Consider the following 64,394-nt stretch of genomic DNA (forward strand, 5'->3'; position numbering starts at 1 on the left):
AGAGTGCTTGCCTTGCATGCATGAGGCCCTGGGTTCAATTCCTCAGCACCACATAAGCAAAAAGAAAAAAGCCGGAAGTGGCGCTGTGTCTCAAGTGGTAGAGCACTAACGTTGAGCTGAAGAGCTGAGGGACAGCGCCCAGGCCCAGGTCCAGTCCATGACCGGACCAAAAAAAAAAAAGATTTGCTCTGTGAAAGATCAGTTAAGAGAATGAAAAGACAAACTACTGGGAGAAGGTATTTGCAAATTGTAACATTTGACAAAGGGTTTGTAAACAATGTAAATGTCTCAAAATTCCACAGTAAGGCAACAAATTGAAAATTTTGCAAAAGACATAGAGATTTCACCTGACGATAATGTGGACATAATATGGAAAGGTACTGAACAAGCCATTCCTGAAATGCTAAGTCCTTAATGTGCTATAACATATATACCAGTTAGAGTATCTAAAAAGAAATATTGTCAAAGCCAATGCTAGTGATAATGTGGACAATGTGGATATTGTTTACATACCAGCAGACATGAAAAATAGCTCAACCGTTGTGGGAAGTATTTGGCAATTTCTTTACAATACTATATATCTCCTTAATATATGAGACAGCAGTTGCATTGCTGGACATTTATCACAAATTAACTTGTCTTTCTATAACAAAGACTGTATACCAATATTCACAACAGGCAACCATAATAGTAATAGCCAAAATATTGGAAAGAAGCAATGTGTGAATGTGGTTAAACTGATGCACATTTATATTGTCAAATACTACTCAGTAATAAGGGACCAAAAAGTTTTTACCTACAGCAACTTAGATGGTCTCAAGGACATTTTATTTTTTTATTTTTTTTATTTTTTGTCGGTTGTGGGGCCTGAACTCTGGGCCTGGGCACTGTACCTCAGCTCTTCAGCTCAAGGCTAGAGCTCTACCACTTGAGCCCCAGCACCGTTTCCAGATTTTTCTGCTTATGTGGTGCTAAGGAATCGAACCCAGGTCCTCATGCATGCAAGGCAAGCACTCTATCACTGAGCCACCTTCCCAGCCCTCAAAGGAATTTTAACTGAAAAACAATATTAAAAGGTCACATGTCACATGATTCCATTTATATGAAATTCTTAAAGTGGCTGGGGAAACCATAGGTGTGGAAAAGGTTGATGTTTGCCAGGGGTTGAGAGATGGCGGAGAAGAGATGCATGAATGTGATTGGAAAAGGCAGAGACCTTAGAAATGGTGAACTCCTTCTGTGTTTTTATTGTTGTTAAGAAAGTCTACACATGGGTTGGGAAGGTGGCTCAGTGGTAGAGTGATTGCCTTGCATGCATGAGGCTCTGGGTTCGATTCCTCACCACATAAGCAGAAAAAGCCGGAAGTGATGCTGTGACTCAAGTGGTAGAGTGCTAGCCTTGAGCTGAAGAGCTGAGGGACAGTGCCCAGGCCCAGAGTTCAGGCCCACAACCGACAAAAAAAAAAGGTGTATATACACACACACACACACAAACCAGGCACTGGTGACTCATGCCTGTAATCCTACCTACTCAGGAGGATCACAGTTCAAAGCCAGCCTTTGGCAGGTAAGTCTGTAAGAACCATCTTCCAATTAACCACCAAAAATGCCAGAAGTGGAGCTTTGACTCAAGTAGTAGAGTGTTAGCTTTGAGCAAAAAAAGCTCAGGGACAGCACCCAGGCCCTGAGTTCGAGCCCCGCCCCCCCTACACACACACAAATGGCTGCACATCTGATTAAAAGATGTAAAACTAAATCCACATTGTACCAATATCATCTTTCTTCTTGGATTCTTCTCTGTAGTTTTATAAGGTGCTGTTGTGCCCCCACTACACACACACACAAATGGCTGCACATCTGATTAAAAGATGTAAAACTAAATACACATTGTACCAATATCATCATCTTGGATTCTTCTGCTCTGTAGTTTTATAAGGTGGTATTGTTGGCTGAAGGGTGTACAGAGCCCTCTGTATCATCCTTGCAACTTCCCACCAATCTATATTTCAGAATAAAAACAAACCACTAGCTGACTCATGAGTGAGACAGGGTGGAGTTTCCTTAGGAGCTGTGAAAGTCATCTGTTTTCTCTAGCAGTCCAATCCCACCTGAGAACATTAGGTTCTTGAGTGAAATCTGATCCCCAATATGATGGTGTTAATACCTGGGGCCCTCCAGGTCCATTAGGTCGTAAGGGTAGAGCCCCCATATAAAAAGCCCCAGCCAGGCACACCAGTGGCTCACACCTGTAATCCTAGCTACTCAGAAAGCTGAGATCTGAGGCTTGAGGCTTCAAAGCCTGTGAGACTTATCTCCAATTAACTACCAAAAAGAAGTGGAGGTCTGGTTCAAGTGGTAGAGCATCAGCTTTGAGCAAAAAGCTAAGGGATAGAGCCTCAGGACCTGAGTTCAAGCCCTAGGACCAGCTCCAAAAGAGAAAACCTCCACAGTACTATGTAAGAACACATTAGCCCCTTCCACCATGTGAGGACACAGTCTAAAGAATAGGGTTTCAGGGCTAGAAAGGTGGCTCAGTGGTAGAGCACTGCCTTGCATGCCTGAGGCCCTGGGTTCGATTCCTCAGCACCACATAAGCAAAAAGAAAAAAGCCGGAAGTGGCGCTGTAGCTCAAGTGGTAGAGCGCTAGCCTTGAGCTGAAGAGCTGAGGGACAGTGCCCAGGCCCAGAGTTCAGGCCCCATGACCAGACCCCCCCTCCCTCCAAAAAAAAAGAATAGGGTTTCATGCCAGGTGCTGGTGGCTCAGACCTGTAAGCCTAGCTACTCAGGAGGCTGAGATCTGAAGATCAAGGTTCAAAGCCAGTCCAGGCAGGAAAGTCTGTGAGACTCATCTCCAATAAGCCATCAGAAAACTGAAGTGGCACTGTAGCTCAAGTGGTAGAACACTAGCCTTGAGCTGAAGAGCTGAGGGACAGTACCCAGGCCCAGATTTCAAGACCTACGACCAACCAAAAAGAAAGGGGGGGGGCTTCACCAATTACCAGATCCATCTGGATCTTGCATTTGTCAATCAATTTAGAACTGGGAATTTAATCTTGGTTATAAGCCACTCAGACTATGGTATCTGTGAGGTATGTATGTATGTATATGTATACATGCATGTATTGGGACTTGAACTCAGGGTCTGGATGCTATCCCTTAGCTTCTCTTCTCAAAGCCACAGTTCCACCTCTGGTTCTTTGTGTGACTAAGTGGAGATGAGTCTCACAGACTTTCCTACTTCAGCTGCCTTTGAACTGAAATCTTCATATCTCAGCCTCTTGAATAGCTAGGATGACAGCTGGTGCCCAACTAGTATTTGTTTTAACAAAATAAAATTCAAATCCTTCCTTCCCACCATAAGTTGAATTATAACTGGGTTCTCATTACCAGAGAGTAAATACAAAAAGAGTTCCACTAAATTGATGAGGTGGGATCTAGGACTGGGCCTGTTTCTCACAGAGGAACCCTCTGTGCAAAGGTTATCCTTTGGTTAGTTTCCCTTAGTTAGTTTCTCTATGTGTCTTCCAAATGTACTCATCTTCAAGTTTCATGTTTGTGAGAGCAGACCAACCTTTGCCAGTCCCAGTGTAAAGTGAAAATACATGGATCAAATGCTTTATTATTGCTCAAAGATTATCAAGAACTTCAAGATGGCAACAGTTGAACATGAAGCAAAGTGGAGCCTTTTTAAGACCAAGACGCTGGACAGTTGCACAAGTGACGTGCCCATTAAGCTGTACCTGCTTCTGAGTCATATTTGCCAACCAAGACCTACCATATGACTGTTTCCTGGTTCTGATTACTTTCTCCATATTTGCTCTCTCCCATCACTGCCCTACTGCAGGTTCTCCTTCCCTTTCATCTGATCTCTCTGGCAGCTAAAATGAACTAAAACACCAATCTAGCCAGGTGCTGGTAGCTCACACCTGTAATCCTAGCTACTCGGGAGGCTGAGATCTGAGGATTGGAGTTCAAAACCAGCCTGGCAGAAAGTCCCTGAGACTCTTATCTCCAATAAACCACCAGAAAACCAGAAGTGGTACTGTGGTTAAGTGGTAGAACACTTGCCTTGATTGGAAGAGCTCAGGGACAGCATCCAGAGTTCAAGCCCTATGACTAACAATAAAACACCAATCTAGTCACACAGTCACCTAGCTTAAAATATCCAACCGGCCTCTCATAACCTTAAGGGTAAAGTACCAGATAATTAAGAGTGGTCTCCCATTGTGAACTCAGTGCAATGGTATCAAGCCATTTACTAAGTTTTTATGGTAAGATACCCCTCTGTTTCTTACCATTGTAGCTATCACTACTCTTTATCTGGACAAAAACTCCTTTGGATTTCAAGATTCAACTAATTTGTGGGGGGGGGGTGTTGCGTGTACATTATGTACCTATACAATTAGTTTTACATTGTAATAGTGCCTGGCAATACCACATTAGATGTTAGGTGTGTGTTTTTTTTATTTTGAAAATACTGTACAGAGTGGTTACAATTACATGGACAAGGTAATGAGTACATTTCTTATCAGGCATTGTTGCCTCCTCCTCTGTTTCCCCTTCCCATCCCTTCTCATCTCCGCCCCCTCCTCTCACCCCCTTCAGATGTGTTATTATTCCAGGAAGCACTCCTGGAATACAAAATCAGGCTAAATGTCCTTTTATGCTTCCATAGTACACTTTACATACCTATATTAGCACAGTATAGTGAAAATGTCTCATCTGTCTGACTCCACAAATAAATTGATTGTAAGCTCATTGAAGTAGGGACCATAGCATTTGTCTTTTCATCCTGGTGCCAAAGTAGTATAATGTCCATCCCACAGAACACTGTTCATTCAGAAACATTAGTTTATTAAATTAACCTCCAGCCTACCTTCCAACCATTCTTGGAAGTCCCAAAGGTTTTTCTTCCAGTGTTTTTATTTGATAAAGCAGCCCCACGCCCTTAGTCACACACACAAGGGGGGGGGGGAGAGAAGAGAAGAGGAAGAAGGAAAGGAGAAAGGGAGGGAAGGGGAAAAGGGAAGTAAATGTACTTTCAGCTACTTTTACCCACTTTCTCTTTCTTACCATTTGCCATCCTTTGGCTTACTACAATTTTCCTGTCTTCCCTGTAAGCAATGTCTTCAGTCAACCAGAAGTGTGTTTCTCCAGTAACATCCTGAAATATTCCTTCTCTAGCCTTGAACACACTCCTTACCCCCACCCCTTGAGCTTCTTTTTTCCACATCTGCCAGGATAATTGGAAGTCTAGAGTAGGCCTCCTTGTGGAAACTCTAAATGTTACAGCAATACCTTTCTAGAAAGTTGGACTGGAAATTGGTATTTTAATACCAATTTTAATTTGAATAACATTAGAGGCCACATCAGAATGTGTAGATCTAATAAATTGAAACTAGTGGGAAGGTTATTTTTAACATCATCTAGATTCTTCCCAGATCTTTGTTCTAAAAGGCCACAGCCTTGTTAACTCTGGAGACAGCTTGTTAGAGACTTTGTCAGAAAACCACACAGATAATTCAGGTACAAAGAACAATGAAAAGGCTTATTGTCGGTAAAGAGACTGGCAAGACCCCTTCTCACCAGAGAGGAGTGAGAAGAAGTGTGGCTAATATTCTGAGGTGACCTATATAACCTATTGTGGCTAGGAGGGGCTAAAAGGGGCTAGGAGGTGGAGATTCTGGTGTGGAGGTGAGGACCAGGGGCTTCATCATGACTTACTAGGATTTATGGCTGCTGCCCAAGTAGTAGATAAGGGGCCCTGCAGCTGCCCAGATCTGAAGTTCAGTTTAAGTGGCTCTTGCTGCCTTATATGTGGTAGCTGCCCCAGAGGAGTGCCATCTCCAGGTAAAGAGCGGTTGGAGGCTAATTATTTACTGCCTTTACCACATGGGCCTAGTGTTGCCTAGTAAAGGAGCATACTGAGCTGTGGCAAGGGGAAGGAGCATGCTAAGCTATGGGAAGGGAGCTCATGGGGCTTACACAGCTGGCTGGATTAGCAGCAGAAGTTCCATCTTTTACTGGTTAAGGGGTTCCATCATTTAACCTTTTTGCAGCTTTGAACATTTTAAAGCTTTTCATTTTTGAGGGTACTTTTTGGGAATAGAATCGAACACAAAGTCTTTTCTTTACAAAATTAAACCTCATAATAATTTCGAGATGCTTTCTCAATACTAGCATCTGAAAAAAAATACGAAGCTGGCAGATAGTAAATTTTGGTGTACTCACACCTCATGAGAGAAAACATGGGAGAACACTTGAAAGCCTAATGTGTTTGTATGTTATGTTCACAATTGGTTTGATGTAAAGCAGGTTATGTGGTCAGAGACTGGGAAAATTGGGGTGTTTGGGAGAAAGCTGTGTTAAGGTGGTGGATGTATGATTCAATTCTCTAGACACTTCTATTAAGAAAATCAAATTGGGGCTGGGAAGGTGGCTTAGTGGTAGAGCGCTTGCCTTGCATGCATGATGCCCTGGGTTTGATTCCTCAGCACCACATAAGAAAAAAGAAAAAAGCCGGAAGTGGCGCTGTGGCTCAAGTGGTAGAGCGCTAGCCTTGAGCTGAAGAGCTGAGGGACAGCGCCCAGGCCCAGAGTTCAGGCCCCACGACCGGACCAAAAAAAAAAAGAAAATCAAATTGCACTTCTTTTCTCCCTGTCCTGGGGTTTAAACTCAGGGCTTGGACATTGGTCCTGAGCTGTTTTTGGCCCAAGCCTAGCGCTTTCCCATTTGAGCTACAGCTTCACTTCTGGCTTTTTTGGTAGTTAATTGGAGATACCAGTTTCACAGGCTTTCTTGCTCAAGCTGGCCTCGGACGTTGATCCTCAGATCTCAGCCCCTGAGTAGCTCAAATAGCACGTTTTAATGAGTTCGTTGGGCAAAGAATATGAAGGCGTGACTGCAGAAAGAGGAAGGGAGCAGAAAGGCCAACACGGGTCTAAGAGCTGAGAAGCCACAGCAATTCACCCAGACTAGATCCTTGAGGCGCCGGAACCCCTGTGACTTATCACCACATTTTCCAGCCGGCGGTTGAAGCTCAGGGGGCCCAGCCTTCCCCGGAAGTCGTCGCCGCTCTGTTTCCGGGGGCGTTCCGAGGCGCGGTGGGACTCCGGATGGGTCGCAGTCGCAGCCGTTCCCCGCGGAGGGGTGAGTCCTGCCCCCCGCGCCCCTCAGCGGCGGCGTGGGACGAGGGTGGAAGCACGTCTCCGCCCGCCCGCCCGCCTTCTCCTCAGCGCCGGGGCCGCGAGCGGAGGGGCGGCGCGGGTGCTCGCCTGCCCGGGAGAACGCGGGGAGCGGGGCAGGGGCCCGGCCCGGCCCGGCCGCCACCCCGGACCCTCTGGTTTCGGGACTCCGGGTTGAGTTTTGTTTTCCCGCCGAGATCGTCAGCCTCCTCCTGTAGCCTCGGCCGTGCTCGAGGCCGGTGGGTTTAGAATCGGACCTCGGTTCTCGGCGTAGCTTCTAGGTGACCACGCGCATCTCCTCCAGCCTCCGGGTCGAATTCCCGCGGTCGTTAGGGGTGACCGCCCCCACCTCGAAACGCGGCCGGGAGAATTCGTGCCCCGCCCCAGAGGTGGCCCAGGAGTACCCTCCGCCGTTTCTGAAATCGGCATTCAGAACGTTGAGCCCAGGGAGCGGCACCGCCGGTCTTCGGGTGCCTTCAACCCCATAACTGTAAACAAGCTGGGCTTCCGTTAGCTCTTAGAACCTTGGTGCTGTCCTTGGTTCGTTTGTGGCATCTCCAACTAGTGAGTGTTCGTGGTTGGTTGTTTTTTAACCGAGTTCTAGAACACTTGAAGTGTGGCTAATCCGATCTGGGCTTAAATCCACACACACTGGATTTCCTATGAAAAAGTATCTTCTTAGTAACCTTTTATAATTACGTACTTACTCAGATATTAATAGTTTGGGTGAACTGTTCAAAATTTGTATTGCTTTTCACTGTGACTTTTTTTGGGAGGGGGTCCTATTTTTCTCTGACAGAGGCTTGAACTCGGCCGGGTTCTGTCTCTAGATCTCCTCGCCTCCCCCGCCCCCCCTCCCCATGGCTGGTACTCCACTTGAGCCACAGCTCTACTTCTGGCTTTTTGGTGGGGAATTGGACAGGAGAGTTTCACGGACTTTTCCTGCCTTGACTGGTTTCGAACTGAGATTTGCAGTGGTACTTCTCCTGAGTAGCAGACAGCTATTTTTTTGTTTTTTAAAATTTTTATTGTGATTTTTCAATGAGCCACAGTGGCTCTATAATTTGTGTGTGTTTGTATCATTAGAACGTAGGCGGTCGAGGTCCACATCCCGGGAGAGGGAACGCAGGCGCCGAGAGAGGTCACGTTCTCGGGATAGAGATAGAAGAAGAAGCCGGTCGAGGTCCCCACACCGAAGGCGCTCCAGGTAAGGACAGACATTAAAGCCTTTTCACAAAGCTATAAAGAGCCCAGTCAGCCGGGCGCTGGTGGCTCACGCCTGTAATCCTAGCTACTCAGGAGGCTGAGATCTGAGAATCGCGGTTCAAAGCCAGCCCGGGCAGGAGAGACCGTGAGACTCCTATCTCCAATAAACCACTAGAAAACCGGAAGTGGTGCTGTAGCTCAAGTGGTAGAGCGCTCGCCTTGAGCTGAAGAGCTGAGGGACAGCGCCCAGGCCCAGAGTTCAAGTCCCACGGCCGACAAAAAAAAAAAAAAAAAAGAGCCCAGTCATTTACAGTTTTGTGAAATGGAAAGACTTCATCCCAATTTTTTTCTTTTTTTGGGCTTGAACTTAAAGCTTTTGTTCTTTTTTTTGGCTTGAACTTAAAGCTTTTGTTCTTTTTTTGGGCTTGAACTTAAAGCTTTGAGCTCTCTGTTAGTCTTTTTCTTCAAGTCTGGCATTCCCAGCTGTGATCTGAGGGTTGTGGTTCAAAGCCAGCCTGGACAGGAAAATCCATGAGACACTTTTCTCCATTATTTATTTTTTATTTTGTCAGTCATGGGGCTTGAACTCTGGGCCTGAGTGCTGTCCCTCAGCTCTTCAGCTCAAGCCTAGTGCTCTACCACTTGAGCCACAGAGCCACTTCCAGTTTTCTGAGTGGTTTATTGGAGATAAGAGTCTCACAGCCTTTCCTGCCTGGGCTGGCATTGAACCTTGATCCTCAGATCTCAGCCTCCTGAGTAGCTAGGATTACAGGTGTGAGCCACTGGTGCCCACCACTTATCTCCAACTAACTCCCATAAAACTGGAAGTGGCACTGTGGCTCAAAGTGGTAGAGTGTTAGCCTTGAGCAAAAAAGCCCAGGAATAATGTCCAGGTCCCGAATTCAAGCCCTACTACTGACAAAAAAGAAAAAACAAAAATAAAAGTTTTATAACAACTTTAGAAATGGATTCTTTTAAAATTTTAAAAATTGTTATCTTTTAGTAGTTGTACAAAAGGGTTTCATTTCATCAAGTCATTGACTATAATTCATTTTAATCATTTGCTTATGTGGTGCTAAGGAATTGAACCCAGGGCTTTATGCATGCAAGGCAAGCAGTCTACCACTAAACCACCTTCCCAGCCCTAGGTTTTTATTTTTGAGATAGTATCTTACTACATAGCCTAGACTGGCCTCCAGTCCCTTTTCACTTTATTTTTCAGATAGGATCTGAGCTGAGCTGGCCTCTTACTGAGCAAAAGGCCAGAAGTGTGGCTCTATAGAGCTAGAACCCAGCCTAGTTCAAGCCTCTGGCAGAGAAAAATAGTATCCCCTCCCAGCTTAGGATTCTCCTATGTCAGCTTCTTGAATGCTGGAATCAAAAGGTGTGCCACCACACCTAGCATATATGTGATTTTCTAACATCTTTACTTATAATATTAGATCTCCAAGACGACATCGATCCACTTCTCCTTCTCCTTCTCGACTGAAAGAAAGAAGAGATGAAGAAAAGAAAGAAACAAAAGAAACAAAAAGTAAAGAACGTCAGATTACTGGTAATGTTACTAGTTAAATACCTTGTTTAAATAAATTTAGTCATTATTAAATTATAAAAGTATAATTTTTAACATTTGATTATTAAGCTTTTTATAGTATTTATTGCACATAGTTGTTTGTTTTTTTTTGCCCGTTCTGGACCTTAAACTCATGGTCTGGGCACTGTCCCTGAGCTTCTTTTGTTCAAGGCTAGTGTTCTACCACTTGAGCCACAGTGCCACTTCAGCTTTTTCTGTTTATGTGGTACTGAGGAATTGAACCCAGGGCTTCATGCATGCTAGGCAAGCACTCTACCACTAAGCCACATTCCCAGCCCCTCATTGCAGATAGTTTTGAGGTTTTATTTTCATATACCTTGGTGGATTGCTGCTTATCTAATGCTTATCTAATCTAGGAAGGATAGTAAAAAAATATGAGAAAAATCTGCTTTTTTGTTACCAAATAATTTGTTGGTACTTAGAACAAATAGAGACTTGAAAATCCTTCAGATTACTGATAGTTAAGATTTTTGCTGAAATAAAATTTTTTTTCTAGTTCCTTTAGCTTTAAATCATCTTGAATAATCATATCTTCTATAGTGGCACTTTTTTTTTTTTTTTTTGGTCAGTCGTGGTGCTTGAACTCTGGGCCTGGGATCTGTCCCTCGGCTCTTCAGCTCAAAGCTAGAGCTCTACCACGAGTCACAGCGCCACTTCCAGTTTTCTGGTAGTATATTGGAGATAAGAGTCTCACAGACTTTGCTGCCCGGGCTGGCTTTGAACCAAGATCTCAGATCTCAGCCTCCTAAGTAGCTAGGATAACAGGTGTGAGCCACCAGCACCCAGCTTTAGTGGCACTTTTTTCTTTTGCATGCTTCTCTTCAAGCATTTGTGATCATAATCATTTAGAACTTTTTGATTTGCTTGAAAAATTCTCCTTAGAGGAAGAGAAGACGCTTGCCTTCTCATGAACTACCTTAGAGTTAGCATTACTTGGGACAAGTGGCAAGTGGCCACGTCCACCAAGTGGTTTATCCACTGGAGAAAAATCTGTTTGGAAGTACTTCAAAACCAAGTAGATAGTATCACATATTTTTTTGGGAGTGGGGTGGGGTGCAGTTGTGGGGCTTGAACTCTGGGCCTGGGTGCTGTCCCTCAGCTCTTCAGCTCAAGGCTAGCACTCTACCACTCGAGTCACAGAGCCACTTCTGGCTTTTTGTGCTTATATGGTCCTGAGGAATCGAACCCAGGGCCTCATGCATGCAAGGCAAGCACTCTACCACTGAGCCACCTTCCCAGCCCAGTATCACATATTGTGAAGGTAGTCCTGCCTCAGGTTCAGAGACAGCACAGTTCTTTTCTTGCATCTTTTTTTTTTTTTTTTTTATTGCTCTTGGGGCCTGAACTTAGGGTCTGGCTGCTGTTCCTGACCTCTTTTTGCCCAAAGCTAGTGCTCTACCACTTGGAGCCATAGCTCCACTTTCAGTTTTCTGGTAGTTAATTGGAGTAAAGTCTTACAGACTTTTCCTGCTTGGGTTGGCTTTGAACTGTGATCCCCAGATCTTATCTTCCTGAGTAGCTAGGATTATAGACATCAGCTACCAGTGCCTGGCTTTAGATTTCTTTTTATATGTTCTCTGCTGATAAGGCGATATATATATATTAATCTGATCATTTATATTTGTAGAAGAAGACTTAGAGGGCAAAACGGAGGAAGAGATAGAAATGATGAAGTTAATGGGATTTGCTTCTTTTGACTCCACAAAAGTAAGTAAAACAGGCCAGCAGTTAAACATTGTGATTTGAATTTATCTATTATATCTGTCATGTTTTTCTGAGTGTGTGTATTTACTATCACTTGTAAATTCTCCCACAGCTACAATTTTATTTGATTATAAGACAGTAACTTTTAGGGAGACTTTGAGAGCACAACAGAGGAAGCACTGCATTGCCATTGGCATTCAGGGAGTATTTGCAAGAGATGATGTGTGAATTAGATTTTAAAGGGTGGGTAGAGTTGATGAAACAAAGAAAAGGAAGATTTAAAATAGAGTGCTGTTTAGGTCTGAAAGAACATGGTGTTTTGTGGGAATTCCGAATTTGGTAATTGGCAAGGGGTGCTTCTAGCCTAGTGACTGTGACTGGGGCTATCAATGGAGGTGGAAAGTAAGTCTTACAGGGCTTTTGATGCTCTTAATCACTAAGGAATTCAGATATTGAGGAGAAGAAGCAAGCGATTTTAATTTTTGTTTTTATTTTATTGTCAGTCCTGGCGCTTGAACTCAGGGCCTGGGCCCTGTCCCTGAGTTGTTTTCTGCTCAAGGCTAGTGCTATTACCACTTGAGCCACAGCTCTACTTCTGGCGTTTTTTTGGTAGTTTATTAGAGGTGAGAGTCTTTTTCCTGCCTAAGCTGGCTTTGAACCATGATCCTCAGATGTTAGCCTCTTGAGAAGGTAGGATTACAGGCATGAGCCACTGGCCCCGGGATTTCATTCACTTATTTTGAGACAGGGTCAGTGTAGCCTGGACTGGCCTTGAACTTGCTATGTAGCCCAAGCTGACCTAAAACCTTTTATCCTTCTATCTCAACTTCCAGAGTCTCAGGACTAAGAAACAAGGATTTAAAATTATTTATTATTAAGTAATTGTACAAGGGCATTCCAGCTCCATGAGTCAGGTTATAAGCAGAATGCTAGTCACCCAGAAACAAGGGTTTTTTAAATGAAGCAGTGACAAACTTCTATGTGTGTTGTAGAAAGAAGACTGGTGACAGCATGGAGGACAGATGGAAAGGTAGTTTAGATTGGAAGTGAGGAGAACAGTGAAAGATGACATGGGAGAGGGGAGTCCGAGAGCACCTGAGAGCCAGGGACGTGGGAGTCAGTGCTACCCAGGTGTTGGGCTGGGGGATCTGGGCAATGTGATAACAGGATTGAAGGAAAGCAAACTGCTAGGAATGGGAAAAGTCGGCTGCCAGGTGAAGATGACATTGGGCAGCTGTAGAGTGTCTCAAAGCTCAGAGGGGAATGGAGACAGACTTGGAGAGAATTCTGTCTAGCCCTCATAATACAGAGACTTAGGGTGAGGGAGAAGAAGGGGGGATTGTAAATAGGAAAGGATGGAAGGAAGGGAGAAAATAGGAAGATGGAGAGAAATTAGAGGAGAGATTGAGGGGTATGGAAAGAAGAAATGGAAGTAGAGGAGGAGGAATGGTGAGAAGAGATTGTGTGGAAAGAAATAATACATTTTAAAATTTTCTTTTCTAAAATTTCCATGTAGTTTTATCAGTGGAAATTGAGTTTGTTTGTTAATTATCAAAATAATCCACTACTGACTGGGTGCAGTATACTTGCTACTTGGGAGTCAGAGACCAGGAGGACCAAGGTTTGAAGCTAGACTGGGAAAAAATTTAGCCAGACTTCATTTCAACCAATAACATCTGGGTGTGCACTTGTCATCACAGCTGCTGGAGAAGCAGTCCAAGCTGAATGGTCATAAATGTGAGACTATATTAGAAAAATAACTAAAGCAAAAGGGGCTGCAAATGTGGCTCTAGTGGTAGAGCATCTGATTAGGAAGCAGTTGGCCCTAAGTTCAAACCCCAGTACAGCATACACAGAAACACACACACTGACTTTCCCTGATCCTGTATTTATTGTGCAGTTAATGGAATAGGGTAATCTTAGGTGCTTTAAGAGTTTTGTAACTAATGTGGTAGTATAGAGCATATGTGTTTTAAAAAGGAGTATTGAAACATACTTTATTTGAAATGAGAAAATTAACAATGAGTACGTATTTGTGGGGTGGTTATGTGAACCCCATTATGTATTAACTTTTTCCCCTTCAATACACACACATATTGTGTATTTTGTTTTTTCCAAAGAATGCTTTATGCATGAAGTAGTTTTATGTTGGTTGAATAGAAATATTTTCAGAGCAAACCAATTATAATGTTTTTTTATTATTAGAAGAATAGGAAGGGAACTTACTGAAATAATTTTTTTTTTCTTTTGTCGGTCTTGGGCCTGGGCACTGTCCCTCAGCTCTTTTAACTCAAGGCTAGCACGCTACCACTTGAGTCACAGCGCCGCTTCTGTGTTTCTTCTGCTTATGTGGTGCTGAGGAATCGAACCCAGGGCCTCATGCATACAAGGCAAGCACTCTATCACTGAGCCACCTTCCCAGCTGGAATTACTTTCTTATTTGTTTAATGATAGTATAATATATCACAATAAAATATTGTAGAAAATGTAAGGTACTTTGAGGAAATCATAGTTAACATTCTTTAGAAGTTAGAAAAGAAAATACTTCCTGGACATTGGGGCTTTTTTTATTTTTTTATATCTGGTCCTAGGGCTTAAACTCTGGGCCTGGGTGCTATCCCTGAGCCTCTTTGTGCACAAGGCTAGCGCTCTACCACTTGAGCCACAGTGCCACTTTGAGCTTTTTCTCAGTAGTTTATTGGAGATAAAGACTCTTACGGACTTTCCTGCCTGGGCTGACTTCAAACTATGATCCTCAGATCTCAGCTTCCTGAGTAGCTAGTATTACAGGTGTGAGCCACCAGTGCACAGCAGCAGTGGGTCTTTTGAATTAATTCTTGAACAATAGATGATGACTTGAAGTTTGGATGGGAACAGGGAAGGTAAATCAGGTGTGAGGATCAGATGGGGCAAGCAGATACGGCTGGATCAAAAGATTGTAAAAGAATTTTTAAAAGTGTGCCACATTGAGAAAGTCCAAGGTATAGCAACGTAACTTTAATGTTTATTAATCTGTATTCTGATTTCTGATTTAAATATATAAACAGCAGTCATCTGTTCGAGAAATGGGATTTAGATATGTGGAAAACAGTTCCAGCTATGATTTGAGAATATTATGAGTAAGATTGAATTTTATGGAAGTATGGATTTTTCTGGAGATAATATTCACAACTTTTATATATTTCAAAGGATTCTTTGAACAAAAATGTTAGATCTGCTGCCTTAGTTCCCAGCATGCTTTGTACATGTGCCATGAATATTTTTAATTTCATTATGTTAATTATGCATTACTATAGAAATGTGATCAGTGGCAATATTTGAGTTCATGGGATCTGAAAGCTCTTCTCCCCCCTTGGGTTTTCTTTTCCTTAAGTGGTTTTTGCCTTGTGTGTCCATGTGATACGCCTCTTAGATCCAAGCATTTAGTGTGTCCTTACTATTTTTCTATGTATTGTTTTCTCCAGGGGAAGAAGGTAGATGGTTCTGTAAATGCCTATGCCATAAATGTATCTCAGAAGAGGAAGTATAGGTATGTATAGCCCTCATTATCATACTTGAATTTAAATGAAATGTCATATTTAGAAGGTAGTTTTATTTTGGAATTATCATGTTTGTTTAGGAAATGTAGCAGTTTTCCATATTGTTTCTTGTTTTAATGAGGTATATCCTCCTTTTACTAGTGTGTTAAAATTATTTTCCAATTAGTAAAGGTACTTTGTGTAAATGTTTTAGGTATAGGTAGTAAAAGAAAAGCATAACCTCAGACCAGATATGCCGTTCATTCTTTTTTTTTTTTTTTAGGTATTGACATATTTTTAATTCACTGTACATTTGTACAGAAACTTCCATGTAGTGGGTGCATTTTAAGTAAAATTATTATTTTTGTTTCGGCCATATGATTATACTGTTTATATTTTTAAAAATTCTTAACCAGTCAATATTATCGTTTGGGTGAGGTCTCTTATTTTTTTTTCAAATTTTTTATTGTGATTAAGTGGTTACATAATTTCCCAAATTTCACAGTATCATTCTTATAATTGCAGCATTCTGGAGGCTTAGGTGGGATTGAGAGTTCAAGGCCAACTTGGGTTACATAGTGAGACCATGTCTTGTGAGTGAGCAAGCAAGTAGTGTGGCCTAGTCATTAAAGTTTTGATTTCCCTTATAATTACAGATTTGAAATAGATCCCTTCTCAGTTTTATCTAGATTGACTATATAAAGATTTCAACTGTAGTTGGATGCTGGTGGCTCACCCCTGTAATCCTAGCTACTCAGGAGGCTGAGATCTGAGGATCACCATTCAAAGCCAGCCCAGGCAGGAAAGTCTGTGAGACTCTTTAATAAAAAACCAGAAAACTGGAAGTGGCACTGTGGCTCGTGGTAGAGCTCCAGCCTTGAGCTGAAGAGTGGAGGGATAGCACCCAGGCACAGAGTTCAAGCCCCACAGCGAACAGAAAAAAAAAAATGATTTCAACTGTAAATATAGTCTTCTGTTAAGTATAGGTTTTAAAAATTTGTATTATAGAAATCAGTTCATACTTGAAATCTCACTGAATTCTTTTTTTCTTTTTTTTTTGTGGTTGTGGGGCTTAAACTCAGGGCCCCAGCACTGTCCCTGAGCCTCTTTGTGCTCAAGGCTAGTGCTCTATCACTTGAATCGCTGTGTCACTTCATGGTTTTTTTGAGTGGTTTATTGGAGTTTCATGGGGGGCTGGGAAGGTGGCTCAGTGGTAGAGCACTTGCCTTGCATGCCTGAGGCCCTGGGTTCGAGTCTTCAGCACCACATAAGCAAAAAGAAAAAAGCCGGAAGTGGCGCTGTGGCTCAAGTGGTAGAGCGCTAGCCTTGAGCTGAAGAGCTGAGGGACAGTGTTCAGGCCAGAGTTCAGGCCCCACGACTGGACCCTCCCCCCCAAAAAAAAAAGTTTCATGGGGACTCTTCTGCCCAGGCTAGCTTTGAACCATGAACCTCAGATCTCAACCTCCTGAATAGCTAGGATTACAGCCGTGAGCTACCAGCACCTGGCCTCACTGAATTCTTTTTTTTTTTGGGGGGGGGTCCGGTTGTGGCCTGAACTCAGGGCCTCAGGCATGCAAGGCAAGCACTCTACCACTGAGCCACCTTCCCAGCCCTCACTGAATTCTTAATAAGTTAAAAAGGCAAGAGCTGGAAGCTGGTGGCTCATGCCTATAATCCTACTTACACAGGAAGCTGAGATCTGAGGATTATGGTTTGAAGTCAGCCTGGGCAGGAAAGTCTCTGAGATTCTTGTCTCCAAAAATCTACTCAGAAAAAGCTGAAAGTGATACTGTGGCTCAAGTGGTAGAGCACTAGCCTTGAGCACAAAGAGGTTCAGGCACATCTTCCAGGCTCCATGTTCAAGCCCCAGGACTGGCAAAAAAAAAAAAAAAGGCAAGACGTGTTGAAACATTGCCTTTCTCTCTACCTTTATTACAGATAAAACATTAATATTCCAGTTAATATAGACTATAATTAATGGGATTTGAGGCTCTGAATTAAGGTACTAAATCATCAGACAGCCTTTCAATGTAATTACCTTAAAATAAAATCTTACAAGGAGAATCATTAGAGGGTACACATTGAATTTGTTTGATGGGCACCTATTTTGGAACTGATGTCTACTTCTTTAAACAAGGTATTTAGTGTTACCTAAAATAAACATGTTTTCATGTTTGGTCTGTTGGTCTGTACTTGGAATTGAAGTCAGATTTTTTTTGTGTGTGTGCTGGTCCTGGGTTTTGAACTCAGGGCCTGGGTGCTTTCCTTGAACTAGCTCAAGGCCAGCACTCTACCACTTAAGCCACAGCTCCACTTATGGCTTTTTGGTAGTTAATTGGAGATAAGAGTCTCACTGGCGGGGCTGGGAGGTGGCTCAGTGGTAGAGAGCTTGCCTTGCATGCATGAGGCCCTGGTTCGATTCCTCAGCACCACGTAAGCAAAAAGAAAAAAGCCGGAAGTGGCGTTGTGGCTCAAGTGATAGAGTGCTAGCCTTGAGCTGAAGAGCTGAGGGACAGCGTCCAGGCCCAGAGTTCAGGCCCCACGACCAGACCCCCAAAAACAGTCTCACTGGCTTTCCTGCTCAGGCTGGCTTTGAACTTCAGACCTTAAATCTCAGCCCCCTAAGTAGCTAAGATTACAGGCGTGAGCCACCAACACCAGGCTGAATTTGAACTCAGGGATTCAGGGATTCACATTTGTTAGGCTGGCCTACTGAATGAGCCATGCCTCCAGCCCAGGGTTTTTTTTTTTTTTTTTTTTTGAGTTTTTGTGTGTTTTTGTTTTGTGTGCTTGCCTGTACGCATATGCATGCCGGGTCTGGGGCTTGAACTCAGGGCTATGGGCACTGTTGCTGAGCTTTTTTTTTTGCTCCAGTTTAGTGCTCTACCACTTGAACCACAGTTCCACTTCTGGCTTTTTGATGGTTAATAGGAGATAAGAATCAACTGCAATCCTCAGATCTCAGCCTCCTGAGTAACTGGGATTACATGAGCCACTGGTGCCTGGCTCTGTTGGTTATTTTTGAGATAGGATCTTGAGGACTTTTCTGCTTGTCTGGCCTTCAACTTCTGTCCTTTAGATCTTAGCCTTTCAAAGATCCTTTAGGTCTTAGCTAGTGCCTGGCTCAATCTGTTTTTTTAAGTCTATAGACTTTTCCCAGATGATTTGAAAGGATATTTCCCTACCACAGCTTGGATTTTAAATAAGTCCAAAGGCTTCAGCCTATTTAAACAATAAAATGTGAGCTTTGGGTATATATAAAACCCTGGTTCTATCTCTAACACCACAAAAGGAAAAGGAAGGAAAGGGGCGGGAGATGGATCAGAACAGAAGGGGAAATACCTCTGAATCTATAGAACCTTGAATTGTTTCTACCCTAGACAGAATCTCACTGTGTAGTTCAGGCTAACCTCAAACTCTCAATCCCACTGCTTCACCCTCCTGAATACTGGGATTATAGGGGTGTTCCACCAAACATGGCTTTTACTTTGCCATTTTAAAGATGGCATTAGGTTTAATTCCTGAAGTCTGTTATTTATTTGTTTGTTTATATATTTAACTTACAAGGGGTCCAGATTTACAAAAAAATAAAAATAAACTCTGTTCTCTTCTTATAGGCAGTACATGAATCGAAAAGGTGGATTCAACAGACCTTTGGATTTTATTGCATGAGAATTGAAATGTTGAAGAATGATTTTTTCCCCTCATCTTGGTGGATTTTGTATTTAATATGCATCAAAAACAAGATCTCAGTTCTTCCTTCTTATAAAGTAAGAAAAATCTTATTTATGATGTACACAATTCACTTTTCTCAAAAGAAGATAAGTAAATGTAACTTTTTTTTTTTTTCCAAGGAAATACCATTTGGGGCAATCATCAGCCCCTGTTTTGTTTGTCCTTATTCCTATGGAAGCTATATGTGTTTTCTTCTTGAATGCTGTTAGGACTTTTTTAAAAACAAAGTAATTTGGATGTGAGTTTTCCCAATAAAGCAATATTTCTACCCATTTTATATTTGATACATATTTTTATTACAAGATTAAATAGCCTTTCTAGATCTTTTTTCATACATAGATTTAGGTGCCTTGATTTTCTTTAATTGTATTTTTGTTATCTTTGTTAGACAAAGGGGTTACCATTCAACATATTAGTTTATAAGTGTAGTGCATCATTACTGATATAATAACTACTTTCATCATTCTCTCCATCCCTCCTTTTTTCTTATAACTTGATTATTAGTAGTTTTAAATTGGAAGAAGTATAACTTTGAGCATGGCACTGGTAGCTCATGCCTATAATCTTAGTTACTCTGAAGTCTAAGATCTGAAGGATCTCAGTTTGAAGCTAGCTGAGACAGAAAAGCTAGCTATATTGAAAAAAGCACAAAAACATGGCTATAGAAACATGCCTCAAGTGTTACAGCACCAGCTGAGAAAAGTAAGCATAAGGGTCTGAGTTCAAATCCCAGTATTATGTGTGTCTATGTGGAGAGAGAGAGATAGCACCTTGTACCAGTGGCTCATGCCTGTAAACCTAGCTACTGAGGAGGTTGAGCTCTGAAGATTGCAGTTCAAAGCTGCCCAAGAAGGATATCCTTGAGACTTTTCTCTCTGGTTAAGTACCTAAAAAGTCAGAAGTAGAGCTCTGGCTCAAGTGGTAGAGTTCTTGAGAAAAGTAAGAAGAAAAAAAAATCTCAGGGACAGGACCTAGGCTCTGAGTTCCAGCCTCAGAACTAGCACCAAAAAAATATAACTGGATGTTTGCATCTTCAGTATTTTCCCCCACCTCAAACACTATTTATTGTTTTCCCCCAGTATAAAAACAATTTCACAAAAAAAATTAAAAAACCCAATTTCACGTTTTATTACAAAAACAAAAGCGTAGTAGAAACTAGTTTAAAAAAGGAAAAATCACCCATAATCTACATCCAGAAATAATCAATATTAACCATTTTGGTATGTCTTTCCAGGTTCCTGGGTTCTTTGGTTTGTGTTTCTCCAACCACCCATGGAATCAGAATGTATATGTAATTCTTAAACTCTTTTCTTCCCATATACTGTGAACATTTTTCATACTTTTAAGTATGTTGTTGAGGACTGTAGCAGTTTGATGAATGGTGAATATTGGCTTGTCTCCCATGACTTATTATTACAACCAAGTACTATCTTTTCCCTTTACTTTTTTTTTTTTTTATTTGCTTCTTGGGTTTGAACTCAGGTTCCTGCACTAGTCAGGCTACTCAACCACAAGACTCCAATCCCTTTTTGCTTTTGTTATTTATTGAATAGGGTCTCACATTTACTCCTTGGTCAGTTTAGACTTTGTCCTATTTATGCTGTTTGGGTACGTAAGATGATAGATTAAGAAGTAATCTAGTGAACTTTTTGCCCAGGCTGGCCTCAAATCTCAATTTTTCTGATTCTGCTTCAAAGTAGCTGGGATTGATTATAGGCTTGAACGATGATTTCCAGCTTTTTTTTTCTTTTGATGCTGGGGTTTGAACTCGGGTCTTTGCATTTGCTAGGTCATTGTGTATATATTTTTGTACTTGACCCATCATTTCCTCAGGCTCAGTTTTTAGATGTGCCATTTCCTGAGTGAGAGATAAGTAGCCATATTTTAAGGGTTTTGATGTGTATGACTAGAAGGTAAAAACCAACTAAACATAAGCATTCCCATTTTATATACATGCCCAAATAGTAGATGTAATAATTTTTTAGTCTTCCATCTGATTGGGTAAATATGATACTTGGTTTTATTTTACCCTCCTAGGAGGGTATTTTTTAAATGTATTAACTTTATACATTTCTTTTGTGAAATGCTATTTTCAAGTCTTTCGTCCATTAGCTTTTGACAAGCTTTTCTTTTTCCCATTCAATAAAGCTCTTGGTTCATTGAAGCTAATAACCATGACCATTCTGTTTCATATCATTTGAGGCTCTGTGAGATTTTAATTTTGTATTTTTAGTTAGTAACTACTGCTAGTCCATGGAATACAATTCAAATAGTACAAAGGTGAGGTAGTCTTGTCTTAATTGTGCACCTATTTTTGCATACATGGCTAGGCATGGTAATACACGCCTGTAATCCCAGCATTCCTAAGATTAAGGCCAACCTGGCCTACATAAGTGAGAGCTTCCTTGGGCACCCAGTGCTGCCTGCCTATAATCCTAACTACTAAGGAGTCTGAGATCTGAGGATCATGGTTCAAAGAAAAATTACCCCCCCCCAAAAAAAAAAGCTGGAAGTGGAGTTGTGGCTCAAATGGTAGTAGCTATAGCCTTGAGCAAAAAAGCTCAGAGACAGCACCCATGCCCTAAGTTAAGCCCCCGGACTGACAGCAACAACAAAAAAGCTGTATTTCTACAAACATACATGTTGTTTTATTATTCAAATGAAAGTATACTATATATACAGCTCCACACTTATCAGCACATGTAAAATTGCCTTTTTTTAAAAAAGGAGGTTGCATTATAGTCTTCTGTAGGATGAATCATAGTTTATTTAACTCCCTGTTAATTAAAGGACAATTAAATTGCATTTTGCTATTTTGAACAGTTCCGTAATATTCTCATATACACATGACTACAAACCTTTGGCTAGATTTCATCTTTATTGGATCTGGAAATGGACCCTCTGTTGTGCTTTCCTGATAAGTTAGTTTCCTATAAAGAGAATAATAGTTCTGTTACTACAAGACCTGCTTCAGTGCATGTGACACCTTAGTCCACTTAAGTGCTATCATTTCTAGTTTCCAGAGTTGAACTTCCAGCTGAAGTTCTTCAGACTATAAAGACAGAAACTCTTGAAGTAAGTAGAAAACATTGCTGAAGTAATTGATTATTGTTGCACATCTTGAAATGCCATTGCAGTTATTGCCACCCGGCATTTGAGTTCATTATTTGGACTTGCAAAAATCTGGAGAGAGGGAACCAATGATCCTAGAAGTCTTGGTTTGAAGGAAGTTTTTAAAAAATCTGATCTTGGAGAATAACAGTAGAGCATCCTTTTTTATCTAATGTGCTGCTGACTTACAGAGAGTGTAAATTGCGATGTCTTTTTTTTTTTTTTTTTTGGTGGGTCCTGGAGCCCGAACTCTGGGCCTGGGTGCTGTCCCTAAGCTCTTCAGTTCAAGGCTAGCGCCACAGCAACACTTCCAGTTTTTTCTGCTTATGTGGTGCTGAGGAATGGAACCCAGCGTCTCCTGCATGCAAGGCAAGTGCTCTACCACTGAGCCACCTTCCCAGCCCCGTGATACATCTTTTGTTTCCAAGTATCTAAAGGCTCAGGCCTTAGGCTTTCCACTCTGCCTTGGTGAGTCATCTATGTGACTTCAGACACATCTTATACTGTGGCTCTCAGATCTGTATTTCCAGCCTGACCATTTTATTGAATTATAGTCTCATACCTCAAATTTAAGATTAATGGAACTAAACTTGATCTCTCACTCTACTTTTTTTCCTTAAGGTTTCCTGATCTTCATAAAAGGCCATTTCATTTACTCCTTTATTCAGAACAAAATCCTGGGGTCATCTTTAATGCCATTTTCTTTCATTCCCTGTATCTGATTCATTAGCAAATCCTTTTGATGTTTTTAATTCAACCATTTTTTTTTCTTTTTTCTTTTTTTTTTGGGGGGGGGAGGAAGGTCAGCCATGTTGCTTGAGCTGTCAGGACCTGGGTGCTATCTTTGAGTTCTTTTTACTCAAGGCTGGTGCTCTGCAACTTTGAGCTACAGCTCCACTTCTGGTTTCCTGGTGGTTAATTGGAGATAAGAGTCTCACAGACTTTTCTGCCTGGGCTTGCTTGCTTTGAACCATGATCCTCAGATCTCAGCCTCCTGAGTAGCAAGGATTGCAGGCGTGAGCCACCAGCTTCTGCCTTGAATCCAACCATTTCTCATTATCTTACTACTCCTAGCCATCTCTTGCATAGACTATTGCAATAGCCTTCTCCTAGGTCTCTACTCTAGCTGTTTCTTCCCTACCCAGCAGTGGCACTAAGTCGTCTAAAATGCACTAGTACATATTTTTTCCTGGCTCCAAAAGCTTTCCATTAGAATACAGTCCAGCTGCTCCAGTGTGGTTCACATCCACCGTGGTCTTTGCTGTTCTTTGAGAACAGACATGTCTTATCTTCAGAGCCATCTACTTCAGAGCACTGTCCCTAAGCTGCTTTTGCCCAAGGCTAGCTCTCTACCACTTGAGCCACAATGATATTTCCATCTTTTTCTATTTATGTGGTACTGAGGAATCAAACCCAGGGCTTCATACATGCTAGGCAATCACTCTACCACTAAGCCACATTCCCAGCTCATGTGTTTGGCTTTTTTTAACTTAACACAGTGTTGTAAGGTTTATCGTATTGTATATATTAGTGCACTATAACTTTATAGCCAAATCCTGTCCTACAAATATACTATATTTTTATTTATAATTTATCAGTTGATGGTCATTTTTGTTGTTTCTTTTTATAATACTTTTATGAATTTCCTTTTATGAATGAACATTTATTACAGGTTTGTGTATGGTTTTTTTTTCCATTCTCAGCTACTTATCTCTGAGCTGAAATTACTAAGTTATATGGTAATACTTTAACCTTTTGAGGCACTGTCAAACTCTTTCCAAAGCAGCTGTACTGTTTTGCATTCCCATAAGCAGTATGTAAGGGTTTTACCTGCTCTCCAAACCCCTGTACCTTTTCCTCACAGTTCTTGGGCCACTGCCTGGCACCTATGCATTTATTTATGACTCAGTCTTCCATCAGATGTGAGCTCTGTGAACTAGGACTTGTCCCCTCTCTGCAAGGGCTTGTCTCACTGCTGTAACGCCAACACCACTCAGTATGGCCCAAAGTAAAACACTCAAGAAATACCTAATACCAATAGCTCACGCCTGTAATCCTAGCTACTCAGGAGGCTGAGATCTGGGGATCACGGTTCAAAGCTAGCCCCAGCAGAAAAGTCTGTGAGACTAATCTCCAATAAACCATCAGAAAACCAGAAGTGGTCCTGTGGCTCAAGTGGCAGAGTGCTAGCCTTGAGCTAAAGAGCTGAGGGACAGCGCCCAGGCCCAGAGTTCAAGCCCCGCAACCTACAACAACAACAAAAAAAGTACCTTCAGCTTGGTGAATGTAGTTCCACAATATAGTAATGCCTACACTTCTGTTAAAAAATCTGGAAATGGGCTGGGAAGGTGGCTTAGTGGTAGAGCGCTTGCCTTGCATGCCCGAGGTCCTGGGTTCAATTCCTCAGCACCACATAAGCGAAAAGAAAAAAGCCAGGAGTGGTGCTGTGGCTCAAGTGGTAGAGCGCTAGCCTTGAGCTGAAGAGCTGAGGGACAGCACCCAGGCCCAGAGGTCAGACCCCACGACCGGACCCCCCCCCCAAAAAAAATCTGGAAACAATGGGCTGGGAGGTGGCTCAGTGGTAGAGTGCTTGCCTTGCATACATGAGGCCCTGGGTTTGATTCCTTAGCACCACATAAGCAGAAAAACCCAGGAGTGGTGCTGTGGCTCAAGTGTTAGCGCTCTAGCCTTGAGCTGAAGACCTGAGGGACAGCCCCAAGCCCCAGAGTTCAGGCCCTATGGCCAACCCCACCACCCCAACCCCCCCTCTCCCCCTCCCCCCCCTCCAAAAAAAAATCAGGAAACAGTCTGGCACCAGTGGCTTAGACCTGTAATCCATGCTACTCAGGAGGCTGAGATCTGAGGATCATGGTTCCGAAGCCAGTTAGTTCATGAACTAAGGTCTGTGAGACTTATCTCCAACAAACCACAGAAAAATCCAGAAGTGACGCTGTGACTCCAGTGGTAGAATGCTAGCCTTGAGCACAAAGAGGCTCAGGGATAGCACCTAGGCCCTGAGTTTAAGCCTCCGGACCAGCAAAACAAAAAAACAAGAACAAAAAAACCGAACTGGAAACACTATGACAGAACTTTGAACAGTAGTGACAATCCTATTGGCCCCTCTTCAGTGCCAACTTTTCCATACTCCCTTGTCTGTACTTGTATATATGTAATATAAGTGGAGGTGAGGAAAGAATATCACAGCTCCACTTCTACTGTTTTGGTGGCTAATTAGAGATAAGAGTCTCATGGACTTTCATACCCAAGCTGGCTTCAAACCTTGATCTTCAGATTTCAGCCTCCCAAGTAGCTAGTATTATAGGCATGAGCCACTGTCTCAACAATTTTAGCCTTAAGAAAGAAATATGTAAGGGGTTATGTTACAGTTTAATTATTATTTAACATGGTGCCTAGGAATACATAGTGCCAGTATATATGTAAGTTGTCTTTAAAAAAAAATCTGCTACAGTGTTTTATGTAATGTATATATCACCATTTGTTTATCCATTGTCCTTTTTTTTTTTTTTTTGCCAGTCCTGGAGCTTGAATTCAGGCCTAGGTACTGGCCCTGAGCTTCTTTTGCCAAGGCTAGCCTTTACCACTTGAGCCACAGAGCCACTTCTAGCTTTTTCTGTTTATGTGGTGCTGAGGAATCGAACCCAGGGCTTCATGCGTGCTAGGTAAGCACTCTACCACTGAGCCACATTCCCAGCCCCAGTTGCCCTAATTTTAAAATCACAAATATCTTTTGGAGTGACTAATACTTGAAAAGTATAGTTTTTAAGTGTTTTAAAATGTAATATTATGATAGTGATGGCATGGTACTGGATTGTCCCAAGTAGTCAGAAATGATTTTAAAGCAAAATCTTTAATATTACTTTGAGTGAGATGATCCTTATCTGCTGACTCCACCTAGAGAGGAAGCGTGGCTTGAAGCAGTGGCACACAGCTGTCATCCCCAGCAGCATGAAATGCTAGTAGGAGGATCACATAACCTATTCAGGCATAAACTGAGGCCTTACTTGGAAAATAACTGAGGCTAAGGAGTAGAGTACCTGTCGAGCAAATTTTGAGGTCTTGGGTTCTTCAGTACTGTTTAGACAGATACAGACAGGTAGAAGTAATTCTGGTTATAAAATAGAGGGTCAAACATTTTAGAATTTACACCTTTTTTATTGGGGGGGGATGTCCTGTCTACCAATCAGTGTTCATACTTATGTAATGCCTCTGGGCATTAGGAATTGAAAGAGGTCTTGAAACCCTGTACTTGTTTTGTTTTCACTTACTGTTTGCTTCCAGTAGATGGCACCAAATACTCTGAAGTCCTTCACAGTACTGATGCCTAGCTGCTGGTAGTGGCTAAATGATCATTCTACCAGGAGGAAACAAAAACAGTACATTCTCCAGTCTTAGCCTTTGTTTATATAACTTAATGTCTTCACTTGGAGTTTAAGATTAGACTTGTATTTTTTATTTGCATCTCTGACTCAGATTTCAGCATCCCTCCCCACCTTTTGCTTAAAGTGTGATTTTCAATCAGGGTAATTCTAGAAGCATGGGTCATGAGAATTGAAAGGAGAAAAAGAATAAAGGGATATGATATGCTAAAGATTCATAAGGATGGCTGGAGGTATGCCTCAAGTGGTAGAAAATTTTGAGTTCAAATGTCACTTCTACCCAAAATAAAACATTTGCTTTGCAAATGTTCACAATACAATTTAAGAAAAATTGTTATAATGAAACAAAGTACTTGTAGTAATATCAGATGGGTATTTGCATAGGATTGCATGCATTTCATTGACTTTCATATTTATTTTACAAATTACCTGAAGTAAAAAATACTGTGAAACTGTTCACTCCCCATTCTCATTTCTAATTTCTTCTGTGCATTCATGAAATATTTTGCCTTGAGCATGTGAGTTTAGAGTTCTACTATAGCATTAGCTTTTAGATACAATTTATCATTAATGTGTTTTCTACTTGTCAGAGTGGTTTACTACATGTTTTACTTGGTTCAGTTTATTTAATCTTAATGGATCTGTGAACTATTCAGACAGCTACTTTAAAATTTTCCCAACATAATTACACTTACACCATTTTTTTTTTCACCCTGTGGTCTTTACCTAGGGCTAGAGTGTCAGTGTTTTATGTCTCTATCTGGAAATCTGTTTATCTGCCATGTCTTTGGTACAACTACCAGCTAGAGGTTAGTAGTCTGGTTAGTAGAGTGGGATAGGTTTAAGTTCAATTCCCATTTCTCCATTCCATATGAATGGGGAAGGAAACTCATTTAGCCTCTGATACTGCTTTTACAAAATGTAGATCATTAACATGGCCTGGCCTACCTCATAGGTTTACATGGACAATTAGAAATAATGTAGGTAGGTAGTGGAACTGTGCCTCAGTTTTGAAGGAAAAAGAAACCAGTGCCTAGGCCCTGAGTCCAATATACTGACACAATAAATAATAAAAAAAAAAGTGGGTAAATTATTTGCAATAGAGAGAGCCATTACAATCATATTGGCAGCTGTAATAAGTTTTATTACATGTCCACGCCTTACTAGATGCAATTTTGGGAGCTTGGCTTATCAGTAGCTCTTTCTACTTTTTAAAGCTCACAAGAGCTTTCATTTGAAACAATCTTGATAGTTTGAGGGACTACATAGGTCAGTTTTTTGGTACCATCTCCCCACAGGCAGATAGCATTGTCCACTATTGTGAAAAGGGAGCATTCTGAATGCTTTCATCTAAAATGAAAATGAAAATCCCTAAAAGATGCCAGCTAAAGAATCTTGGGGTTCAGGGGCTGGGAAGGTGGCTCAGTGGTTAAAGCGCTTGCCTTGCATTCCTGAGGCCCTGGGTTCGATTCCTCAGCACCACATAAGCAAAAACAAAAAAGCCGGAAGTGGCGCTGTGGCTCAAGTGGTAGAGTGCTAGCCTTGAGCTGAAGAGCTGAGGGACAGCGCCCAGGCCCAGAGTTCAGGCCCCATGACCAGACCCCCCAAAAAATAAATAAAAATAAAAAAAATAATAAAGAATCTTGGGGTTCAATAGGTTTAAGATTTTTTTTAAACCCTCTCATATGACTGTACTTAGTTCTTACTACCACCTGGGGAGGGGGCAGGGAACTGAGAGCGCCTTTGGAGAGGAATTCAATGTTGCATACTGTAACCCCATTCCTGCACTTTTTGAATCAGAGAAAACACTGGGCAGATGCATTTAAGACCCGCCCTGCTTCTCCCTTCCTGCCCCCCAGCCACGTGGCGCTTGTCGGAGTCTGGCCACTGGCCACTTTGCAGGCTCGGCTCCCTGATCTGGAGGAAGCTCGGCTGGGCATTAGACCAAGGCAAGGCTTCTGCCCCAAGCAGACGGTGCGAGGGGCCAACCATCCATCCATTCAAGGGGTGCATGGCGAGTACCTAAAGTTTTCCCTGGAGACAGGTCTGGCAACAGGTCCGAAGCAAGGCCAGGTGAAGCCTAGCTCCGTGACAGCCAGTGGATCTGCGCTGCCCAGCCAGTGCTGGACATGGGAAGGAGAAGCCGGGCTGCGGACCACTAGTCACTCCGGGGTCCCGGGGCCTAGAGGAAGGTGACATCATCGTAGCTGACAGCGTAGTTTCCAAAGGCTTCACCAATAGGACGCGGGCGAGGTGGCTTGCCTTCTACAGCTCTTGGCCAATGTTAACAAAGCAAAAGGGGGCCCGGTTTTCGGTATAGAACCAATAGAAAACGGAAGAAGCACGAGGCGGAGTTGCCAATTGTGTCACCAATTGGGGAGAGAGGGTGGAGCCCGGGCCTTGTCAAGTGTGGCCAACCAGGGAGAGGAGCGGACTTTGGGGGTGGAGCCATGGAGCCCCCGCCCAATCGCACAAGGGTAGGGGCGGGGCATCCCCGGGGGTACCCAATGAGGGACGCTGCCAGAGCAGGCCTGTCAAGAGAAGGGGCTGGGGGCGGGGGGACGGTGAGTCGGGGATAAACACTCGGCGGCGGTGGCGGCGGCTGCTCTGCTCGGGGTTCTGTCACGGTGTTGGCAGTGCCCGGCTCTCCGGCCCCCTCCCCCTCTCCCGCCCGGCGAGGGTGGTCACCGGAGAGGCTCCTCTGCCTTGCTCAGCGGAGCGGGTCTACGGAGGGGCGCGGGTGTCCGGCGGCGGCAGTGAGCCAGTGGGCAGTGGGGGTTGGTCCCGTGGCTCCGGCCCCCGGTGCAGAATGGCGGCGGCGGTTCGAATGAACATCCAGATGCTACTGGAGGCGGCCGACTATCTGGAGCGGCGGGAGAGAGGTGCACGGGGATGGAGGAGGGTCTGGTCCAAGCCCGGGCGGGGGGTGGGTGCTGAGGGGTCCAGCCGTGGGGTCGGGCGCCTCGCCTGGGCGAGGGTGGTTGGAGGCACGGAGAGCGCGACCGCGAGCGCTCCCAACCCCTCCGGCTCTCCCCACGCGCGCTCCGAAAGGAGGCCGCCACTGCCCCCAAAAGCTGTGAGTGGGGGTGAGAGAGGGGCCGCTGTCCCTGTCCCGAGCGCTGCCGCCTCCTCATGCCCCCGCGACTAGGGGGCCGGGGACCTCGCCGTCCGCCCCCTCGGGTTTGCCTCACCTGAGCCCGGTTCCCTGGGCGGAGCACCAGGGTCTCCCCAGACCGGGCCCGCCGCGTCTGCCCCACACCCCCACCTTCACCGGGAGACTGGTCCCCACTGGACCCACCAACCTGCGGGACGTTGCCGCTGGGAGACCCCAGGCCGGGCGAGCGCAGCCACTGCCTGTGTCTTTCCCAACAATGAGCAGCTGGAATCTTCCTTACACCTGCTCCGAACTGAGGGCATTCACACAATTAAAAACAAAACAAAAAGAAGAAGAAAACCCAACATCATTGTTCTCAGAATTCAACCTTACTCTGTTACTGAGTTATTTTCTACAATGTTCATGTAAAGATAAAGAAATGAAAAAAAATGAAACACTGGGTTGGGGAGAGAGTATTAAATGTTCTAGACTCATTCATTAACTGGATCCTCCGGTTTTCTAGAAGCTGAGCATGGTTATGCCTCCATGTTACCATACAATAACAAGGACAGAGGTGCCTTAAAACGGAGGAACAAATCTAAGAAGAACAACAGCAGTAGCAGGTAATTTGGTAAATATTCCTCCTTCCCTTTTAGATTATGCTGTAAGGTAACAAATGGAAGGTTGAGGGTTGTCTATTTGGATCATAACCTGGTAAATACATTAAATACATTAAGTAGTGAACATGCACACATGGTCGTATGCCATGAAAGGAAGCAGCTCCTCTGTTAAAGTTGAGGGGACTGAACAGAACAAGGAAATATGAATATCTAAATCTTTTTTAAAATGAACTTAAAAAATTGTTTTTTGGTCCCTTCTGGAAAAGAAAAAGGAAGTTTCAAATGATATTAGCAATAGGGACAGTATTTTTCCCCTTCGTTTGTTGTAGATTCTGGGCAAAAGTATCTGACTTGGCATAAATACTAAGATTTTATTTTGACATGAAAAATCAAACAGTTGTTTGATCATCTAATTTGTCCTATCTATTAATAATGGTAAAGGGGATAGAGGTTAAGATCTTCCTCTCAGTTGATGGAGCAACATTTAATATTAAGTTATTAGTATGCTATAAAACTTTTTCATATTAGCCTAATAGATTGACATATAATTCTTTAAAGCTGTGAATCTCACTGGAGAATATTTGGCCAGTGGTCAGAGAAATCACATATTAACATTCTAAGCATAATTTGTGGTATTGTACATTGTCCCTCTCCTTGCCCTGAAAATATTAGTTGGCTAGGCAATCTTATTTTACTAAATCTACTCAATTATTCCTTTCATATCAGTAAATTAAAATTTTTGATTTTTTCATTATTGACTTAGAATCCAAATCTTCCCCTCACCAAGTAACTATATGGGTTGCCACTGTGGCTTAATACAAACTGACCATTAAACACCAGGAAATTCCCACTTAAATGTAAAAGTCACTCATTCTTGGTATATATTTTGTCCTTGGCTCACCCCATGGTCCTTAGTGTTATGGAATCACAGGATGTGAGTAGCATGCTTTGGGCTGCACTCTTGACTAAGAAGACATATAAAGGTGAACCTGGTAATTATCTGGTAGATTTTCCTTGTCCTACCATCTTGACATCACCTGAAGGTGGTAGCCAGTAGTTCCATGCATGGGTACAAAGGCCCTTTAAGAAAGATAGTAATACTAATTTGTATCATGTAATAGTATCAAAACAAGCTGAGTTGCATTTTGTCACAGTATTTTTAACTATTTGCTTAGAAAAACTTTGAGGCCTTTCATTTTGTTTTTCATTTTGTTTGCTTTTATTTTTGGCAACACATGATTTGAGAAGAATCAGCCTTGTTAGTAATGTAGGCTTAGTATCTTGAAACTTTTTTTCCCTGAGTTCATAGGAAGGTTGGGTATGTGTGTGGGAGATACTCTGTAGTGGGAGTGAAAAGGGTGATGAACAGAACTCATCTAATCACTGTGTGTCGTGTGTGTGTGTGTGTGTGTGTGTGTGTGTGTGTGTGCGCGTGTGCGTGTGCGCGCGCTGGGGCTTGAACCCAGGGCCTGAGTGCTGTCCCTGAGCTGTTTTGCTCAAGGCTAGCACTACGAGTAGTTGAGCCACACTTCTACTTCTGGCTTTTTGGAGATTAATTGGAGAGCTTCACAGACTTTTTCTAACAAAGCTGGCTTTGAACAGGATCCGCAGATCACAACCTCCTGAGTAGCTTTGCCTGATGAGTAAGAGGGAGTACATTTTCCCTTGGACAGTTAAAAAAAAAAAGGTTTAGCAGTGGTATTAAACTTCTTGGGAAGTGAAAATGCAGTTTATTTTAAAACTCCAAAAGAACAAAAAATATCAACAAAAACAAATATTGGATCATCTAGAGAGACAATAGTATATAGAAAGGCTATTTTCTAATTGCTGCTGATTTTTAAAATCAATAATTATTTAAAATTGAAATATAGAGATTTGTTTTCTTCATTTATGTCTTCCTTAATTTCCTTGCTTATATTTAAGAGACAAGGTCTTATCCAGGCTAATCATCCTTTTGCCTCAGCCACTCAAGTAGCTGGAACTGCAGGCATGTGTATTTTCTTACATTAGTAAAGCAGGCTCTAACATGTAAAAGAGGAAGTTCAAGACTTGACCATCAAGTTCTTGTATCCCACAGTGGCTATATAAGTAACCCGACGTGAGGAGTGTTTTGTTTTGTTTTTTAACCTAAGGACTTTCCCTATTTCCCAGATATACTTATGGTTTAGGTTTGTTTTTTTTTAACAACTTTTTTTTTCAGTCATGAGGCTTGAATCCAAGGTCTAGATGCTGTCCCTGAGCTTTTTTTGCTCAAGATTAGCATTCTACCACTTTGAGCCTCAGCTCTACTTGGTGGTTAACTGGAAATAAGAGTCTCACTAGACATTCCTGCCCAGGCTTGCTTCAAGCCATGATCCTCAGATATCAGCCTCCTGAGTAGCTAGGATTACAGGCATGAGCCACTGGCATCTGGCTAGAATTTACTTTTAAATGGTGAAATTACCAAATCTTCAATAATCACATGAAAAATTGTGTGATACAGTGTATGTATATGTATATATACATTATTTGTAATATATTCACACTATATACAACATATACAATATATAATATTATATATGTGTATGTATGTATGTGTGTATATATATGTATATGTATGTATGTATGTATGTATGTATGTATGTATGTATGTTTGTGTGTGCCTCTACTGAGTCTTGAACTTAGAGCCTCACAGTTTTGCTTAGCTTTTCCAGTCAAAGCTGGTACTCTCTCATTTTAGCCACACTTCCACTTCTAGCTTTCTGGTGGTTAATTGGAAAAAAGTGTCTCTCAGATTTGTCTGTATGAGCTGACTTTAAACAAGATCCTCAGATCTCAGTTTCCTGAGTAGCTAGGATTACAGGCATGAGCCATTGGCACTTAGCAAGCTATATATTTTTATACTGCCTTAACCTTTGACCTAATCACTGTAAAATGGTCTGCTTTTTTTCATTTATGACTAATTCCATTTTTAAAAAAAATCAAACCTAGTACACTTTAGTAATGTTCTGTTAGATAAAAGACTCCCTTTAAAAACATCATGTTGGAGCTGGGAAGGTGGCTCAGTGGTAGAGCGCTTGCCTTGCATCCCCGAGGCCCTGGGTTCGATTCCTCAGCACCATATAAGCAAAAACAAAAAAGCCGGAAGTGGTGCTATGGCTCAAGTGGTAGAGCACTGGCCTTGAGCTGAAGAGCTGAGGGACAGCACCCAGGCCCAGAGTTCAGGCCCCACGACCGGACCAAAAATAAATAAATAAATAAAAACATTATGTTGCCGGTGCTGGTGGCTCATGCCTATCATCCTAGCTACTTAGCTGAGGATCACAGTTCGAAGTCAGTCCGGGCAGACTTTTATCTCCAATAAACCACTCAGAAAACCAGAAGTGGTGCTGTGGCTCAAGTGGTAGAGCCAGCCTTTAGCTGAAGAGTTAGCCCAAGCCCCATGACTGGCAAAAAAAAAAAAAAAAACACAAAACCATCATGTCTTCAACATTCTTAAGTAATCAGATAAAATCTGTGGTTTCTAAAAGTTGAAAGTTTGGAAAATCTTGCGCTTCCTGTGGAATTTGTGGAGAAGTTTATCTTGGAAATTCAGAAGCTTATAGAAATACAACTCTTGATTAGTCTACTTCTCTAAAAACTCTGGACATACTTTAGTACGAGCAACCTGTGTGCTCTTGTTTTCACCTAAGTACCTTTCTATCCTACTACTACCAGAGATGGTTTTTTTGTCTGCTTAAGTAGGGAAATCTTGACCAGCTGTAGTCCATATACTTTCATCTATTTTTTTAAAAGAGCTGTCAGACTTTAAACTTATTATTCCCATTTAAAAGTAAAATGCCACATGCTTTGAGAAGAGTCAAAGATTTGTAATACATTGTTAACTTTGGTATCTGCTGGCCATTGAAGGAAATAAATCCTCTGAATGATGTTCTTCAGGCTTATAGATATAACCAAGTAAATCAACTGAAAACTTCTTTTGTGTGTGGCCTGACCTGGGACTTGAACTCAAGGCCTGGAGCTGTCCCAGGGCTTTTTTGCTCAAGACTAACCCTCTACCACTTGAGCCAACAGCTTCACTCTCAGCTTTTTTGATGGTTCATTAGAGATGAGTCTCATAGACATTATTGCTCTAGCTGGCTTTGAACCATGATCCTCAGATCTCAGACTCCTGAGTAGCAGTAGTATTACAAGTGTAAGCCACCTGACTTCAACTGAAAACTTTTTAAGTTAGCCAATTTAGAGGTCAATATATCATTTACCTAGAAAACAAATATTCTAAAACTTCAAATACTGTCATTATTTGGTCATTTGTTTTTCTGAATGAATAAAATTTCTCTGGGGAGGGGTTCTTGTAAAAGAAAAATTTTAATGCTGGGCTACACATTTCCTACTTAAAGATATTCCTCTGCCCCTGCACAAACATACTTCCTAATATCCCTTGTATGTGATGTAAGTGAATTTGGTGGTGGTGGTGCCAGTGATGCAAATGTGTGGCTGACAATTCACAGGGTAATACTCCTCCCAGACAGCTATGAGAACTTATCTCCTAGGCCTAGTAAGTACTGATTATGCCCCCACTGAATTCATTATCTGAGCTGGGGAGTAAACTCCTAAGCTGATTAGAATTCCCATAAGGAAGGTCAAGATTCAGTTCCTTTATAAGGCAGGGAAGTTCCTTAAGCTCTTAACCTGTTCAGGAGTGGGAGGGTTGTCTGAGAAGGACATTGAAGGGGCCACATTGACTGACTCCTTGTGACTCTGTGGACAGCTGTCCATAAAGTCTTAGACCAGACCTATCTTCAAGATCAGCCATAAACACACTAATAATATGATTTCACCTCCACTGCACCTTTGATGCAAGGCTCTCTACTCACTTTTACAGTTGCTACTTCATTGATCCATGCCTGTTCAGTAGATTATTGGTAATTATTTTTATTCCTGTTTTACACAGAGGTTAACCAAAGACAGGACTGTAAAGAAAAAAGAAAAAGAAAATATTTATTCCTGTAGTACCAACCAGGAGTAGCAAAGCTGAACATCAGTTTTCACAAACCCAGCTTCTGCTTTAACCAGCCTATTGCCATTATGTGGAGCTAAGTTTTGGAAACTTCTTCCTAAAATTATTTGATAGGTATTTAGCAGTAGCATTTTTCAGGGGTTGGATATAAGACAGTGACTTGAAAGATTAGGGAGGGAAGTTATTTTATCCTTTAAAGCTATACACTGTAGCCAGGTGCCAGTAGCTCATGCCTGTAATTACTAATTCTAATTACTCAGGAGGCTGAGATGGAGGATCATGTTCAAAGCCAGCACAGGCAGGCAGGAAGTATGTGAGACTCCTATCTCCAATATGCTATTCAGAAAAAGCCAGAAGTAGTGCTGTGGCTCAAGTGGTAGTGTACCATCCTTGAGCAAAAGAAGCTCCAGAGACAGCACTCATATCCTGAGTTCAAGCCCCAGGACTGGTACCAAATAAATTTTTTAAAACACCCTTTATGCTATAGTTAAATAAGTATAAAGTAAAAAGCAAAATAAAACTATACACTGTAATTAAGTAACTTACCAAGTTTTGGTACATGCTTCTCCTAGAAAAAAAAACTACCAAGGCTGGACAAGGGTACCACCTCCACTGTGTTACTGCTAGTCTAAAGAAAGCTTTGTGGTATTATATAACCAAAATTCACATTGCATTGTGCAGCTGTTTTTCTCTTTGTATAAATAGACCCTTTTATTTCCTTTCTTAAAAAAGGATCACTTTTCCACTAGGAAATGCATGGCAGTATGTCACTGCTTCTTGACTCTTACTTCAGATATTTACACTAACCTAAGACTGAATAAGAAGTTAAAATAATGGTGTTGAGACAAAAATAATCTTAATATTTTCTTATTGTTCTCTCTTTCAGATCAACACACAATGAAATGGAGAAGAATAGGTGAGTTAGATTTTGGAGGTGGGGTATGGGGAGTTTTGATGAATTTTCTACTTTACAAAAATACTGTACTGCTCATATATCACTTAGGTAGAGGAAAAGTTTGTGTGTGTGTGTGTGTGTGTGTGTGTGTGTGTGTGTGTCATGGGATCTGTACTCTGGGTCTGGGCGCTGTCCCTCAGCTCTTCAGCTCAAGGCTAGTGCTCTACCACAGCGCCACTTCCGGCTTTTTCTGTTTATGTGGTGCTGAGGTATCAAACTGAGGGCCTCATGCATGCAAGGCAAGCACTCTACCACTGAGCCATCTTCTTAGTCCTAAAATAACTTTTTCTTGTAGAAAATTTTAAGTATATAAAAGTAGAGCAAATAATTTTATCAAGTCCTTTGCTTCCACAATTACTGGCATTTTTGCCTATGGTAGGAATCAAGTTCACCCCTCTCCACTGAGTGTTTAACTCTCACTAATAAATAATATATGTGTGTCTATATGAGAGAGAGTGCGTGTATGGGACTTGAGCTCAGGGCACTGATTATTTTAGGCATGAGCCTGAAATTTACACACAAGCATGCACGCTTGCGCACGCGCACAAACACACACACTCACACTGCCCAGACCTCTCAGCAATTCTGATTTAATTGGTTTGAGCTGAAACTGCACTAGTATTTTCAAGGGCTCCCCAGGTGACTCTCATGTGCAGCTAGAACTGAGAACCATTGAACAAGCCTCATCCTAGTCTCTGAGCTCCCATCAACTTGAAATGGGGGGTACCCATCTAAATTGAATGGCTTCCTCAGTGCCTTGAATGAACAAAAAGGTAATGAGTAATGATGGCACTGTAAATATGTGTAGTTGTGCTGCACAAAACCCTCATTAGAAAAGGAGCTTGACCCTGAAAGTCAGGATCTGGATGATATTTAGTTTATTGGTGAAAGAGCAGTCCAGGCCCTTGGCTGGCAAGAAGGATCTTGGAATTTGTTGTGTGTGATGTTCAGGGTGCCTCTCCACACATGTGCTCCTCCCTCATCCTGCCTTCTTCCTTGGTAATTGCTGTGATTGTGACTGACAGTGTTTTCAGTGGGAGCTTCCTTTGTGCTTTAGGGATTTACATATCATGAGCTAGAAACTCAAAAGCGTCCTCTTCAAATGGGAAGGTGGTCACCTGGGGCCCCTTTCATCTTTAGACTTTCTCCCTTCTTCTTGCCTTCGCAGCAAACTCAGTAAAGTGAGACTGTTTTTTGCTGAAAAGCCTCTACTTCTTCTCATCCTTGAACCATTCATTTAGGTATTTGTGTTATTATTAAAATGTCATCCCTTCAGGCTGGGGGCAATTGCCTAACATGTATAAGGCCCTGGGTTCAGTCCTCATGAAGAAAAACTTTTTTTCCTTATTTCTTCAGGTAAAGGTTCTTAGGCTTACTATAGTTTTGGGGTGTGTGTGTGTGTGTGTGTGTGCGCGCCAATTGGGAGGCTTGAACCCAGGGGCCTAGGCATCCTGGAGCTTCTTTGGCTCAAGGCTAAACACTACCAGGTGAGCCATAGTGCTACTTCCAGCTTTTCCGAGTGGTTTATTGGAGATGAGTCTCACAGACTTTCCTGTCTGCGCTGGCTTCAAACCACACTCCTCAAATCTCAGCCTCTATGTTCTTCCCTTTCTTTTTGGGATTTGTCTTGTAAGGTCTTAATTCTTCATTTGGTTTAGACCAAGAGAAGGAAATGACCCAGTTTACTGCATTTAAACAAGTATTGATTGCTGCATCCCAGAGGCAGAGGTGAACATTTCCGACCCTTTTCCCTTTGGGTCTTGGCGTTTAAACATCTTCTGTTATAGCCTGACTGGCTCTGTAGCTGACTCCTACAGAGAATACCTCTGTGTCAGAGTGGCACTTCAGCCAACTTTTGCCTTACTACGTGACATAAAAATAGGTTACCAGTTTCTCTCAACAAAGCCAACTCAGGTAAATGAATTCTAAACTGGTTATATTTTTGTCTTTGGTATTACAAAGTTGATTTCACATGGGTGATTTTAGACAAAACCCTTTTCCTGTGCCACCTTACTAATTCAGAACAGTGTTATTGTAGGGAATGGGGACTCTACTATGAGACATGGTATTGCCATGGTTAGCTTCCTTGACATTGGAGGGAAGATGAAAGAAAAGCCATGTAAAACTGGGGTTTGGTGAACACCGCAGATGCACTATAGTAGGTATGGGGGGTACAGAGTCCAAAGAGTCTCAGCCCTTGCTATCCAACATCATAATTATTTCCATAAGGTAAATTTATAGCTGTGGAATTAAATATGTATAGATTTTTATGATGGTTGGTGTGGATTGCAAGGCGGCCCACCAGGCAGGTTGCATATGGTATTTTCCTTATACTTTCTTCTAATAGTTTGATAAGCAAAAAGTAATAACAAAAATTCACATAAGGTACTTATTTTAATTTGCATTTCATTTTCTTTTTTCTTTTCTTTCGCTTTTTTTTTGGCGGGGGCGGGTAGAGGGCTGGTACTGGGGCTTTAATTCAGGGTCTGGGTGCTGTCCTTTAGCTTTTTAAACTCAAGGCTGACATTGTTCCACTTGACCCATGGTTCCACTTCTGGCTAATTAGTAGTTAATTGGAGATTAACCATTAAAAAGAGCTTCACAGACTTTCCTTCCTGTACTGGCTTTAAACCAAAATCATCAGATCTCAGACTCTTGAGTAGCTAGGATTATAGGCGTGAGCCACCAGCACACAAATGCTTTCTTATATTACTGGCACAACTGAACAGTTTTCATGGGTGTGTACACGTGTCTGTATTTCCTGTTAAATAGCCTTTGTACAAGTTTCTACTAAGGACTTTACCTTTTTCTTAAAAAACAAATTCCATAATATAAAGGATATGTATAAAAGATATTACCCCCCTCTCTATCACGTGATTGTCCAGCTTATCATCTACCTTCAGGAAGTCAGCTCTCATTGACTGAAGTCACTGCCTCTGTTTATGGCTAAGTCTGTTTCTAGACTTAGGTTTTATAATCCATTAGCCCATTGGTTCTTTCTATGCCTGTTTATAATGTTTGAATCATTGAGGTTTTAGCATGCAGTTCAGGATCTGGTAAAGCACATCTGTGCTCTTCTTCCTTCCTTTTTTTTTTTTTTTTTTGCTATTAGCTATTTTCAGCAGTTATTTTTCTGACAATTTTTTCCTTGAACTCAGGGCCCTATACTTGCTAGACTGGTGCACTACAACTTGAACCACATTCTTTTTGCTTTTGATTTATTTTTTAAGTTCTCATGTTTTTGCCCAGGTTGGCCTCAGACCACAATCCCATGTAACTGGGTTTACAGGTGTGAACCACCATACCTGCTTTATTTGTTGGGATGAGGGAAGTCTCACTAATTTTTTTGCCTGAGCTGGCCTCAAATTGCTATTCCCCTTATGTCTTTCCCCTGGGTATATGGGATTACAAGTGCAAGCTATGGTACCTAGCTTTTCTGACAATTTTTTAATCAGCCTATCAATTCCTTATCCCTTGATTTCTTTTTTTTTTAAATAAAAATAGGATAATTCCAGTATAATTTTTTTCAGCACTGGAGCTTGAACTGAGGGCTTTTGGGGCAAGCACTATGCCACTTAAGCCATGCCTGTAGCCCCAACATAAATTAATATTACACATGAGGTATTTCCATCCAGGATTTATTATGTATATTAACTTATGAAGGCCTCTCTTCTGTCTCTAAAATTTTGAATTTTGTAGTGTTTCAATATAAGTTTTGCACATCTCTTACCAAAGATATCCCAGGTTTATGTAACTTTATATTATTGGCTTTTGTTGTTGCTTTACCAGTCCTGGGGGTTGGACTCAGGGGCCTGAGCTCATCACTGAGCCTCTTCATGTTCCAGGCTACTACTACTCTATCATTTGAGCCACAACACCACTTCTGGCTTTTTTCTGAGTAGTTTATTGGAGTCTCACAGACTTTGTCCCAAGCTGGCTTTGAACCATAATCCTCAGATCTCCTGAATAGCTAGGATTACAGGTATAGGCCACTGGCACTAGCTACGATTACTTTTTGTAATAGTTAATTGATTATTGTTAGACTATAGGAAATTTTTTACGCCTTTGCCATTATGTGTTCTTTATTGATAATAATTCTGCTGCATTTTCCTCTTTGTTGAGAATTACACTGGTTTAACTGCTTTTCAATGAAGTTACAGCAAATACAAACTGGGCTGCAGCCGATAGTCAGCAGTCAGAATGAACTCTTCCAAAAGAAGATTCTAGTATCTCCTTTAATAGTAGAGATGCCCCCTTTTTTTTTTTTTTTTCTGGAATGGCAATGTGCAGGCCTTTCTGGAATCAGGCAGCTGCTCTAGAGAGATCACCTCTGTCAGAGTCTTTTGACCCTATGACAAAAGATTTGTGTTTGTGTTCTGTGGGAAGACTCAGTGCCTGGTCTAAACTGGTGTTTCCATTTGGTCAAGCAGGATTTCAGTGGCATCTCATCTGTATGAGAAAGGATTTCAATAGGACTCTTATTACTTATTTTTGGCCAGTCCTGGAGCTTGAACTCAGGGCCTAGGCGCTGTCCCTGAGCTTCTTTTGCTCAAGGCTAGCACTCTTCCACTTGAGCCCTAGCACCACTTCCAGCATTTTCTGTTTATGTGGTACTGAGGAATCAAACCCAGGGCTTCATGCATGCTAGGCAAGCACTCTACCACTAAGCCACATTCCCAGCCCTCAGTAGGTCTCCTTTGAAAGACTGTTGTAACTAATTGCAGGTTCCTGTAGTTATTTCTGTTGGGGGTTTTTACGTTGCAAATGAGCAAGCTCTTTATATTGGACCGGCTGTGGTATACATTGCACCACTCTGACAGCTGTTTGTCTGGGACAGCACTCAGGCCCTAAGTTCAAGTCTCACTACCAGCACCAAAAAAAATAGTCAAAGGGTGGTATAGAACTAGCAAGTATAGCCGGGCGCTGGTGGCTCACGCCTGTAATCCTAGCTACTCAGGAGGCTGAGATCTGAGGATAGCGGTTCAAAGCCAGCCCGGGCAGGAGAGACCGTGAGACTCCTATCTCCAATAAACCACCAGAAAACCAGAAGTGGCACTGTAGCTCAAGTGGTAGAGCGCTCGCCTTGAGCTGAAGAGCTGAGGACAGCACCCAGGCCCAGAGTTCAAGCCCCATGACCAACAACAACAACAAAAAAAGAATTAGCAAGTATTATTCATAATGTATATATTGTATTTAAAAATTAGGTTCTGTGAAATAAATATTAACAAGGTATACTTAAATATGTTATACTTTAGTAAAGAAGTGATCTTATATCTTTAAAATGGACTAACACTGTATTTTACTACATTTATATTTTCTACAAAAACTTCTCAGTACAATTGTGAACAATCTTCAAAATCTTCCAGGGTTCCAATTAAGTTAATAATGATACATTTGGCACTTGTTTATTAAGGGATTGTTGAGAGGAAGGATACTTTTACCCCTCAAAGCATGACTTGGTTTCACTTGAATTTTTTATTTAAGATAGTGAAGCTTTGTTCTCAATCCAGACCTTAATTACTTTTAAAGAGTAGTTTCTATTCAAACTTCATTTATCCTATAGGATTTACAATAGTTTTTAACCGGTTGAGTCTGTAGCTACACTAAGGTTGAAGAGAATACAGGAAAACCTCAGCACTAAATAGGTTACTCTTTCTTTTTTGGTTATAATCTCAGGCCCAATTTTAATGGAAAAACTAGCACTGAGAGAAGTTAAGAGGAGGTAAATTGCCAAACACACCAAATTCAAACACTTTGTGTGTGTGTGTGTGTGTTGTTAATAAGGCTTGAACTCAGGGGACTCTCCCTTCTGCTTGGTGTTTTTTGCTCAAGGATAACACTCTATCATTTGAGCCATACCTCCACTTTCCAAATTCAAGCTCTTTAAATCAGATATATAATTGTTTATACATCTACCGATGTATAATTATTTCTAGGCTCCAGTGAGTTAACAGGAAATCAAAGAATTGTTCTTGAAAGAAACAGAAGGTACATAGTAGGTCCACGTTGTGTGGATAGATGGACGGACTGATGGATGAATGGATGGATATGAGCTGCTTACAAAGGAAAAGAATATTGTGTCACGCTTTGAAAACTTGAAAAGCTTTCAGGGTAAGTTAAGTTAAAAAAGATGTTTGTAGGTGAGGTAAGAGGAAGAACATGTTTGATAGGCAGAAGAGAGCCCGTTCTAAAATTTAGGTAGGAGCTGATATTTGGTTTACAGGTAACTCAGATATATCTATAGTAATTCATATACATATGTGCTTACTAAACTTTAAGTACCTCAGATGAAGAAATTCAGTCTTGTTCAGCATATATCCATTACCTAGGAGGAAAATAGCAACACATAGTAATCCTTTGAAAAATTCTCATGGAATAAATGAATGAAAGAGTTAAATATGTTTCACCTGTGAATGTAATTACTTATCCAGAACTTTACTAGCAAGTACTAATTATTATACATATGTATAGTATGTATAATTAAAAGTTAGATTCTACAAAAAGATTCATAAGATATACTTAAGTATTTCATTCATACACTCGTCTCTGACCTTAGTTATTTTTTGTCCTATATTTTGCTATGAAATTCTGAAGGAGAGAGTAATTCCAAGTAAATCTTCAATAAAGAAAAGTAATCTTTGATGATGGCATTTCTCCCAAACAGGCACACATGCGTACCACACAAGCTCATGCCCCCATGTTACACACTCTCAACCTTGAGGAGCATACAAATCCAAATAGCATCATCTACCTACGGGGTTCATCTTTTCATTGAATCTGGTTTTTGATTTACAGACCAACCAGCCTATGAAAGAGGGAGACATATACAATCAAGGAAGCTTGGGTATGGAGGCAGAAATAAGGAGCAATGCCCTCAGAGTTGGCTAAGGACACACCAGTCAGCCTGAGTGCCTTCTGTCATTGTTTTAGCAACTTCTGCAACAGCCAGAGCTGCCTGCCCTCAGTAGTAACTTCCTTCTCTTGGATATTTACTTTTCCATCGTTTCTGGCCAACAAGAGTCGAGGGAAAGTAATAGAGCTATATGTCATGTGAAAAATACTGGCAATTATTTTGATGTTGACTTGCCATTTTTAGAACAAGAACCTCCCCAACACACACATAAGAACTTGCAGTGTTATCTCTATTATGTGCTAAATTTATTTCCTTAGGTCTGTTTTTGAGCATTTTTATTCTTTCACTTGATTTGTCTGTCCCTGCATAAGTACTACTGTGTTTTTAATTATTGAAGCTTTATAATACAATTTAATATCTGGTACAAAACATTCCTCCTCATTATTCTTTTTCAAAAACTTTGGCAGTGTCTCACACTTTTATTCTCCTAGATGAAGTTTAGACTAATTTCCCAGCATTTAATGAATTAAAGAATACTGTTGGGACTTTGTTTTCTTGGAATCGCTTTAACTTTGTAGACAAGCTTGGGGAACATTGGCATTTTTACTTTGAGGGTTCATATCCAGGAATGTGCTGTTTTCCACTTACTCAGATTTTCCTGTGTCCTTCAGCAACATTTTATAGTGTTCTTCCCATAGATCCTTCCCAAACTGTTTTAAGTTTGTTCCTACATATGTTATACTTTCTTCTTGCTGTGTGAGTGAGTTTATGTTCTCTGAAAGGTGGCTCTCCAGGTTGATTATGGAAGGAATATTATAAAAAGATTATAAAAGGAATATTATAATGCTATAGTGGCTTACAGTAATAAGCCTGCTGCAGAGGAAGCTAAGACTGAAAGTGCAGCCATATATGGACTACTGCTTTGTGTCAGGCCTGAGGGCAGTCACCATATGCTCAGTGGCCCTCAAGCAGATCGAGTCAGCCGTGTGCTACCTGGGGAGACACTCATGCTGTCAAGTTAAGTAATTTGTTCAAGATCAAATGGAGTAAGTGACAATGCCAGTATTCCAAACCATTATCTTTTATCACTATACTAATATCAACGTTTAGGTAGTGGAAATTGTGTTTTCTGAGCTGGGCTCTAGTCTAACCTGAAATGATATATTGGAAGATGACTTTCTTATATTTCTATAAAGTCAATATATGATTTCCTTATGCTGCTGTATCAGGACATATTCAAAAATTAAAGAGATCTTTATGTCGAAAAAGAACTTTATAACTTTGGTGGGGGGGATTGGGTAATGGGAATGGATGGGAAGGGGAAATAAAGGAGGAGGCAACAATACTTGATAAGAAATGCACTCGTTATTTTGCCCATGTAATTGTAACCTCTCTGTATGGTATTTTCACAATTAAAAAAAATCAAAAAAAATTAAAGAGATCTTTAGTGATCCAGCAGGCAAAGCTTGTTAAGGTTCATAACCTAGGTGCAGAACAGTATGGCTCGGCTCCAAAATAGGCAGTTTAGAAGCAGGAGGAGCCAGCACTTGGCACAACCCTTTTCTGTCAGGGCTGGGAACTGAGAAGCCATTGGCAACAGGAAGAAGACTGTCTTAGGGAGAAGAAGTGGTGGTGGGAGAGACAAGAGGAGGGGTCAGATTAAGATACTAGGTGGCACCAGCGGTTCACGCCTGTAATCCTAGCTACTCAGGAGGCTGAGATCTGAGGATCACGGTTCAAAGCCAGTCTGAGCAGGAAAGTCCAGACTCTTATCTCCAATAAACCACCAGAAAACCGGAAGTGGAACTGTGGCTCAAGTAGTAGAGCACTGGCCTTGAGCTGAAGAGCTCAGGGACAGCGCCCAAGCCCAGAGTTCAAGCCCCACAACCGACAAAAAAAAAAAAAAAGAAAGAAAGAAAAAAGAAAACTAGGTGGCTTACTGTTGACAATCTGTAGCAAGATCCCTTCTAGTTCCCTGAGAGGAATTAGAGGTGGGTTAAAATGGGGCAGGGACTCATAAGTAATCTTTGGTAGGTGCTTGTGCTGCTTGCTCTTGATCTGGGAGTTTTATGGATACTCAAGGCTGGCTAAAGAATTCCAGACCCCAGGAGTGTGTGTGTGTGTGTGTGTGTGTGTGTGTGTGTGTGTGTGTGTGTGTGTGTGTGTGTGTGTGTGTGTGTGTGTCGGGCTGTCTCAGGGTTGAGGGTTCTCAGTAGGAATCTGTTTGCTTTCTTATCTGGTACAGGGGTCAAACCTAACTGCTTAATATATATTTCTCCCTCTGTGATTGGCCCAGGCAATGGTATGAATGGGACAGGACAACCATCAGGCTCCAGCAATTAGGCACCCAATGGTTAAGGCAGGCACTGCCAAAGGCAAAAGTTAGCTTTGAGTGTCTGCAAAAATCCAGAAAGAATTCAGAGCCTAATTTTGTAGAACTAAGAAAAACAAAAAAGGACTGACTAAACAGGTACTACCCTCAGCTTCAATTAGTCCAAAGCCTTATTTCTAGTTGCACACTGGAAGAATTCTTTGGAAACCCACATTTAGGTAGTGAAAGCAGTGTTTTCTGGGCTGGGCTCCAGTACAGCTAGAAATGATGATGCATTGAAAGATGACTTTCTTATATTTCTTATCAGTAGACAAACTTCCTAAAAACTTTACATACTCATATCTATACATATACCACATCATTAAAAGACTAATATGCACTGTTCTGAGTCATGCAGTCTTTGCAGCCAACAAGCAGGCTGAAAGATGTCCAAATGTAATTTTAACTTTGAACTTTTTCTCTCAACTTGAAAACTAGTCTGCAGACTTTACAGTGAGAACACATAAGTGGCAAGTCACTAATGTAACCCTAGAAGTGACTATACTTCCTCAAAGTGTTTCCAATAACACAGTATGTTCTAAAGAATACTGTCTAAGGTTAACATTTGCACATAGCTCCTGATGTTCTAACTGGCCCCCCTGCAGCAAGGGGAGGGGCAGCCTGCTAGTGTTGATGTAGGTCTTTGCTTGTGGCTCTTCCACTTGGACAGGAGTGGACTTCAAGTGGGAATCTTGAAAAACTGTAAAATATGTGTGTCCTTACCTCTTCCTGGCTGAGAAGTGAGGATTGTATTCCTCAAGTCACGAATAGAGGCCCTTGGAACATCCAGGACCAATTCGTCATGATTCAGATGCTTGAACCTTACAAGAAAGGTATGAGAGCAGCAGGTATTAATTAGATCACTGGTTGTGGTAGCACATGCCTGTAATCCCAGCACTCAAGACACTGGGACAGGAGGCATCCTAAGCTAAACAGTAGGACTCTTATCTCAAAACACAAGTGGCTAAGGGATATAGCTATATGGTAGAATACTTACTAGGCCCTGGGTTTGATTCCCAGCACTGACAAAAAAAAAAAATACAGTAGATTTGCCTTGGGGGAATATCCTGTCTTGATGGATTGGTCAATGTGAATTGGTCAATATGAAACTATTTTCCTGTGCTACAGCTTTCTGATATGCCTTTCTTCTTTTGGTCTGCATTCCCAGCTCTTGCTAATATAGAAAGATTCTTAAGAGGAAGAAAGGGCAAGACCAAAAGACATTCATCATTTCCCAGTTCAGCTAAAGAGTAGCTCCTGGGTGCTAAGGAGCTCTACCCCAAGTAGTTGTGTGTGGAAGCACATGCAGAGATGTAATAGAGATGGACTCTGGCCTCCAACAGTCCAAAGTCTAGTTGTTCAGATGATACAATCCATCAGCAAACACTTATTAAGTGTGTGTGCTGGAGCCACTGTGGCTACAGAGCAATGATTAAGCCCCAACCCCAGCTTCCTAAGGAGTTGGCAGCACATGATTAAATGACCAATACCAAACAATGCAGGAAAGTGTCAGGAACCTCCCAGGGAATATTAGCTATAAGCAAAACACTTAGAAAATGGAGGCCCACTCTCTGTGTCTTAGGAAGGCTTTAGGGGCTGGTGGTCTCAACAAAAGCTTCTGAATCTTAATCTGTTTCTCATGTTCATGAAATCTGCTGGATTCTAGAGTAAGGTTCAAGCCAAGTTTTAATCATGTAAACTTGCAACATTGTGGGGATTCTACGTGTCTGGTCCTTCTCTGACAAAAGCCTCTTGAGCGGACCTCCTCCTCAGCCAGACTTGGTCACGCTCCTATTCGGTCCCATTGCACCAGCCAGTCAGACCCCAAAATAGAGAAAGAGCTCTCCTCTGCTGTGTGGCACATTTTTAATAGTGCCACATTGACAATGACGTACTTTCCCCTTACTTTATAAAAGTACCTTTAACTTTTAGAATATCAATAGATTGAAAAGAACAATAAAAAAGTATAAAAACTTCAATAAAAATTCTCCTTCCTACCTTACCTTATATGTGTATATCCTGCTTTTTCTCTCCCCAGCCAGTCATTATACAAGAAAACATAACAATTGATTATTTCCCTCCATTTTCACACAAGTTGTGTCAGGTTTGATGCTTTGCTTTTTTCCACTTAAGAGTGTCTGGGAGATCTTTTGTTGTTGTTTTTGGTCATGAACTCTGGGCCTGGGTGCTGTACCTGAGCTCTTCAGCTCAAGGTAAGCACTCTACCACTTGAGCCACAGTGCCACTTCTGGTGGTTAATTGGAGATAAGAGTCTCACGGACTTTCTTGCCTGGGCTGACTTTGAATCGAGATCCTCAGATCTTAGCTTCCCTACTAGCTAGGATTACAGGCGTGAGCCACCAGTGCCCAACTGGAAGATCTTTCTTCACTGTCCACAGAACACATTCTCATCCCTGCCTGCAGGTGAATTTCCCTCCCATGGAAGCATTACCATAATTCTAGGCAACTCCTTGTGGTGGTGATCTGAGTTATTTCCATCTTTCCTATAGCAAATAAAGCCTCAGTAATACATCTATACATGTCATTCTTATATGTAAATACTAGTGACAGCAGTGATACAGTGATTTAGTGGCTTTGAAAGGGTTGAAATGGTTGAAGGGTTGCATGGGTTGAAAAGCTTCCCCTCCTAGCATGTCACAGTTTTCTGATTTGGATATCTTATGGATTACAGAAACCTGGAGAGCCTGATAAATATGCTTAATAATAGCAGATTAAATCCCTACCCCTAACATTTGTATTATAAATAGAATTCACTTAGAAAGCCTGAATTTTGCTTCTTGTTGGTTTTTCCCAATCATCTAGCTTCAAACCATGTCATTGGTAGCATTTGCCATTTGTATGAAATTGGGCAACTTCATGCACTTTTAGAGCCCATTTTTCCATGGGGTGCTTTCCAGCCCATTTTGAAGCTCAAATGCTACTGTGATCTTGTCTTTCTAGACGGGCTCATCTTCGCTTGTGCCTGGAGAAGTTGAAGGGCTTGGTGCCGCTTGGACCTGAATCCAATCGACATACAACGTTGAGTTTATTAACAAAAGCTAAATTGCACATAAAGGTAAGTGTATTTTGTATGTCTCTTCATCTTGTTTAGTGAAGGTTTGTGTGTTGTTATAAAGAACAGATGTGTATCTCCACGATATTCCTCTCTTTTGAATTTCTCCACCTTTCCTCTTGGATGACCCACAGGCACATCACATGCAACATGTTCAAACCCAACTGTGTATTCTCACACCCAGACACCTGAGAGCAAACGGCCCGCCTCGCTCTCTGGGTGCTTGGAGGCCCCGGGTAGCCTCTGTTCCTCAGACGCTTTCTCTAAGCCGTCTTGATGACCTAAATATTTCACAACCTGCTCTGCTTCCATCTTCACTCCACCCCAGAGGCCTCCTTTCACTCCAATCTGCTCACCATGCTTCCTGAACAATCCTGCCACACACGTTCCTCTGTTTTGAACTTTTCTGTGGCTCAGAACAGTCACAGGTCTGCTCCAGCTCTCCCTGACCTGGCTCTCCCTGGCCTCTGTGGCAGCATACATGGGCCATACTCCATGTCTAGCTCCTCCTTAGTCCTCCGTGCTTGTCTAGTTCTCTAAGCACAGGGCCACTGTGCTGTTCCCTCTGCAGCATGCTGTCCCCTTACTTCTCCACCTGCTTCACCTCTACACATCCTTCAGATCTCTGTACCGGTCTCACCAGTTCAGAGGAGCCTTTGCTGACCTTCCAGACTCCGCCACCTGTTTCCTGTCACAGTAAACATTTGGTGGTGTTCTACATGACTATGTGGTGTCTCCATTACTAGACTATAGACTATACATGAGGGAAACTCATGAGCGGCTAGCCCAGAGCTGACCCTCAGTATCCAGCATGAACAGCAAAGGGAGAGGTGAACTGTGTTTGAATTCCTGAGAGCCATAGCCAAAATCACTGTTTAGTTAGGTAAATAGCATTCTAGCCTTCATATATAACAATTCTGGGAGAAAAAGACCCTCTATTTACAACAAAACAGCTACAGTTAAATACTCTTCTTAATTATCTGAAGAATATGAGAATCTAGGGGGTAGATTTGCAAAAAGAAGACATCTACGGAAATTTGTTTTTGAGTTCTTCTGTTGGATAATTTGGAATCAGGATTTCAAGAGGGACTATTATTTCCTGCTAACAACAGAAGTTAATTGGGATTTGGCCTGACACAAAAAAGTGCTTACGTAATTGGGGCATGTACTTGAATAAACATAATTTTAAAGAGAAGCGTGTTTCCTCAGTTCCCAGTCCATGCAGTTTTCTAGTTCAGAGAGATGATGTGTTTGGGATCGCTACAGACCAGGAAACGGAGCTGTGGATTCCTTCCTGCCAGCTTTTCAACTCCCAAGATTGAGGGGTACAGATGTCAGAGTATCTGGCTCACCCCCAGTGCCCTGTGAAGCCCCCAGTCACCCGCCATCTAATAAACATGGAAACAAGGCTGCCAAGTGACACACCATATGACGTCTGGGGCCAATGACACATTTCACTGCTAGAAGTGAAATATGGAGGGTCACTGGCAATTTGGAAAGTTCCATATGGGTTCCAACAACTACCTTTTGACTTGTAGAAACTTGAAGATTGTGACAGAAAAGCCATTCACCAAATAGACCAGCTGCAGCGTGAGCAGCGGCACCTGAAGAGGCAGCTGGAGAAGCTGGGGATCGAGAGGATTCGGATGGACAGCATCGGATCCACGGTCTCCTCTGAGCGCTCCGACTCTGACAGGGGTGAGTCCCCCTCCCCCCTTCCAGCCACCCATGCGCCCAAAGGGAGCATAGAGGTTCACAGCCTGAGTTCTTCGTAGAATGCCCCACCCATGTGTGTCTGTCTCTCTCATCCTCCCCACAGAAGAAATCGACGTGGACGTGGAAAGCACAGACTGCCTGCCAGGGGACCTGGACTGGAGCTGCAGCAGCGTGAGTGACTCTGACGAGCGGGGCAGCATGCAGAGCCTCGGTAGCGACGAGGGTTACTCCAGCTCCGGCATCAAGAGAATAAAGCTCCAGGACAGTCGCAAGACATGTCTCGGGCTATAGGAGACAGTGGTCACCTAGCTGCCGCCCTGCTGGTTGTCCCGATGGATCTGATTAGGTAGCGTATGGGACCTACCCATGATACTCTTGCACGCAAACTTCAGTGTACCACCTTTACCAAATCAGCTTTGTCAAAGTTTTTGAGGAAGTTCGTAGGATTGGGTTTCTGATTGCATCTACTAGCCTCTGTATGTGTGTGTCTCTCAAAATTTGTCTCTACGAGACTGTACATTCCAATCAATTCGAAGCATCCAAGAATTCTTAGACTGAATGAGCAATTTTCACATCTCAGCAGCACCCCCCCACACACACCCCCCTCTTCTTTACTGTCTTCATGTAGTTGACCAGACCGTTCTGTTTTCTGGCTTGCTGTTACTTTCCTAGGAGAAATGTCCAAATGTGACTTGTGCTTAGGAAACTAAGCTGAGGGAAATGATCTTTGGAAGCTGAGATCGGGATCTCAGAACTCAGAAGTAAGCTTTGAAAGTGAAATTGAAGAGCACTTAGCCCCAGCCCTGGCCCTGTGAGGAAGTGGGGACACCTCCTGGAAGTGCCCTCCAGGCACAGCCCAGGCCGATTCCCCACGTACCCACCACATGTGGAGAGAGCAGTCCTCACTTTAAAACAGACACCTTGACAGCGTGTCTCTGGGATTGCACAATTTAGGGAAGTTCCAACATTGTTTCTTCTCGCAAACAAAACGGTACAATCTGTGTGTGTGGGTCTTGGGAACTTGCTGTCATCTGCTGTCTCAAGGCACATTTCCCCCTCCAAGTTTGGTAATGCTACTTGTCTCTGGAACATTTTTTTTCCTACCTCAGAGATAAATGAGATCTCCATTTCCCACTTAACAAAAGTGATTATGCCGCCTTCTTTTTTTTCTTTTCTCTTTTTCCCCAAATAAGTGACATTTGGTCCAAGTCTAATCTATTTTCTTATTTAACTTTCAGCAATAACTGAGCTTTGGCACTAGCTGAGCTGGTAGCCATCATCAGTGAAAGAAAAAGTCCACATTTCTACTGTCTGTGGTGCAGGTGAACAGGAGGGATTCCGTATGAGAATTCCTCTCTGGGCTGTTTATTTTTTGATTCACCAAGAAACTTCTTTATGGAGTCTTTTGGGTTGATAGTTTAAAAGGCTGATTTTTTTTTCTCTTTGGTTATTACTTCTCCTGTAAGTGGTCTCCCACTTTGTAGCATTTTTATTTAAGCTAAAAACAGAGCACATGTATATGTACATAAAACACATGAAATCTATAAATACTATTTATTCATTTTATATAAACTAATGTAATGGAAAATAAATTCTTATGACTTTGTGCTTTTATAGATGTTCTAGCCACTTTGTATGTAGGTAGCTACAAAATTGGTTCATTCCCCATAATATTTTTGCATTCATCTTTTTGAGGGCTTGATATTGTCAAGCCTCTGGTGAATCCTTTTCATTGAATTGGAACCATTTGTAAAATCTGTGATGCTGAAGTAGAGCATGTGTCACAAAACAATAGAACATTCTTAAAATCCAAGGCGCACCGCAACTGGAGGGCTCCACGCTGGCTCGCTCGCGGTGGGCACCCACCCTGGGCCCCCACTGTGCTGTGGTCACGGGCACACCTCAGCCTTGCACGACGTCAAGCGCCTCCACCTTCAAGTTCAAACATAGTCTGCGCTGGAGTTCATCTGATACATGAAGAGCAGTCTACACAAAGCAAGATCTTTTTCATGTTTTTTTTTAATGATTCCTTAATGTATTAAAAAAAGATTTAATTGGAAGTAGCAGATTCCTCAGTGATTCCAAAGTCATCATAACACTTCGGGGTTCCCCTCACCCCCTTCATTTTGACTTTGATTGGTGGGAGGGGCAGGTGACAAAGGAATTTTTTTAATTGTTGGAATCTTTTCCAATTACCAGCTGAAGATTTGCACTGAAATACAACTTGTATGCCTTTTGCATTTTTAAAAATCTGCTTCCTGGATTTAAAGCAGAGGGATAGTGTTCAAAGAGCCAGCTCAGCCTGTAACATGTCTGAAGAAGATATGCCTGCACTTTGAGGTCCCTTTCGAATGGCATTCGTAAGACCTCTCAAGCGTTTTGTTTAATTGCTACATCTAAGCGCCTCACAAGTCCACAATGCTACATGCCACCTGGCATCAAAACTCAAGACTCTGGAAAGAGCTTGTGGGCTTACAATGCGGGGAGGGAGGGAAGGGAACAAAATTTGTGTACTTGTTTGTTTGATTTACAAATAAGGCATCTGAGAGATGCCATTATTTTCTGTGTTTTAAATGTTGTGCCTTTTGAGTTTAAACTGCATTTTTTTGGTCTTTTTGGTTGAAATATGAAATGTACTGTCCCAATATAAAAACAGTAATTATTTGACCTTTGCACTGTTTGTCTGGTCCTTTTCAATTTGATTGCATCTAAATGTGGAACTTGATCTCTCTATTTTTAATGCACTTGTGATAAACTGACACCAGGGTTAGTTAGACATTACTTTCAAAGCTCAAGGTAGACCAAGTCAGCACGCTAGACAGCTTCTCTCTAACCAAAACTAACCTTGGGACCAGCAGACTCAGCCCTAGGCAGCTAATCCTCTTCCCCTCATGGCTGAACAGCAGCCCTGATTTTGCCAATCTGTCCTCTCTCATTCACTGATCCACCAGCGTGACTGCTAAGAGTGTGTCTTTTTGTTTTGGTTTTTCTTAAGCAAAATGAAAAAAAAATCTATTAAGATTCTTGAGTGGGGGTAGGGGATGGGCAAAGATAGAAACCCCAGCCATTAGAACTTTGACGGTTATACATAAATATAGATGTGTACAAACATAGACACATGCATATTTTTATGTGAAAGTTCTTTTAAAAAACTAAAATCTAAACCAAGCTTATTGGTACTATCATAATGCAAATGGAAAAATAAGAGTTGGTCATCCAATTTAATTTCATGCCATGAGGAACAAATAATAGATATATATGTGCTTCTGGTATCATCCTCCAAAAACACAGCTTTCCATCCCTGGTCAGCTTTGAATGACCCACTGAATACCCAGGATGTTTGAAGTTGTTCTTTTGCTAAGCAGAGATCTTGAATTCTTCAAGGTACTCATAGCAACAGTTTTGGCTCCTTTCTCTACTCACAGGCCTAATTTAGCTAGTTTAGTCATTCCTAGAGCTTCACAGTATTGAGCAGGACTTAGACCCTTCCTGTCACCACAAGACTGAAACACTTCCAGTTTCAGTTCAGAGTTGAGCACTGCATAGACTCTGACTCTGCAGTGGGTCACTTAAGTGTTGTTTTGGTTTTAAAGCAAGAATTTTTCCTTTTTTTTTTTTTTTGTAAGCAGGGTCTTGTTCTAAATCCCATATCTTTTCTCTTTTCATTAAAAGCAAAAGTCCCTCCTGGGTTTCCTATCGGCCTCTCCTTCCCTCTTTTTTGATGTGGCCAAGAGCAAATTCTGGAGTCTGAGACAAACTTGTAAACTAGGTGGGATGTGATGCTCAAAATAACCTTCTAGCAATATCTTAGGACTTGATAATGGATTTTTGTGGACTTTTTTCCTCTTGCCTTCCTCCCTATTCCTTAAAGAGAGAACTTATTTTTGAAAAGAATATATGCATATATATACAGATTAGATAGATATGCACATTACTATTTAGAGTTTTTTATACCATACTGTATTGGCAAGAATGTCATTTACATTGTGCTGTATAATTTATTCCTCCCAAATCTTGGGTCTTTACTTGTGTCTCCAGCGTTGTCTTCCCGCCTTACCATCCCTGTGTGTTGAACACCAGGTAGTGGATGTCAGTTTCCTGCATGTCAATCTTACTTTTCTACATTTGATTCTTTGATATGGCATGTTTCAGTAGCTGGCTACTCCTGACTTCAAAACCCCTTCCTGGGAGAAGACAGCCAGCCCAAAGACCTCTTTTAAATGAGGTGTCTCATTCTACATAGCCAGTCTCTGTAGATTGTGGGTGTTCTCAAAGATCCTGGATTAGGGGTGGGTGCAATATTTGATTTATCATGATTTATCAATATTACCTGGATGATTTCCTTTTACTATATTCTTCTGGAAGAAGAAATAGTTGACTGGCATGGCTAGATTCAGCTATTGAATGGCTGACGAAATTGAGTATGTTTTTCTTTCTCTCAAAATCATAACATGAAAATTAGGAAGGCACCCAAGTGTAAAATAATCTAGATTTTAAATTTTGACTTCTTATTCTGAGGGTGACAGATGAAAGGGGGTCATTCTTTATTTTGGCTTTTATCTGAGGACTAAACTTGCCTCTACCCCTAAAATCCCAAGAATTGGTGCTTTTGGAATATTTCGTCATCCATCAATTGGAGGGGGAATTTCTGGGGGGACATCTTCCTAAAGGTAAACACAGCCTAGGCAGGAGAGCAGCAGATGACAGAATAGGAAATTCTGTTTCCAGATGTTTATTTCTTTATGTAAATACAATGCCAATGTAAATCCTGTGTCAAGACCATAGAGAATGGTGCTTTTTACTACAGTTAGCACATGCATTTTTAGAAACTATTACGTGTTTTAGAGAACCTTTGCTGTGTATATGTAAACTTCTGTATTGTTCAACCGTTAACAAATAATAAATTATTTCATTATGAAAGCAATATTGGTCTTCCTGATATTTGCATCCAAGTCTACCCTTTCCTGCTTGCTTGCTTGTACCAGTACCGGGGCTTGAACTCAAGGCCTTATACTCACTGGGCCTTTTCTGCTCAAGGCTGGCACCCTACCACTCAAGGCACAGCTCTGGTTCCAGTTTTTTGGATTGGAGTCTCATGGACTTGAATGCCCAGGCTAGCTTCAAGCCATGCTCCTCAGATTTCAGCCTCCTAAATAACAAAGATTATAGGTGTGAGCCACCAGAACCTGGCCCTTTCCTGGTTTGTACTTAAAAGACTGAGTTAGACAAATTTCCTTTTTTAAAAATAGTGGCAAATTCATTGGGTCAAGGTTTTCAACCCTTGGATGAAATGAGATGTCTGTGACAAGGATTTCTGGTGGCCTCAGTTGAGCCATTTATTCATCAGGATTAGTCACAGTACCTCGTTTGTCAACGGCCATGTCCCCACACCCCCACTCCACCTGCTAATTCACTTGTTTGTCATGACAGTAATCTCTGATGACACAGGCAGCATTTTGGAGTTACAGGGACAACTAAGAATCTCCATCTTTTTTCTTTTTTCTTTTCTTTTCTTTTTTTTTGGTCGGTTGTGGGGCCTGGGTGCTGTCCCTGAGCTCTCTTCAGCTCAAGGCAAGTTGCTCTACCACTTGAGCCACAGCACCACTTCCGGTTTTCTGGTGGTTGAGATAAGATTCTCACGGACTTTCTTGCCTGGGCTGGCTTTGAACCGTGATTCTCAGCCTCCTGACAAGCTAGGATTACAGGTGTGAGCCACCAGCGCCCAAGATGAATCTCCATCTTTTGAGCAGTCTAAAAATAAGCCCATGGTTTTAATGTATTTCAGTCATTTGTGGGATAGAGTTGTGCAGGAAAATTCCTTGGGGAAACCACTGAAATGGTACATGGGGGCTGCACCCTGGAGAGAGCAGGCATTTGCCAGCAGGGTGGGGAGTGGCCTGGAGGGGGGATGTCATGGGAAAGACCTCAACTGACAGGCAGTTTATGGACAGGAGAAAGAACCTGGCTTCTAATGTTAGTTCTTTATACATGCTCACATCTTTGGTTAATTTGCATTTATTCGTTTTTAACAAACAGATTGAAACTCTGTGTCTGGCTCAGTCAGAATTGGGAGACATTAATAAAATGTACAGCCAGCCCTCATGAGCTGCCTTTCTAGTAAGCCGAACTTTCAGACTCGTCATATCTTAGCACCAATGCTAGGAGCAACAGCGTTCTTGCTCCCCCAGGAATGTATTTGTTCAGGATCACAGAGAAGGAAAAATGGATCCTATTTTCTTCTTGACGTGATACCTTTATTTTTGTGTCCAGGAGTCCACGGCAGCATGCATGCTAGGCTACTGTTGTACCTCTAGCTCTTAATGGTGGCTGGTTTCAATCCTTCTGCCTCAGCCTCTTTGGCCTTGGAGTACCTGAGATGATGTGCCTGGCTTGACCAATGACTTTTTTTTCTTTTTCCTTTTCACTTAGATAAATATTTTATATGGTCAAAAGATCAATGACTTCTTATTCTAAAAACTACCAAAGAGTTTTTTTCAAAGAGTTTTATGGGGCCTTAGAAATTAGCTGTAAGAGCAGAAAACCTACAGATCTTAAGAAACAGGGGCTTTCTAGAATTTCAACATTGCAAAAGTGATCTGGCTCATCTCTTAAAAGCATGGGCAAGAATGTATTCTAGGCCCTTCTAGAACGTGTGCTTCTAGGATGCATCTATGTGAACAGGTTCCAAATAGAACCCAGAAAGCACTCAGTTGTCCGTGTCATCAGCCAGAACTATCTTCTACCAAGGCATCAGGACCCCTTGTTTATTGTGGCTGAGGACAGGAAGCTTTCATCTGGAGATAATTATGCACACAACTTTCACATAAAGATAGCCTCAGCCACACGATGACAAATCTTATTTCCAAGACTTCTTGACTTTCTTTGTTCCCAGGGGCCTGATGAAAACATGGCTCCATCATGGTTATGGCTAGCTCACTTCAAATGAGGGCTCCTTAGGAGCTGGAGTTTCCCTGTAGCGGCCTAACCTTCACAACTATGCTGCGAGGTCGTCACTATCCGTGTCTGTGTGTGTGTGTGTGTGTGTGTGTGTGTGTGTGTGTGTGTGTGTGTTGGACCTGGGGCTTGAACTCAGGAACTCAGGGCCTAGGCACTGTCCCTTAGCTTTTTTTTTTTTTTTGCCAAAAGTTAGCACTCTATCACTGAGCCATACCTTTACTTCTGGATTTTCTGGTGGTTAACTGGAGGTAAAGAGTCTCATGGACTGACCCATCTGACTTCAAACTGTAATTCTCAGATCTCAGCCTACTGAGTAACTAGGATTACAGACGTGAGCCACCTGCACCTGGACCCTCCCCTCTTTACACAGGAGGAAACTGTGGGAGACATTTGCCCCAAGTCGGCAAGGCTGATGAGGAGTGGGAACCTTGGCCATCTGGCTGGAACCTCACATTCCCTTGCCCTAGGTTTTATATGAGCTATGTCAAATTGTCATCAGTTTCCTATGTATGGCATCTTTTCCTCTTGGAGTCTGAGCAAGGCAATTTTTGGAGCAGGGGTGGGACATAGGCTCCACTCAGTGTAGCAAAATAGCAGGACCCCTGGCCCCTTGTTTGTGGGTTGTCACCACTAAGCCATTGCCCTCCTCTGTGGTGAAGGAACCCCATGCTGATCCCGGGTGGGCCAAAAGCAAAGGGAGTCAATATGTTCTTAGAGCAAAACACAAAACAAAACAAAAAACCCATCATATCTTTAGTGGCCTCGTGCTTATTTACTCAACCACTATTTACCATATACGACTTCCACTGGGACCTTGGAGTCTCCATTATCAAGTCATCTTGATCTCCCTCTTAGATGTCACTGTAACCTTGAGAACAGGAAAAGGCCCTCTGCTAACAGATTCTGGAAGGCTGCCCTTTTCCCATTGCCCTTTGTCCTTTCCATTATACCAGACATCCAGCCTACAATGAATGGCCAGGGGCCCAAAAGCAGAGGCTCCATGGGAAACATTTGCTACAGAGTGGAGTACAAATTCATGGTAAGTCACCTCGATGGCCACTCCGTGTCCACACAGAATCCGGTGTCACTGCATTTTGGGATGTTTAGGGAGACTGAACACGGTAGGTGAGGCTACTGGCTGTTGGCCAGAGGTTAAAAAAAAAGAATGAGCAGCTCAGTGACGTTAAGACAGGTTCTGCCTTAGTGGGGCTTCCAGAATCCTCCTCTAATGTGGGTGAAAGCAGCATCCCTGGAAAGACAAGCTCAGGATTTAGTGGGACATTGGGCCATCCAATCCAAAGGGAAATCTGAGGCAAGAGCTGGTGCAAAAGCAATGGGGTATAAACATGAGGCCAACTCTGAGCTGCAAGACTGGAGATGGAGGAAGTGGAGGTAGAAAGACCTATCGAGGCCTTAGAGGAAGTGCCTTTTGTAGGCTTTGGCCTCCCAGTAGGCAGAGGGGTAGACAGCAATAAATGTCAGGAATAAATCCATCTTCAAGGAAATGTGAGGGTCTGGGGGAGAAGACACTGGGAAGGCCTAGGAAACAGGGGAAAAGGAGAAAGGCACTGGCCCCACCAAGCCTGTGGTTCACGACAATGATCAGGCTGGGTGACATGCGAAGGCTGTTCCAACCCTCAGGGGGTCCAGAAGGAATGAGCCGGGTGCCAGTGGTCCACACCTGTAATCCCAGCTACTCAGGAGGCTGAGATCTGAGGATCGAGGTTCAAAGCCAGCCTGAGCAGGAAAGGCTGTGAGACTCCTATCTCCAATAAACTACTCAGAAAACCAGAAGTGGTGCTGTGGCTTATGTGGTAGAGCACTAGCTTTTAGCTGAAGAGCTGAGGGACAGCACCCAGGCCCAGAGTTCAAGCCCCATAATCGACTGACCAAAAACAAAAACAAACAAAAAACCCAGAACCTGAGGAGTCTGGGTATTCCTACACTGTGAGACCAACGCAGGATACTCATAGGAGAGCAACACACGGTGCATGCCTATGTGCATCTGATCATACAAAATATTTATAAAAATAAACCCCAAGACATGGAGCTGCTGTCATTTTCTTTTCTTTGTCTCTTGTTTGCTTCTTTCTATGTCTTTTGGGAGAGTAAAGGTTGGGGGCATAGAAATGGAGGGGCAAAGATGCAGCCGTGGTACTCACTGGACACTATGCTGAGAGTGAACTATACAATGTATGGGTAGAGATGGGAGGGTAAAACTGGGAGAGAGTGGGGGAAGAGGTAACAATGTCCAAAAAGAAAGGTACTCATTACCAGACTTATATAACTATAACCGCTCTGTACATTACTTTGTAATAACAATTTTAAAAAAACCCACCAGAACCTGACAAACTCTCATCTTGTCTGTTGATCCACAGCCCTGGAAGGTAGACGATGTTATTATCTGAAGCACTGAATCAAATTCTGACTGAAGAGGTAAATGCCCTGGCCAAGTGGATCAAGAGCCCCTCAGGCAGCGCCATATCCCCCTCTCCACCATCACCCCAAAAGCTGGTCATTAATCATAGTCACATGCATAGACTGCTCAGAAGGCTCTGAGAACTCATGCTCACGTCACCCTTTACAACGTCTGGGTGTTGCAGAGGAAGTGTCTGGAACTCTAGATTGAGATCTGAGAAGTGAGGCTACTGATAGTGCCCGCCTCTCCGGGCAGCTGGAGGATGACATTAGTGCGCAGGCACGTATCTTGGTCAGGGAGAAAGCACTGCACACTGGGAAGTCATTGGGATGCTTTTCCTAGCCTAGCCAAGGCGAGAAGTTTGAACAGCCAAACAAGTGTGTGTGTGTGTGTGTGTGTGTGTGTGTGTGTGTGTGTGTGTGTGTGTGTGTTGGGGATGGAACCTGGAACCAGAACCTCACACGTACTAGACAAGCACTATCCCACTGAATTTCATCCCCAGTCTACCTGGATTTTCAGAGCCCTAAACTCTAACCTCAGAGAGAAAATAAGCCTAGAAGGGAAAAATACATTGGCAGTGATGGGGGCAGGAGGGAGGCGTTGCTCACATATGTCATTCTGACTGTGCTTCATAGAAGACAGGAAGTGGTTAAACTGAAATAAGGAGCAAAGCCCAGGGTGACTCAGGGACACAATGTGGACCTTGGCCATGGAGGAGGGGAACACTAGGTGATACTTCACCTAGGGGTTGTTCATAAAGGCAAAACAAACCCCAAAGGGTGATTCACACAGGAGATTCTACCAGAAACCAGAAGCACAACAGTGGCTGAGAGAAAAAGAGACAAGAGAGATCCTGGTCAAAATGCCTGCATGTAGCTAGTAGCTTCCAAGCAGCACATTTGAAACAATAGTAGCTAGAGCTCTGGCCACAGGGAGTGAAGGTCTCACATTTAAGCAAGGGACTGCAGAGCTGCACGAGTTGCAGTAATGATGCAAGTTAGTGGGTTGATGGTCTAAGAAGTTCCAGACAAGTGCCGCCAAGTGCAGAGCGTGAACTGCATGGTCTAGAAGAGGAGTCTTTAGAAACCAATGGCAGGGGGCTGGGAAGGTGGCTCAGTGGTAGAGCGCTTGCCTTGCATGCCTGAGGCCCTGGGTTTGATTCCTCAGCACCACATAAGCAAAAAGAAAAAAGCCGGAAGTGGCGCTGTGGCTCAAGTGGTAGAGCGCTAGCCTTGAGCTGAAGAGCTGAGGGACGGCGCCCAGGCCCCGAGTTCAGGCCCCACGACCGGACCCCAAAAATAAAAAAAATTTTGTTCCAGGGGCTGGGAAGGTGGCTCAGTGGTAGAGTGCTTGCCTTGCATGCATGGGGCCCTGGGTTCAATTCCTCAGCACCACATAAGCAGAAAAAGCCGGAAGTTGTGCTGTGGCTCAAGTGGTAGACTGCTAGCCTTGAGCTGAAGAGCTGAGGGACAGCGCCCAGGCCCAGAGTTCAGGCCCCACGACCGGAACCCCCCCCCCAAAATGGCAGGAATAGGACCTTGGTGAGGAAAGGGAAAAGAGAAAAAAGGTGCTTTCTTGCTACTATACTTAGATCCCTTCTTACAAGGCTAAATGATTCTTCCTGAACTCAATGCAGGCTTCCCATTGCTCCCCCGTGAAGTCTGGGGATGTGTTTACTTCAGGAAAACAGTGAGTCATGAAATAGAACATCTTTTCTTTTTCTTGCTTTGGTTACCAGGAAGCTCAGAGCCTAATTCACACTTCACCTTGAGTAATTCTGTGAGACTATATGAGCTGAATGTGGCCTGATTTTCTCCCCTGGTCTTTTCTCTAACCTTGACTTTTATTAAATTTTATGTAATTTTGGAAGCTATTTCAGATCTTTGTAGAGAACAAGAAAGATCCATTTGTCATAGAAGATTGCTGTTTATGTAAATAAAGTTCTGGTTTTTCTTGAAGCAGAGGCAAGTTAGATTGAGTAATTAAAACAGGATATTGGATTGGAGGGAAACTAGGAGGAGGACACAGAGCTAGAGGGAAACAGGGGAAAACATACAACAGTGGGACCCTTCAGCTGCACTGGACATTGATCAAAACGAACTAAGCAACTCAATGGCAGGGATGGGAGGGAGGGAATGAGTGGGAAAGAGGGAACAGCTGACACTAAGCAAAAGGAAAGGAATGTACATAACACCCAATGTGGAAGAAATAACTGTATTGTCAAAGCTCATAGAACTCATAAATTTTATAGACCATAATAGACAATTTGCCCCATGGAGGTTAGAATGTGTTTGTGACTTTAACTAAGCATCACTATCCCACAATACTGTGAAATTATGTAATCACTTAATCACAATAAAAAAATTGCAAAAGAAAATATTAAAAAAACAGGATATTGGGGTGAAGTGGATGGAGATAGAAAATGAGAGAGGAAAGGAGAGGGAAAGGGAGGAAGGCAGAGGTAGAAATAAACTTGTTTAGAAGGGGGCCTCCCCAGGTCTGAAGAGAATCCCACTGATCTGGGAGAAGTCTCCCCTGGAAGGCTCTGCAGAGGCCAGAGGTAGGTACAAAGTTGACTGAGTCACTAGAGAGAAACTAGAAGAAAAAATAGCTTCTCTCCAACCCCAGAAAGTTCACTGCATTGAGGGTCATTGAGAAGAATGCTTTTCAGGCTTTTTCTGGTATGTGTGTGTGTGGGGGGGAGGTGTTGGTGTGTGTGTGTGTGTGTGTGTGTGTGTGTTATGTGGGTGTGTTGGTGGTGTGTGTGTGTGTTGATGTGTAGGTGTGTGGGTGTGTGTGCGCACGCGCGCGACAGTCCTGTGTCTTGAACTCAGGACCTGGGCACTACTGCACTACTATCCCTGAACTTCTGTGCTCAAGGCTAGCTCTCTCTCCCTCGAGCCACCAACTCTACTTCATGCTTTTTGGTGGTTAATTGGAGATAAGTGAGTCTCATGGTCTATCCTACCTGGGCTGGCTTTGAACCACAATCCTTAGATCTCAGCCTCCTGAGTTGCTAGGATTAAAGGCGTGAGCCAATGGCACCTGGGCTATGGTATGTACTTTTAAAAGTAATCCCCCAAAGGTCTCAATGTGTTATTAGTGCTCATGGATATAGGTCAACCTGCAGGAAGGTATCCAGCATATGAGCATTGTCCCATTCAATATGTTTGTTTAGACTCAAGCTTTGATAACACAATCCCTCCATCTGGGGATGACCCTCATGTGGCTAGGTGGCACCTGGGTGGCCTAAGAGCATCAGGAGCCAAAAACTTCTTGACCAACCTAAGTAAAGAGGTCTTAAGACCTGCCCTAAGAGGAGTGTTCCAGTGTCAAAGGGACTTGCTGTCTACTGGCTGGCAGACTCCAGAGGGCAGGGCCTGTCCCATGGCAGCTCAATGCCTCACCTCCTGGGGAAGGACTGGCTACAGAATCCTTTGGTCTTCGGAAGAAGTGGAACACAGAAAGCAAGGGAAGGAGGAGGCTGCCAGGGAATCCATCACTGGCCACCAGAGTGAGTCCTTGAGTGAAAACCCCTGACCCTCTTCCTCTGATTCTCCTGCCCAACCTGGGCTCGGCTTAGGCTCCTCCAGCCTCATAAAGCCAGGCATCAGAGCCCAGCCCTGCTGGTCTCCCACCCTTCTTGTGGAAAACCATCATTCATCAGACATCCAAGTCTTTCCTGAGGCAGTCCCCCCCACCTCAACTTGGCCCTGTTCACCCTCCTGACCTCATCTCCCTTCCCCTTCTCGACAGGGCAGGGCAGAGGCTTTGCTCTCTTGAGATGCGCCTTGATGTCTGTGCAGCTGTTTCCTCCTTACATCTGGATCTCAGGGAGACCCTCCTGTATAAAGTCACACCAAACCTGCTTGTGTGAAACCACAGTTGGGTAAAGGCACGCTGAACATAGCTACATGAAAATCACACTTAACCTGGGTAAAAACACGCTGACTGTATAAAGTCGCACCTCATCACCTGGGTGAAGTCACACCTGACCTGACTGTGTAAAATCATACCTGACCTACCTGCCTACCTGTGTGGTCACACCTGAGCCACCTGGGTGAAGTCACACCCACCTGGGTAAAATTTCACCTGGCCACCATCACACCCCTCCACCGTTTTCTCACTCTGACTCACTTTACTCTCTAATCACCGTGTGACATGCACTTTTTTTTAATCTTACCTATGTTCACATGGAACTCAGAGCAGAGATTAAACTCCATGACTCTGTCCCAGCACCTGGAACAGAGTGGTTGGTATAAGCGGAGACTCAGCCACACCTACGGTGGGTGAGCAAATGACTCAACTGAAGAATCATCTTTATCTGATCATGTAAACTCATATATATTGACATGATCTCCAGGAAATGGATACGAGAGCCTTTTTTCTTTGCTGCTGTTTTTTATTTTCCTTTTGTCTCATTTGTTTGTTTATCTGTCTTTGGGAGGGCAAGGGGAGGCACAGAAATGGAGGGACAAAGGATGAACAAATGCAGCAGTGGTACTCACTAGATACTATGTTGAAAAGGAACTATACGACTTGTGGTGGGAATGGGAGGAAAAACTGGGAGAAATTCAGGGAAGTGGTGTGACATTGTCCAAAAACCAATGTACTCATTACCTCTTTGTACATCACCTTTATAATAACAGTAAAAAAAAGTTTTAATTAAAAGAATAAAAGAAAGAGCTGGGTTCAGGTGGCTCATACCTATAATCCTAGGTATTCAGGAAGCTGAGATCTGAGAATCAAAGTTCACAGAAAGTTCTTGAGACTCTTATCTCTAGTTAGTAACAGAAAAAGCCAAAGTGGCACTCTGGCTCAAGTGGTAGAGCATTAGCCTTGAGGAAAAAAGGAGCTTAGGGATAGTACCTAGGCCCAGAGTTCAAGC

The 64,394-nt window shown here is 42.5% G+C and overlaps 2 protein-coding genes across 3 annotated transcripts; both read left to right on the forward strand.

The window, feature by feature from the left end:
• The first annotated feature begins 7,088 nt into the window (after window positions 1-7,088).
• On the forward strand, window positions 7,089-19,218 carry Snrnp27 (small nuclear ribonucleoprotein 27kDa (U4/U6.U5)). The gene is made up of 6 exons (XM_013022481.1): window positions 7,089-7,149; window positions 8,271-8,391; window positions 9,833-9,945; window positions 11,612-11,691; window positions 15,153-15,217; window positions 18,824-19,218. The coding sequence occupies exons 1-6, from the start codon at window positions 7,116-7,118 to the stop codon at window positions 18,876-18,878; spliced, it is 468 nt and encodes a 155-aa protein (XP_012877935.1). The 5' UTR covers window positions 7,089-7,115; the 3' UTR covers window positions 18,879-19,218.
• A 9,820-nt stretch (window positions 19,219-29,038) lies between these two features.
• Window positions 29,039-52,802, forward strand: Mxd1 (MAX dimerization protein 1). 2 transcript variants are annotated; one of them, XM_013022549.1, is made up of 6 exons: window positions 29,039-29,331; window positions 30,067-30,166; window positions 36,049-36,078; window positions 48,303-48,417; window positions 49,953-50,112; window positions 50,234-52,802. In XM_013022549.1, exons 1-6 carry the CDS (start codon window positions 29,259-29,261, stop codon window positions 50,419-50,421), a joined length of 666 nt encoding a protein of 221 aa, XP_012878003.1. In that variant the 5' UTR covers window positions 29,039-29,258; the 3' UTR covers window positions 50,422-52,802. The 2 variants fall into 2 exon arrangements, with proteins under 2 accessions (XP_012878003.1, XP_012878004.1); XM_013022550.1 differs by having other exon boundaries at window positions 50,237-52,802.
• The last annotated feature ends 11,592 nt before the right edge of the window (window positions 52,803-64,394 follow it).

The sequence above is a fragment of the Dipodomys ordii genome, unplaced genomic scaffold (genome assembly GCF_000151885.1).
Source record: "Dipodomys ordii isolate 6190 unplaced genomic scaffold, Dord_2.0 Scaffold63, whole genome shotgun sequence".
Classification (NCBI taxonomy): Eukaryota; Metazoa; Chordata; class Mammalia; order Rodentia; family Heteromyidae; genus Dipodomys; species Dipodomys ordii.

What these genes read in the sequence shown, in the direction of transcription:
- Snrnp27 (XM_013022481.1), top strand. Translation starts at nt 7,116, where the DNA reads ATGGGTCGCAGTCGCAGCCGTTCCCCGCGGAGGG. An exon ending in CCACACCGAAGGCGCTCCAG is followed by an intron (nt 8,392 to 9,832) that starts GTAAGGACAGAC and finishes TTATAATATTAG; the next exon opens with ATCTCCAAGACGACATCGAT. An exon ending in CTTCTTTTGACTCCACAAAA is followed by an intron (nt 11,692 to 15,152) that starts GTAAGTAAAACA and finishes TGTTTTCTCCAG; the next exon opens with GGGAAGAAGGTAGATGGTTC.
- Mxd1 (XM_013022549.1), top strand. Translation starts at nt 29,259, where the DNA reads ATGGCGGCGGCGGTTCGAATGAACATCCAGATGCTACTGGAGGCGGCC. An exon ending in TCTGGAGCGGCGGGAGAGAG is followed by an intron (nt 29,332 to 30,066) that starts GTGCACGGGGAT and finishes CCGGTTTTCTAG; the next exon opens with AAGCTGAGCATGGTTATGCC. An exon ending in GCGCTCCGACTCTGACAGGG is followed by an intron (nt 50,113 to 50,233) that starts GTGAGTCCCCCT and finishes TCCTCCCCACAG; the next exon opens with AAGAAATCGACGTGGACGTG.